At 43.8% G+C, this 70814-nt stretch overlaps 4 protein-coding genes and 1 non-coding gene across 8 annotated transcripts; 2 read left to right on the top strand and 3 right to left on the bottom strand.

Annotated features, from left to right (window-relative positions):
- Positions 1–21252: 21252 nt before the first annotated feature.
- brd1a (bromodomain containing 1a) lies at positions 21253–33527 on the bottom strand. Its single transcript, XM_072377496.1, has 13 exons — positions 32959–33527; positions 30783–32202; positions 30431–30587; positions 30158–30289; positions 29944–30072; positions 28689–29001; positions 28247–28555; positions 25821–26393; positions 25328–25463; positions 25099–25232; positions 24410–24519; positions 23900–24054; positions 21253–22775 (listed from the first exon to the last, which is right to left on the bottom strand). Exons 2-13 carry the CDS (start codon positions 32183–32185, stop codon positions 22592–22594), a joined length of 3735 nt encoding a protein of 1244 aa, XP_072233597.1. The 5' UTR covers positions 32186–32202; positions 32959–33527; the 3' UTR covers positions 21253–22591.
- On the bottom strand, positions 29100–29172 carry trnak-cuu (transfer RNA lysine (anticodon CUU)). Its single transcript has one exon. It is a non-coding gene; the product is annotated as a tRNA-Lys (tRNA).
- A 799-nt stretch (positions 33528–34326) lies between the features above and the next one.
- zbed4 (zinc finger, BED-type containing 4) lies at positions 34327–41661 on the top strand. 4 transcript variants are annotated; one of them, XM_072377495.1, is made up of 3 exons: positions 34327–34527; positions 36856–37094; positions 37290–41661. In XM_072377495.1, exons 2-3 carry the CDS (start codon positions 37053–37055, stop codon positions 40806–40808), a joined length of 3561 nt encoding a protein of 1186 aa, XP_072233596.1. In that variant the 5' UTR covers positions 34327–34527; positions 36856–37052; the 3' UTR covers positions 40809–41661. The 4 variants fall into 4 exon arrangements, with proteins under 4 accessions (XP_072233596.1, XP_072233593.1, XP_072233594.1 ...); XM_072377492.1 differs by having other exon boundaries at positions 36856–41661; XM_072377493.1 differs by having other exon boundaries at positions 34327–34587; positions 36856–41661.
- alg12 (ALG12 alpha-1,6-mannosyltransferase) lies at positions 41661–46088 on the bottom strand. Its single transcript, XM_072377497.1, has 9 exons — positions 45916–46088; positions 45357–45489; positions 45079–45252; positions 44803–44997; positions 44588–44693; positions 44246–44467; positions 43786–43955; positions 42266–42341; positions 41661–42180 (listed from the first exon to the last, which is right to left on the bottom strand). The coding sequence occupies exons 1-9, from the start codon at positions 46072–46074 to the stop codon at positions 41955–41957; spliced, it is 1461 nt and encodes a 486-aa protein (XP_072233598.1). The 5' UTR covers positions 46075–46088; the 3' UTR covers positions 41661–41954.
- Positions 46089–46382: 294 nt separating this feature from the next.
- Positions 46383–51291, top strand: creld2 (cysteine-rich with EGF-like domains 2). The gene is made up of 10 exons (XM_072377102.1): positions 46383–46737; positions 46906–46988; positions 47226–47336; positions 47600–47691; positions 47840–48016; positions 48121–48219; positions 49802–49885; positions 49986–50081; positions 50813–50947; positions 51039–51291. Exons 1-10 carry the CDS (start codon positions 46594–46596, stop codon positions 51095–51097), a joined length of 1080 nt encoding a protein of 359 aa, XP_072233203.1. The 5' UTR covers positions 46383–46593; the 3' UTR covers positions 51098–51291.
- Positions 51292–70814: the final 19523 nt, after the last annotated feature.

The raw sequence follows: 70814 nt of genomic DNA, 5'->3' as shown, positions 1-70814 counted from the left end.
TAATGTGAGAAAATGCTGCTGGTGACAAACCCAAAGGGAATTAGTTGACTCCACAGTGCGCTGAGATGGTCTAACAGAAAGCTGGGAACAGCCAACAGTATAAAAGGAAGCGCCACAGAGTGCAGACAAAGAGACTCAGATGAATATGTGCAGTTATTGTATCACACAACCGTATGTATACAGTCTTTACACGACCACCCCGGGTCCTAAATTACGCTTTGAACAGAGATCATCAACAAAGCTTTTTCATCTTTTCAGGACACAATTATCCAACCAGCTTCCTGCTTTTAAATCTGTGCATGTGTGTTGATAACAAGCACTTCTTCAAGCCCTCAAAGTTGCTTTCCACTCACTCAGGATTATTTCAAATACACCCAAATATGCGAGGCACCGAGAGAATATTCAGCTTTCATGACGATGTGTCACAAAAAGTCTATTTCTGCAAAATAATGTTTGTACCAAATCCTGCCGTCTGCCGTCATCTTTCACACAAAAGCTCCTGCTGGGCAGTGCATGTGTGAACAGGCAGCAAATTCTGCACATTCTCCAGTGTGAGAACGGATTCATTATTCTGTTGCGTAATTTTGCTACAAAGGGCACACGGATCTGATGACAGGTCTGGCTTCAAATTCAATTCTCCAATCGATCCATCTCACACCGGAAAAAAGCCGGACGTCCTCCCAACTCTTTCCTCTGCGTTGCCAGTTATGTAATATGAAACATTTTTCATTTCTACAGATGAATTTAAGATGAAAGTTAAGCTGATAGGATGCTTAATAGCATGTTGCTACGTGTCACTGTTGGACATTTTTACTAAATTAACCTTTTTGACCATGAGCAACACTTTCAAAATAAGTCTTTTCTAAGGTTTCCAAACTATGTGGAGGCTGGTGGATACATGCGGGATATGAGGGATTCAAAATAGGCTCCTCTCAGGACGCCCTGCCATATGTCCGTATCTTTTCACGCCTTCACTCCAGTCTCTTCTGACTGAAATCTATCAACACCATTCCTTTGTGCAAGCCAAAAATCATTTGTGCCCATCCTATTTTCCACGCGCTTCCCCTCTCCTCAGCGCATGGCTGAGCTCAGAGCCAAAAACCTGCCTCTCCCAACCACCCACACCTCCCCTCCTCCCTTCGTTCTCATCTCCCTCGCACCCTCCCCCTCTCCTGCTAAACTCCAAAGTCTCCTAATTCCTGTCATGCTAATTGGAGCTGACAGACACAGCTAATTATGTGCAGATAATCTGCTGCATCTGACTAATTATAATTCCCATTAGCTGCCGATAATGCTCATTAGATTAACTTTCTCCAGAAGAAATTGGAAATAATAGGTCGGGCTCAACGCGGCATCTTTTTGGTAGTCATGGGTGGGGAGGGAGCTGTTTGGTGCAGGTTGTTCTCGCTGGCTGCGGTGGAAATAGATACACCATCTGATCCAAATGAAATCTGATATATCTCGACTGCAGCATTTGAAACAGATACAGCCGAGAGGGAAGATTACAACACGCTGATCTGTGTCAGGTCAGATGGATACATAAAAACATACAGGATATATTCATTTATGTGGCCTCAAAGGCACTGACAATGACAGTTTCAGGTGTGGTCTGTGAGTAAAGCAGCTGGTTCAGGCAGCTGGCTGCAGTCCATTAGGCCACTCTGCAGCACGGTCTCTATAAACCACCATTCTTATTCGACCATTCATTTGTGACCCGCTCAGTCCACTGCTGAGCGATACGATCTCCGGCGTGACAGCTCTGCTGCGTCGGTTCACCGCTACTGCCAGGTACCACCTGCTTTTATGAGCTACTTGTAGGTGTGCAACAGCATATTCAGTGAGGACATAAAAGCAGGGCCAGTCTCTGCCTTAGATATAAAGCTGGAGCACCATGTTGCTCTTTTTAAAACTATAAGCTGTCCTGTAAACAGTAGATGTGAATGTACAGTGCTGTAAGTGAACAGGTGTGTCACTTAATACAGCAACAACTGTTACAAATGATAAAAGAAAGTCCGCTAGGCTTTAGCCCTTCAACAATGCCACACGAGAACATGAAACTGTGAATTCCTCTGTTGTGGTTGCCCATGCTTGCAGAGGGTCTGGACACAGAAACTGCATGTTATTTATTGATGCAGTGTGGAGCCGAGGAGTCCAAAGCCTGGGGAACACAGAGGTCCTAAAACCCACAAATAGGTTATCGATCGTGTTCAAGGGTGAAGAGAGAAAAAAAGAAAAAAAGAGTTGTATTTAACCATGAAGTACTCCACTAACCCCATAGAGTGGTTAACATTCCCCCTGCCCATCCTTTTCCCCTGCTGGGACATTCAACAGTGCTCGTTCCTATGACAACCCATCAAATCCACTCCACGTGAGCTGGTGCTGCGGACAAGCAATATATGTTGGGTAATCAAGAGCACAAAAGATGTTCTGGAACATTCACTGGCATCCATTTTAAAACCCAAGTCATAGCTGAAACCATGGCAACGATGCTTTAGGGAAGACGGAAACAAAGGCACAGTTGAGTGCTAAACTTGTGCACAGTTCCCTGGTCAAAGGGGAGGAAGGAAGGTGGTCTTTTTCTAAATAACCTTTTAAAACATACATTAATAAGAATAAAAGCATGATTAATGCGTTTCTGCATATCAGCTTGCAGCTTGTCAAGTTTCTCTGCCATAAAATAGAAACAGATCATGAGTGAAATGATCAATGCAACAACTGAGGCTATGAGTAATGAGACGTGTGCAACAGCACGTGCACGGTCCAGACTTCTTCCCTTGGTCCTACTGTTCTGCAGAGGTAAGGTGCCCATTTTTCTTGGGGATTAAGGAGCAGTGGACATCTATTGTCCTTCCAGATGGGTGTTGAGGACCATTTGGATGGCTGGATTACAGGTATTCTTCAGAAGAAAAGCAGCACTTTATCCCTGTCAAACAGAGGGATGGCCAAGGGGATTGGGATTGTGTTAAAGTCAAAGCCGCTGCTCTTCTGAAACAACGCCGCTGCTGATCTGCGGTTTTTACAGGGATTACAGGGACATCCCGGATAGCCGTGGGCCAAGATGGCTCACCATCACTGATGGAACAAATTCTGAATTACAGCAGTTAACTTGAAAGAACGAAGGTAAGACACCAGACTGTGAACGTTATCCCAAAGGTTGCTCAACAAAAGAATGGTTGAAGAACGTTAATAATTTGGAAATGCCAAGAGTTTAAGCTGCTCTGCACATAATGGAGTAAACTTCTTCCGAGCTGATGTGCAGAACTGGTCAAAAGTTACAAGAAACAGACCTGACCCGTGAAATCGTGGCGTCAATCTTAAGCCTACATTATGCCTTATAAACGGGGGTAAAACTCACGGAGTTGGTGGGCTACAGATAAGGTTCTTTTCCACTAGTACCTGCTCGCTTTAGGGTCTTTAGGGCATCTGTTGGTTTCCTTAGCTAGGATATTATTTTTGAATTGGCTCCATATGAATTAATTGGATTATGATTACAATGAATTGAATTCCAATTGGCTTGAATTGGACTTTATTACTTAAGTGCCTTGAGATGACGATTGTTGTAATCTGGCGCTATATAGATAAAATTGAATTGAATTAATAATCTCAATGGGGCTGGGGTCATTGTAGCAAGGCGGACCAAAAGTCCTCTGACATCATTTATATGCGACACAAACAGGAGAACAGCTGAGGACATCGAGGCGATGGTATACCTGCTGCTCCGTCTCTGGCTTCGCGTGAAGCCATTTACCTTGTCGGGATTCTTGTGAAGGAGTCGCCTTCATGACTCATCCAGTGACGTCACTCCCTGGCGAATCAGTGGCCTCGAGTCTGTCGACGTCACGCTGTTGGTGCTAAAACTGTACCTGGTATCAGGCGCTACGCCCTGATGTGAAACCCTAAAAACCGAGTCAAGCTGAGTAGGGACTAGTGTTGTTTTTAGCAGCCTGTTTTAATTTTAGACTTTGTGTCAAGCTGTCATTTTAGTTTTTATTAGTTTTAGTCCCGTTCAAACTCTTTTTAATCAAGTTTCAGCGAAGTAAAAGTCTGAGCATTTTAGTCTTATTTCAGTTAGAATTAACCGTGACTATTTTAGTCTAGTTTTAGTCAATGAAAATTGTATTTCAGTCTCTTTTTAATAATGCAGTATAACTACCCAAATGTTCTTTTTGTCAAACCCATTTCACAATTCAAACACGATGGTCTTATTATTATATTATTGTTACCTTATAGACTCAAGAATGCATCCGTTCCAGACCCGGGAGACGCTCTGATTTGAATTTACAACATATTTATTTTACCAACCAAACATGTGAGAAGAAATGACGAACGCCGGCTGGCCGCCCATCGCTCCCTTTCTCCCTCAACCCACCGAAGCCTGCGACTGCGCCGTGAGACACAGGAAACAGAAATACTGCAAAATAATAACAAAAACGCGACGAAACGACACGAAATAACATTTCGTCTTGTTTTAGTCAACGAAAATGAAGACATTTTAGCAGAATTTTTATTTTGTAAACCACATTTATCATTTTTATTAGTCAACAATACTGCATCATATATCTAATTATAGTTATCGTCACATGACATCACATGTCACATGATAAAGGTTCGTTGATGATGATATTTAGTCTTAGTTTTAGTAGGGACCAGAGGAAGGGCCAATATGGCCTCCCATTTATTTCTGACTAAAGCCCGAATTTGAATAATATTGTTACCTGGTTTAAAGTCCAATTTTAATGCAGGTACCTGTTAAGGCAGGGGTCAGGAACCTATGGCTCGCGAGCCAGCTGTGGCTCTTTTGATGACTGCATCTGGCTCACAGATAAAACAAAATATTCTCACTTGTTTTAATCCATCCATCGATTTTTCATGTCCTGTTCAGGGCTGCAGGAGCAATTGTCCATTATTTTAATTGGATGATACTGGACTACGTTGGCAGCGTAAAACAGGTAAACGCCCCCTTTTGAATCAGTCTGCTCGGTCATTAGCTCAAAGCTAACCCTTCGACGGAGAAAAAAAGATGACGAGTGTCGTACATTTCAGGCCGAATGGACTGAAGAATTCGCCTTTGTGGAGAGAGCAAATTCTGCGGTGTGTCTAATTTGCAAAGACAAAATTACATCGATGAAACGGTCGAATGTAAAGCGGCACTTCGACACGCGCCATGCTACCTTTGCATCAAAATACCCGGCAGGAGACAGCAGAAAGAAAGCGTGCCAAGGTGAGTATTATAACAACATTATTCAAAAGAATAAATTCAGAGGCTTTTTATACTGACATTTAGTTGAATTCACTTTTAAAATATATTATATGGCTCTCATTGAAATAAATTTCCAGATTTTTTGCTTTCATGGCTCTCTTAGTCAATAAGGGTCCCGACCCCTGGGGTAAGGTCATCGGGTGGCAAAGTTGTACCATTTAGAGTCAAACAGTCACACAGCATTTAACTGTTTATCTGTTTTACAAAGAGTTCTGGTGTGACACAGCACTGCTGGAAAAGCAGGGAAGAAGGTAAGTAGTACAGCAGCAGGGAGCAGAAGGAAGGAAAAGAGAATTTGTTCTATTAGCAGCCATGATTTTAAAATAGAACCATGTTGTAGCAGCGTGATGCGACGCAGTGGGTTTTCATTTCAATCTTTCCACATACGAAAACCCAAAATACACAAATGAGTCACAGCTTCCGTCTCCACGTTTAAACTTTATTGGGTTTCTTTTGCAGCAAAGCGGATGAAGAGTTAACCAACTGCAAAAGCTGTCTCCAAATAACAATATTTTACCTTTAAGGGGTTTCAGTAACACCCTAATAAAGTTTTTCATGTCTTGGACGTAGATTAAGAAGTAGAAGTAGATTAAGCGCCTGTCGTGGGATGAGCTTTACAAACACATTATAAGGAAATGGGTGACAGAGACGGAAATAACTGCCCACAGATGTCATTTTTTAATAATTCACAGGAAAACTGAAGGAGGTGTGGCGACAGACAGCCTGAAAAGGCAATGACATTTGGTCAGGCGATCAGCAGACTCACCCCCCCGACTTCTGCAGCATTTCCATTCCCATAATTGCCAGATAAGAGGCCTTTAACAACTATGCATCTCACTGCGTCTGCTGTAAAAAGCCACACAGCAACACTTTAAAGTGCAGCTGCCACTTTTATGAGCCCTTACAAAGCAGAAAATAAATACAGCGTTTATGTGCAAAGCCACGAGCGCTCATCGGTGGTCATTGTAGGGGTGCGGTTTGGGCTGGTGGCGCCTTACCAGCCAGGAGAGCCCCGTGTGATTCACATCTAATGATTACCGTCGTCGCTGTCCAGTAGGTACGGAGCGCTGATGAGCGCTACAATAACCACCTTGAGAGGTGCTCAGCAGCTGTAACGATGTGGCTGAGAGAGCGGCTTGAGAAGAGGACAGGGAGCTAGCCGTGGGAGGGAAAAGCTCTCGCCATCAAAACTAAGTACGCCCCTGACCCCCTTCTGTTCTGCAGCAGTCCATTTTCAGTCATACACGGACAAGTGAACTTAATCATGCAGTTGTATTTCCATCCAAACCCTTAAGTTTGCTCTTCTCCCCACATTTCTCGCTTATTATCCAGTAAAACGTCGCAGTAAGTGACTTGCACTGAGCAGTCAATCTTCTCTCCTGGTCTTCACCATTTGCATTGGATCCCAGCTGAATGGTGCACGGCTTCTATAAGGGGTAACGACACATAGAAATGTTCAAAGGAGAGCTCAACGGTCCACAATGAGCTTACAGTGAGAGGAAAAAAAAGGACCATAGCGTTCCATTTGCATGAGCAGACAGAAGGTTAATAACACAAGCCCTGCTGTGACAAAGGAGAAAGAGAACATTGAGTTGGTAGGAGGGACGGAAAGTGCTGATCCTCCACTTCCAGCTCCTGAGAATCCATCTAAGACAAGGCAGGAGCGTGGAAGTAATTAGAGCCCCGGATACTTGATGGGTTTCTCCCTTTTTCACTGCGGCACATTTCCCAAAACGCATGTTGAACAAAGGCAAAAACCTGAGATTATTTTCTTTTGGACCAGCGGTGGTTGTTCAGCATTCAGCAGGGTTCGTTCTGCAGCTGCCAGCAGGAGTGTGTAAAAGAGTTGATTTTAGGAGATTTGCCAAATCAGGAACTGATTTAACTTAATAAATAAAATGAAAAAATGACTGATTTAATTAAACATGAAAATGGGATCATGATGTATTCTCTAACAGTTCGTTTCAGACTGAACTTTATTAATCACGTGCCTTTTGCAACACAACAATCCAGTTATTGACATCCCATTTATTTAAATTTTGAGCTTTTGCGATGCAAAAACGTTCATAAAGATATTTTTTAGTAAGAATTACTTAAAAGAAAGAGAGCTCAGTTAACCCAGGACTGATGAGAGAAATATGTTAGCTGTTAGCTACAGTAACTGTTTGGAATGCTAAGTTAGCTAGCAACGCTGGGTTAGCTAATGCTACCCAAAGATTAAAATGTAATGACATGATGGGAGACATTCGTACATGTAAGCAGAGCTGAAATCACTGCACATGCTGTCTTTATGTTACCGTTTTAAAATTAGGATTTTATTAGAGCAGAGCGACAGTCTGGAAATGCTTTAAAGCCACTACGAGCCGATGTGTTGTCTTAAAAGGCTGATTTATCACAAATGAGAGCAACTTTATTAGGATTTTAGCTAAATTAAGACACGCTTAGCTTTACTCTATTTATCTGGACGGGAAATAGGGAGCAGTCTAGCTCAGTTTTTGTCTAGTTGAGGGTTTACATCCAGGAGTGATTGTCTTTGTGGTCCTTTATGTAGCCGCTGAGTGAAAAGGTTTCAACCCAAGCAGTGGAAAAGACATGCTTGGTGTTTCAGTGAGTTGGAAAATACAAACTGCAAACAAGTGTGTGAAAACTAGTTAGCAAGAAGGCCAAAAAGTAATAGCTTAATTTGCTCTAGAAGTAATGAAAATGCTTCATTTTGACCCGTAATATGTTGTAAACATGTGTGCTGCTGGATTTTTATCTGAGATATGCAACTTAAGTTCAAGCATTCAGAGCATTTCGAACATCAATAACTGATTTCATAAGCGTGATTTTGCCAATTTTGATGTCAAGAGCTGGAAACCATAATTTTACACATTTAAATTTGTTAATGGTGGCTGGGAAAGAGCGAGTATGACAGGCAGACAGTTGTGTGGGAAATCATATCAAACACAAGGGAAACCAAAGGGGATACCGAGTGACTCCAAGAGAAGAAAGCTTCTCTGAGCTGACGAGACACGCAGGCAGTCAAGGACAGCAGAAAAACTTAAATGTGACATATCTCAAGTGAAGCTGTGAATACAGCTCTCCAGCAGTGTCTCTGAGCCACCCTGCTGCATCATGGTTGAAGAATGCAGCTCAGAAGCAGCAAAGAGGAATTGATCAACAGGCAGGGGCAGGATCCTTCTTTGCCTGAGTCGCTCTGGCATGATAAAACTCCCCATTTCAGGGCTGTATGGTGGTTTGTTTTGCTGTTTTTCCTCTCATTTTTCAGGCTTTCTCTTTGTATCCTTGGATCACAGCAGCTCAGCTTTGAGTGCACTGGGAATAGAGCATTTCTTCAAGTCCAAATCAAACTCACAAAGCAGTGTTCTTGTTTTGTTTTTAATATTCAGTTGTAGAATGAGCTACAACTACATGGCTGGCCTGCTGCGACTACATCCCCTGCTAGCATAGTTTGGCTATGGCAGCATGAGGGAAACACACAAGTGGGGAGAAAAAGCTTCCATCTGAAGCTACACAGGTTTCCAACAATTAAAAACACACACTCAGGTCCACCAGCAACAAAACCCCACAGACACACATGCAGCCTATAAATAGAGATCCATGGCAACCTGAGATTTGTTGTTTGCCGTCACATGCTGCTGAGAGCGAGACAAGAGCAGGGACTTAAATAACATCGGGAGATTGGTTTGTGTGAGAGTCAAAGTCAAAACAAATTACGACTTTTCTATCACTACAGGCCTGCTGGTAAAGCATCTGAAATAGCCTTGTGCCCGGGGACATTTTACCACTGAAAGAATATGGCGGCGATATCCTCGAAGGACCTTAAAAACAAAGGGATGAGGGACGGAGGAGAGGATGGGGAATGAGGGGGTTTACTTTTACTGCAGACCACAGATGGCGACTTGACCACCCAACTGAGCCTTTTCACTTTATCTGCTGCCCCCCCCCCTTCCCATTTCACAGCAGAGCGGTGCTTTCACACACAAGGTGTTGAAAAATGAGGAATACTGTCACGCCGATGTGTCATTTTTTTTTGGTTTGTTTTGTTTTAAAGGGGGGGGGTCAAGAGGGAGGTTGAACTGAGACACTGTTTAAATATAATAAAAATGGAGCCCTCCTGTGGGGCAGCCGTGGCGGTTTTATCCAATTTCCATCATCTCGAGCTTGTTGATTCAACTTGTTTTTTCAGGCAAACAGTTCAGAAATTCTTCTCTTTTCTCTCCTTTTTCTCTTCCCTCCATTTACAGCGAACCCGGTTCCAGCACTTTCCATTTTCTTCAGCAACAGGAGCGCTTTAACCTGAGATATTCATCAGGCCCAGTCCAGGTTTAATTGATTTTTGTCCTGCAAGATAAAATAATCTGGTGCAATTGTTTTAGTTTGGCTGTGTTTTTGCACATGCTTCCAAATGCTGTTCATTAATTTGCAGCTAGTGGGTGATTTATCAACCCATTACGGTTGGGCCGGCGCCCTCGCCACACATGCTCACGCCTGCGGTTTGTTCCCCCCGGTAGGTCGGGGCGTACACAGCGTAGTGGCGGCTGCTGCTGTAATGGCTGCACTAAAGGGCTGGGAGTGAGCCAGGTGTTGTCAAACAGCAGATGGATGGACCTACAGGCAGCACACAAGGTGCCCGCCTTCACCCAGCTCAGCCTCGACTGGACTGGACTACCAGAGAAGTTGGGCAAACAAGAATAAATCAAAATACCAACGCCCAGAGACTCAAATAACTTGTAATTATAGCAGGAAAAAATGTGCACACTTGTTCGGGTTGGAAATCCGTGGAAGAATAAGCTTTTCAGGATGCAAGCTCAAGAACTTAAAGTGTGTCAAATCCTTGGCTTGTTGAGGAATAGCAACCAAAAAAAAAAAATCAATGTGGAATAAACAGAGCAGAGATGGCTAAGGCCTCCTGATCTTCCCACAACACAAGCAGACAAATAAGATCCACGTGAAAGTGTTTTCCCTCATCTCTTTATGTTTAAGTGTGAGGCAAATGAGAGAAAAACAACATTTTTCAAGCTCAGAGACAACTGAGGCATAATTTGTAGAAATTGGACGATGCTGCTCAATAACAGGAATCTAATCTTAACAGAACGACGCTCTCATTGTATTTTCTCATATATTTCATTAGCGTGGCTTGTGCGGTGTTACATTGTGCTAACTGTTGTGCTAAATCTCATGCTGTTGTTTGTGAAAACCAGCGATAAGGGAGGTGAGGGAAAACATGTTCCTGCGACAGCTAGAAAGGACCTGCTAAATGGATTCTTTTTAAATCGGTGGCAGTCACAAAATTACAAACCGAACCATAAATCTGTCTCTGGCTGTGAAGTGCTTCACAAGTTTTTCACGTTTCACAATGTGACAAACAGCCAACAAAACATAAAAGTGCATTACACAGCATTGCTTGTTGGATTAGATGTCAAAGCTGACTGCCAACAGATTGCAAAAACTTTGTTAGGAGTCCAGAAAAATAAAAAAGCAAACATATGTTGGAGTGTTTAGGTTCTGTGATGCAAAGAGAGGCACCAGAAGCCACTTTCTGTGGAGCACAGACGGGCTTTAACACCTACTAACAACACGGTTTGGAACATAAAAGGTGGAAACTGTTTCTTTAAATAATTAGAAGATGGGACATTATGTTATTATTTCTTCTTCTTACATTCCAAATAAAGTTATGTTACAATCCGCCCCTCATTCCACTGAAAAGACCTTCTGTTGTTGAAGATATCAAGTGATGAAGCCTTTAAAAGCCTTTTAAATCGGTGCTACAGTGACAGATTGCTCTTGTCACACTGGAAATAGATCCAGAGCACAACATTTCCACTAAAATAATCCACATAAAGCTTGTTAAAACAGCCCAGGTGCCTCCGAGCCCAGGGAAGTCGACGCCACCTCCGAATACGATAAAGAAAAGAGCTTCTTTGTTGCACAGTAAGATTTTGGAGGTGTGGAACTCATCGTAAAGCCTGACAAAGGTTTCCTCTGCCCATCTTTGCTATCCGGAGACTCGGGTGCTGCTTTTGGACCAAATCATGATTACAATCTGCTGGTGACATCACTGGTCTTCTAACCATCATTAATCTGTTATCTGGCCCTGAAATGCACCTGGATTTATTTGTGTTTATAAAAAACTGGAATATCTTTGGTTCCTACTATCTGCGATGACATAAATGTAAAATAAGGTTTTTCTATTTGTTTAGCTTGTTTTTTCTCCTGTACTGATCTGCCAGTCTTTACATTGCTTTGATTCACAGCTACAGAACTATTTCCGTCACTCTGCTCTCGCCCACGACTTACAACTCAGGGCAAAAAGCTGCAGTTAAGATTTGAAGCTTTTTTTAACCTTTTAATTCCACCTTTGATGGTTGCAACATTTACAGAAAAGGTCCTGAAGCATATGTTCAGGCAGCTATTGCAGCACAGTCGGTAGCTCATCTTCTGAGAGAAAAGACTTCCAGTTTTGTTGAGCTATGCTGCCTCCACTGCTCTGCATCAAAACCTTTAAGCTTGCACCTGTTGATGGTCAGCTGTGGGTTTTGGCAGAGGTATTCCTCTGTTGACCGTTAGAGCTCAGCTTTAAAAGGGGAACTCCAGTATTTTTAAGGCATTATCTGTCTTTATTTCACCAATACTTTAAGAAGAATGAATGAATGAACGTGTGCTATAGCTCTGTTAGCTCATAGCTGCTGTTATGTGGCTACTTGCAGCTATAGGAGAGCTAATGGAGGGATTTCTACACAGGCACTCTACTGGGACCACTTCATCCACACGCACAGATTCATCTTTCTCCAAATGTACCTTTTGGACTTGTGGCCAGAAAGACCAGAACACCCTTTCCCACAAGCTTTTAGGAGACTTGATGTATTTTTTTTTTGCACATTATAGTCACACTTGGAGGTTTTACTTTGTCAGAATAAGCTGCCGTTTTGAAAGTGCACCCCCAAAGTTACACAACCAGGACCAGGACTTCCTGCAGCTCCTTCAGTGCTGCTGCAGGTCTCCTGGCAGCCTCTCTGAACAGCTTTCGTCTTGTTTTTTCATCAGTTGTGGGGGGGTGTCCACTTATTGCAGTGTCACTGTTTTTCCATGTTTTCTCCACTTTTTGATGACCATCTTCGGCTTTTTTGCACCCTTCTCCTGACTTTCAGCCATCAGATCAGTTGATGCTCTGGAAGCTCTCTGTGAACCTTTGTTTCTGCTGCAGCAGGTAACCGAGTAAATGTCAGGATAAATCCCACAGATTAGTTTATTTTTCAGTTGAATTGTACAGGTTATAGGTGGGAAAAGTCTATTTTTTCAATATGACAAAAACCTGCCATTTTAACTCTACTTTTTATATCCTCTGTATTTGTGAACTTTACTTCTTCCTCAGCATAAATGTGTTTATAAATCTGAAACCCAGACTGTGAAACATCGCTACAGAATCAGATGATTCTTACTTATATCAGAGGAGACTAATTACAATTATGTGCTTCAAGAAGAATTCGTCCTATTCTACATTTCAGAAGTCAAACGTGCAGCAGACACCTGAAAATGCTTTGGTTACTGCAGTGTGTGAGATAATAGCTCATTTATTCATGCAGTGGGACAGCTTTTCTTCAGCACTGAGTGACAGGACAGCAAGATGAAACACAACAACTGCAGCCAACTCAAAAGCAAGCAAACCACTTCATACAATCGCACAAATCATCATGAATTGGTGAGCAGAAATACCTTGAACCAAGGAGTTTTCTTTCTTTCCAAAGTGGCTGCAGTAGTTAAATCGATCTTAATTATCTTTATGCAAGTAATTCCACTTAATGAGCTCCATCATGCACAACTGCTACCTTTTTCTCCAACTCTATTAATCAATATTTCCACTAAAGACCTTTCCTTCACTAATTTCCACAAATGTCTTCCATTAGTTTATCAAAAATAATGCAATGATGGATATTGTCAGCTAACGCTCAAACGCAGGACAGCACAAGCCGTTTCCTGCACTTTGGTGACAGCAGCTTCATTTCTCGGCTCGGATGCGTCAGACGGGACTCCTGGAAGGCGTGTATGCAGATGAAATCATAGCTGACATTAATAGGTAAACACACTCCATTAAAACAGCTTTCTGGCCTCACCGGCTGGGCTGTGAGCTTTGTTTAAGGTGGGGGGAGCGGGGGTGTTGTGAGGAGAGACCACTGCAGGTAATTACTATCCACACACTTATAATCTGGGGGGCAGCCAGAGTCCTTCTCCTTTCCTCTACAATCAATACGCTCAGAGGAGGTGGTGAAAGACAGGTGGAAGAAACGGAGCGAGAAACTGAGCAGGTTCCTCCATGGAACATTAATTATTTAACAGTGTACGTGTGGGCAGGTGGGAGCGCAAAGGTGTGGCCAAACGTGCACATTTTAGGCATCTGATGCAACAGGGAAATACCAGGTGGCTTTAACAGGTCCATGAGGTGAAAACAGGGGCTCTGCAAAGGGAGTGGGCCGAGGACAAAATAAAGAATATCGTTTCTGTCGAGCCAGATAGCTGCGTGACAGGAGGGTAGAACCAGATATACAGATTTATTCAAAGAAAAGAGACCCTGATGGGAGCTGATCACTATTAAAAGTCCTTTATTTGGCTGCTCGACGGGACCTTTATTTACTCTGTAAAATGTATCTATTGCTTCTATTAATTGCTCTAATTTATCAATTTTTGATTGCTTTCGTGAATTAGAACGTTCCCTTTTTTAATTACTTATTTGCTTTATTGTTCCTTTGGCTCAGGTTTCTTCCGATTAAATGCGTGATTGGAAAGCTACAAATAAATTGAGGGAACAGAAGCCCAGTTCCGCTCCTCTCCCACCCCGTTAGATAGAGCATCTTTTTCTTTTCATACAGTATCTGACCTGGGACCCGCACTCGCCTGCAGCTGCATCTACAACAGACTGGATATCGAATGAACTTTGGCCTCTTCAAAATAAGGTCCTCGCCATAAGAGGCAGCTTCTAAATGATGTCAAGTCTGCATCCAGAAGTCCCCTGAGAATTTTTCTAACATTTCTTTTAATCTTGTTCTTTGCAGACAAACTGTGACGCCTTCATAAGTAACTGCCACAGAGGTTAGGTTTTTGTCTGTCTTTAACAAAGGAAAAGCAAAAAGTACCGAGATTATTGTCCTAAAACTGAGGTGAAGCTCGGGCCAAGGAGGAAATAATAGTCTTTCTCTGACATCAGTTTGTACCACATTGGATTTCTGAGGACACAAATTGTTTGCAATCCTCATGAAAACTATCTTCAGACAAGGTCTCACTCAATCAGCTTTAAGAGCTATGAGGCTCAAGTAGGGACTTAAATTCAGGTTAAGGTTGGGTTTAATACAGGATAAAAATGTGTGATTTCTGTCTGCATCTATCAGGGTCATTTTATCTGTACAACACAATTCAATAACAAGGCGTTTCAACAGGCTTTAGAGAGAACATTAGACGTGATTATATTAATTATAGTCTGTGTTAATCAAAGTCCTTCGATTTAAATCTATCAATTTGTTCAGTATCTATGAAGCATTAAAGCTTAAAGCAACTTTATTTAGAACTGAAGAAAATCTGTTCCAGATGAGCCCCGACGCCATGAAGAAGAGATCTGAAATGTATTTCAGCCCCAAACCGTTTAAAGCTTCAAAAACCAACAGCAGCATTTTCTAATCAAATCTTAAAACAGAAGTGGCGTGATATGATCCACTTTTCTGGCATGAGAGCTCGATGACAGCTTTCTCAATCAGCTGCAGCCGCCTGATCGATCATTTAGGGCAGATAATATGTACACCACTACAGTAATCACGTCTACTGAAGATGAATGCAGGGGCCAGCCTCCTAAATCACCCTAAGATAGTGTGATTTCGTCAGATCTGGGTCCGTAATTACACCCATTTCTGACGTTATTGAACATTAAAAACGTTAAAGACGAGGTTGAGCTCAGATATCCAAAGACAACCATCCCTTTGTTTAACTGAAGGAATTTCTGGAACATCAAGCTGCAGCACTTGTATAACATTTCAGGTTGGAAACAAATAGCCTGGGGGGTGCAAACACAGATTAAATACAGCAGATCACAGTGTTCGTATGAATAGATATAGGATGGCACTTCAGCGGTGCCTCCACATGAATCCCAGATAGAAAGCCATTGTTTCCCCTCTCAGCTGAAACAGTAATCTGTCGTGGACCGCCTCACAAACAGACGAAGATAAGGGGCGGTGGTGGGGGGGGGGGGCGCTATTGCAGTAATGTCAGTCTTCAACCGAACGGATAAACCTGGATGGCAGGCTTTTTGCTCACGATAAGGATGTTAAAGCCAAAGATCTGCGGAAGACAAGAGAGCCGAGAAGAATGAGGAAAGAATTTAAACAGCTTCACTTTAATGCTAAGCTAGCTGATGCTAACTGTATTTAGCTTCATTTTGGCTGACTAATGCGGCCTCTTTAGCTCATGTCACCACAGTTTTGTCCTTTATGTGTGCGGATGGGAAAAGTTATGCAACTTATGAGCTCCCCGCGCTGAGCAGGGTGTGGCTGCCACAAATTGTTGTTGTGTTTCATCTCATTTTCATCTCATCAGCGCTTTGAAGCGTGAGGCACCAGCAGGAGAAGTGCGATAATTCAGCTAAATTCTGGGAAATTACAACTCTGTGGAAGCAGGTGCGTTGAGAATTACCCCCTCCCACCTCAGGAATAAACAGGACAGCAGACAAAAGCACGTACACCTGTACATATAACACTAAAACGGCTTTCTTTTTGTTTTTGTGTGTCTTTCGAATGCACAAATCCTCAGTGACACAGATCCACATGATCCTGCCACAATGCAGCGAGCGAGCAGGCAGAAGGTAATTTTCTTTCTGTTTGTTCGATGGAGAAAAAGGGAGGGGAAGTTAGGAGTGGAGTGTGAGGGGGGGGGGCAGGAGGTGGGGTGTAAATCTAACATACAGGCCCTGTGGCAGAGCCCCCAGGATCAAATTCAATTCTGGCAAGATACACATTAAGCCCCGTCAATCACAGGAGTGTCCTTGGAATGTGGCAGAATGGCGATGAGAGCAGCAGGGGAGTCTCTTCCACGATAGCGGGGATGAACCCTCTTAAATCTGTTCAGGCACAAACCAACACTCACATCATCCTGTGGGGTCCCCACACAGAGCTCCACTTGCATATACAGACACGGAGCTCAACTCCACTACATTTGCTTTCAATAAAATTACGTTTCCCTCTCCCCGGGCTGTGTGTAGATGAAAGTTTAGCATCATTACACCAGCCAAAAATGTTATACAACAGCTATGCTGGGCTGTGGCTCAGACCTCATCCAAAGCAGATACTCCTTTTCTGTGCTGACTGTGAGTTACATCATCTTTTGTTCCATTTAAAGTTTCTCTTTTGCATTCATTATCTTCTTTATAGGATCTGTACAAACACTAAGACAATAAAACAACAAATGAGCACTGAACTGATTTAGCATCACAGTCTTGGAGCAATAAAACAAAAGGGACAGTTACCAAACTAAATCTGTGGGGTGGAGCCTGAAAATGTACACTGCATCATGAAAACATGACTCTGCTGCAGGTGTGGTATGTTTCACCCCCTCAGCCCGCAGATTTGCATGTTCTGCTGAAACATTTCACATTTCACACAAGTGCAGTATCAAAAGAGAACCTAATTTAAACAAAAAAATATAACAAATACTTCTTTGTGTAATTGTAAATTAATTTTGTAGGATTAAAAGGTGATTTGACATTGAAACTTTTTCCATCGGTGGGACGGTAGTCAGGTGTTTTAGAGGGATAAGATACCTGCTATCAAGCAATGGTGGTCATGTTTTTGGATGGGAAGATGGAAGAAATGGAAGCTGTGGGGCAAGGAGAGGATCTGGGATTTGTTGATGTTCATAACCATGGAAAAGGGAACAAAACTATACTATACCTACATATAAAACTATACCTAGTAGCAGTTGACCGAAAGAGATCCCTCCAACGAGCTCGAGTAGCTTCCCAGCGTCTCTAACTTTGACTTATGTTGATAAAGCCACCGTCAGGACAAAACTGAACAAGAATACTTTGTGGACAGGGAAGAAAGCCTTTGGAAAAAATAAGTTTTATGGACAGATGACAAATGAAAAGTTAACTGAGAAGTGTTACATTTTCAGAGAGGAAACTAGAGACATCACAGAACGATGAACTCTGGATCGTACCTAAAAATCTGCCAAAAAACAGTTTTTCCAACACAAAGAAACGGTTAAATGGTCATTAAAATGTAATGTTTTGATATTCTTCATCAATAAGACGCGTTGTGGGGATATCCATCAGTATCACAGAGTAAATGGGATAAAATTTCTTCAGCTGGTACCGGCTCAATTATTACCTGAAATATATGTCAATGTATGTTTTAGATTCATGTTTCATCTGTTTTCTTCTTTCAGGATGTGTGTGTAAATGTTTGAGGTCTCATTTATGCAGAAATCCTAAGAAAAACCTGAAAGGATTCACAAATTTATTGTATTATACTCCACAAACAGCCAAAAACGCACATCCTCAGTCTTATTTCACTCTGGGCAGACAGGAAAATGGCACGCTGTGTGACTCGCAGCTTGAGTTAATTCGGGCTGCAGTGGAAGCGACAGTTAGCCTATTTACTTTTATTCTGGACTTGTGCTAATTATCTTAACTACACAAGTAATTATCTTTCACATCAAAGGACCTTGCTCTGAGCCCTGCTGATCCCCCCCACACACACACACACAACCAACCAGCCAGCCCCCGACACACACCACCATCATCACGTTTCCGGAGCCAGCTGAATCATGACATTAGCGGATAATTAGACGATCGCCTGACTGGGTTTGATGAGGGCGACATGTGACGAGGAGCCGTCTGCCAGCTCCAGAATCCAGAGAGTTATCAGACCCAGATTCAACAGCAACTTTTAAACATCACGTTAAGCTGCAGCCTCCCTTAAAGCCTGCATTTTACAGACCTTTTTGGCATCATCCATACAGAGCGGCGTTGTTTCTGATCAGACTCTGATCAATTGAATAATGTAGCTGCCATTTTGATTGCTGCCCAAAGGCCATGACCTCACGGCAGAGCTTCGTGACTGGGAATTCAGAGTCCAGATCTGTGTGCATATGCTTTTACTCCCTTCATCCGTTACATCCGCCAATGCCTCTGGGCCCCCGTTTCTGCAAACAGGCAATAATCAGGTCATCTGGCATCAGGCGCGAATCCTTCATTAACTGCATAACGATAATCTCTGCAGAAAACACGTGACTGCAGAGGAAGATTTTCATGAACCGCATTTAAATTCCTTTGAAGTTGTTTGTTTTGCTCACCTTGGAAACGCACTATTTCTACTTCTCCTCTGTGGTGAGAAGTAAACGCACCCCATAAATATTTATCTACCTTGGGCCCGTGCTATTCTGGCCCAGCGTTTTCAACATATCCACCGGAGATTGGGCCAATCAGGGACCCGCCACGAGAGAGGAAACGAGAAGAAGAGGCAGGAAAAAAGCAAAAAAGGATCAGATTTTTGAGTGTGTTCCAAAATGGAAAGTGGATGGTTTGTGAGATGTTTAATGCAGGAGGATCGGGCCACGGTTCAGAGTCGCCTCACACACCTTCGAACTCTCACTCACACGAGCCTCAGCTGCATTTTTTAAGAGTTTTGGCTCACATGGGAAGGTTCTTTCTGTCTAAACTTTTGGGTGAAAACATGAAAAGATGACTCAACGTGATACAATTCAGCTGCTATTTAAATCCAAAGCACTAAAACACGGATCGATGGGTATGAATATATCAATAAAGAGCTGAAATGACACAGTTAATCCAACCGTTCACAACAACACTCACTCGTGGTAAGGTTTGATAATGAAAGGGATGGTTTTGAGCTTTAATTCTGGGGTATTATTAAAAAAGCTTGAGGAGTTACAGCCCTTTAATATGTAAAACCCTCTTCTTTTTATTTTTAGGCACTTGTTTTAGGCACCGTTCCAGATCTATTCCAGATGTCCTCTTTTACATGCACAGAGAGCTCCTTTTACCTGATGTTGCAGGTTCACAACCACAGCTTTGGACTAAGCTCCAGATAATACATAATGAATGTTGGAAATTGAACGTACACGCAGCTATGAACTGGTTTGGTGCCTCAAACAGTGGAGCATGCATCTGTGTGGGAGACTGACAATTTGTGACATCTCTGATTATACATCCAGGGCCCGATCACGCACTCACCTGTTTACGGCTCCACAGGCTTCCATAACATCAGAACCCTCCACCTGGATGTCATTGCTGCCCGCAGCACCCTAATGAGCCCTCCTAAACTCAGTCAAAGTCATCTGATGACACTGATGTGGGGAGATTGATATTCACGCTTGACTCGGCGTCCTCTCCACTTGACTGCTGTGTTTACCTCCCCACACAATTAGTATCTGTTGAAGACAGACAGACAGAGAGGGATGTACACAGTGTATGTTGTGTGTTTGTGGGACTAAATTAACTCCAATTGTTTATGAAGATGGGAGATGTCTTTCAAACTGGCTTGAAGGTGGCTTTCAAAATCGCAGAAGCATTACTATCTCATTTAATCCTCATAAAACCGCTTCACTTCTCTGAGCGTTGTAAATAAAAGTTGTATTGGCTTAAGTAAAATGCATATTTCAACAGATTTCTGCCAATTGTGCAGAGATGTGCCACGCTTTGGCCTGTTAGTGTGCACTTACCATTGACGCCAAAAGGCTAACTTGAAGTTTAACACCTGCTCACACTGCGCAGCTGCCTCTCAGTTAACTCATTTTCACCTGAAAATTAGCATATAAACAAATTAAATACTAAACAGGGCAATCTTCTGCCCACTCTCTGTGATAAAAAGAACATTAATGTGGGGTTTGAGATGGTCGGTGACTGGCATAAGCAGACGTTTGGCTTGGGTGAGGCATCAAACCAGCGGCCAACCCATCCAACGGATTTAGCAATAATTGACAATCTATCTTATCAACACAAAAAAAAGGGTTTTTACACTGAATGTCAATGCCTACCTGAGAGGAGGAATGTGCAGGGCTGAAGAGGGCAGGTGGACACTCAGGTGGCTGGGTTTGTTAACGGCGTCTTGGCAAACATGAAGAGATATTGTCGAGTGGAGCAACAGCGCCTCCGTGTTGACAGAAACAAAATGGCCGCCTTTTCCTGAGTAACGGTTAGGAACAAACGGTCCTGTGTTAGCTTCTTCTGTCGCACTTCTTCTTCGTTAATGCTTGCATTGACCAGATTTTGGAAAATAACGTTGTAATTCAACGTACAACGTTTATTTTTAGGGTATATTTTCAGTTCTTACTGTGAAAACAACTTTTTTCTTAGTCTATTCACAACTGAAGGAATGACTTGTTACGCCATTTTGCACGCTTGCTTTTAAACGTTAGAACCGGTAAATAGAGTGAAAGGGGTTGATAAATGTCTGTGATTTTACTCCAAAAGATTAATGCCTCTTCGTGTAGAACAATTTAATACACTGTTCATCTCAAACCTAAAGTCGATGGAAAAGAAGAGAAACAATGCTTACTCAATTATCCATTGGCAAAGGAGACAGGACCAAGGGGAGGCCACAAATGGAGGACGGGAACGTCCATTTGAGTCGATTAACAATTAGTTTTACAAGTCTATAAAGTACAAAGACATCCAAAATTACTATTTGTTTCACTCGGTTTCTAAAATTTTAGTCAACTTTATGGAGTGGATGAATTCTGAGGTCAGGAAGCAAGTAGAAGACCTAAAGTAATTCACACAAAAGACTTGAAAATGACCACAACCACTTATTGAGTCAAAACACAGCTATATGGACTACTATTGTGTTAGTTGTGTTTTACTTCTGTTATAAGACCCACAAGCACGATCTATTTTAAGGGCTTTCGACAATACTGTTGTGCTTGAAAACGACATTTGAGATTCCCTAATCATCTTTAGACTGAATTTTCCTGAAAAGGAAAACAAGCGCAAATGTTAATATTTTTATTTTTATTTTTGCTTTGCTACAAAAAAGTCCCAGCAATATCTTTTGACCCCATTAAAAAAAACAAAACAAAAAAAAAACACTTAGGTACAAAATGAGGTTTACCAAAACTACCCAGAAAAAATAGGGAATCGTATAAAAATGAAATGCTTTGAAGTCTACAGCTACAAAAAAAGTTAGAAAAGGGCTACTTAAAAAAAAAAAAAAGTATCCACCACAAAATGTGCCACTTTACAACAATCGGTTTGTACGTCCGTCCTCTAATATAAAGTAATGGAAATACTTTACAATAAGTTAACGCAGGCACATCTCCTCACAGCTACGGCAAAACAAAAGTAACAGTCAAAGTATCACATAAAAATACACTTCACTTTTTTTTCTTTTTTGGCAACAATTTCTCACATCACTCTGACAAAAAAAAGAAACAAAAAGAAATCGGCAAAAACTTCCAGGTAGCAACATTTTTGGTTTTTTTGGGAACGCGTTCTGTGTCGACGACATCAGCGCTTCAGAGACGTACATACTGCGTATTCAAATTATATAAATATATATGAACAAAAATAGACTAAAACTGTTATCAATACAAAGGATTAATGCAAAATAAAAGCTTACAGTATAAACTTTAATAACTTAAACAATAAAAAAAGGGAATACTTTCATACTTTTCAGGAAAAACATAAACCTCGAGCCCTCTTTTTCTCAATTCATCTTCTCTTCTTGATCATACAGCAATCACACCCTCGTGTCAAGAAGTATAAATACTCAGAAAAAAGCCGAACAAACACCCACGTTTGTCCAAACTACAAAATAAGTTAGTGTCAGGCAACTATACAGATTATATACAGTTTAAATACAAAGGAGGGGATTAGTAAATAAGGTTGATTTGAGAACAGAACTGTGATCCCAGCTTAGGTTGCATTTTGTTAAAGAGATTCAAGCTGGAAAACTTCTCAGCCTAAATTCAACAGTTGGTGTCCCGACACCCCTGACTGATTCACGAAGGCTACCAAAACATCAGGAAAGACGCCATTCACACGTTTGCCTTGAAATGCCAAAGTAAAAGTCGCCGCCGCGGTGGTTGGAGTGAGCGTGGCGAAGACAAATGGGGGCCTCTGTCGGCACAGTTACAAGCCTGGAGGCGGAGGGGGAATACAGACACATTCATTCCTGGCACCACCTGGTACAGCAGGTGCCCGGTAAACATTTCAGTTTCCTGCAGAGGCGGAGGGGCACGAAAGGGGTATGAGGTGGGTGAGGGGTGTTGGGATGCCATTTGGAACAGTTGAGGTAAAAATCTGCATGTGAGGGTGGAGAGTTGGCGTCGTCGTCAGTCCACGTCACTGAGGTCGCTGACTGGCTCGTCCTGCACAATGCTCAGGTGGTTCATGGCGCGGCTGAAGGCGATCTGGACCGCCTTACGGATGCTGGATGTGCGTCCTTCCATCATTTTGATCTTGTCGATGGTCTTGTCTATCCCAAGAGGTACCATCTTGGATCTAGGAAGCCACTGCCTGCAGGGATAACAAACATTGGAATAGCAGCTAGAATATGAGCCAAACTTATTCTTACACAAGCATTATTTCAAAATGTTTAACAAACACTGCCTATTTTTTACAGATAAATATGCATCTCTCCCAAAAAATGTGTTCAGCCTATTAAAAAGTGGGACTCGGACACAAGAACATGAGTCCAGAAAATGTTATTCACATGTAAAACTACATTCCACCATCTGCAGAGATCTGTTTATTGACAATATTGGACACCCTGCATTAAAAACAGGCTTGATTCTGTCCTGGAAATCCCTGCATGGGCTCAGGAACACTTCTTCAGCTCACCATAACATCCACACATGCAGGTTAAAGCTCTATCAGGCAGAGAAGAAGCCACATGTGAACATGACCCAGGACCAAAGCTCATTTAAAATGACTGAGGCAAAGAGGAAAACCGACAAAAAGCATGGATGGTGCATCCTCTGGGCTAACGAGAGGAGGGACCATCTGGCCTGTTGCTCAGTTCCAAAGATGAGCCAATATCTCTAATGGAACAGTTAAATGTCTTATTGTATTTATAGACCGCAGCGTCCTGCTTTCCTTCACATCTTACGCAGCGTCCCGTGGAGGTTGTATTTCCCTAAAACCGCCCTTCTATAACAGCCTAAAACCTGCTTTGCCCAGAAGATGAGAAACGTCAAACAAATTGCTTGTTTAGTTTAAAAACCAACCTCACAGAAAAGAGAGAAAAGCGACACATCTTCTCACTCGATATGCTATAATGGGACATAATAAATGCCTTTGAACACGTACGTGACTTAACCAACTGATTATTTCAAAGTAACGCTTGTTTCTGTCTTCGCACTCACACAGGGAACAGTTTCGTGTGCTAATTAATTACGATCCATACCCGAGATCTATTTATACATTAATGTATATTGACTTGTCTGACATCCTTTCACAACATTTTGATGGGAGTTCAGGGGAAAATATCAAGTGCCTCTCGAGGCGAGAGCCATTTGTTGTCTCCTGACAATTGATGCTTCGCAGCCAGAGGAGAATAATGATCAGCTGACGAAGGGTTGACAGGTTTACCCTTGTAGAAGCTGGTGTCAGCTTAAATCACTCTGGCAGACGGCACTCACCAGCTGCGCTTGTTGTCGAAGAAGAGGACGAGGTAGAGTTTCTCTTCGGCCTTGTACTGCATCTGCTCTCCGATGCGGAGCACGTCCATGGGCGGAATGGGAATGGACACCCCGTTGTGCTGACAACCGACACGAGGCATGTGGGGGTCGATGATCTACGCGCAGCGGGGGAGGCGAAAAGGTGAGTTACATGTGTGTGTTTTTGCATTGCAATCGTGCATACATGTAGTAAATCAAATCTAGTATTCAGAGGATTCCTTTTTCTCATTTTTCCTATCAAGCAGAGATCAAATAGCTGGTTTAGAGTGAAATGCTGCCACCTAGAGGACAAACTGAACACTAAAAAAAAAGAAAAAGCAGGCAATCTGTTCACTTGCCACCGAAGGGAACAACTGTAGTCAAAGTACTGCTAGAACCTGCTGAACAAGACTGTCCCAGTTAAGTTTCAGTGTCCCAAACTCAAAAAAAGAGTAAAAAGACTGTCGTGCTGTCTCTGCCGCACACACTCACCAAGGCGGGGTAGGAAGGGTATCCACTACATTTGGCCCAAACTAGCTTAAGGGGTTCCAATGCAACTGTTGCAGCACTAGCAGGCATCCAAATATTGCTGTTGCCAACCTCTATGGGAGCGGGAACAACAAACAAGTTATGCTTGTGTTTACACACACAGAAACACATTTCAAAAGCCGTGCTGAAAGTGCAGGATCACACAGCAAATCAGGGTGGGAAATTAACTTACAGAGCCACAGTGAAAGACGGATATTAAAATTCACCGGCCACTTTGACCGTTTATGCAGCCAAATATGAGTTTTAGACCACAGGAGGGCGTCCAGATGCTGGCTGGTTCTGTGCCATGGTGGCAGGGAGAGTACAAAGACACACCAGTCACTGCCAAAACTCACAAGGACTTGGCTTGAAGCTGCTGTTCAATTTCCAACCCTGCTTTTTATGCATGTATGAACACCAGATGTCCACAAGTTGTGTTAAGTTCAAAGTTCTACGATTAGTTTAACAGGTACTACATGCTTTTAATAACTTAAATGAACCTGCAGACATCTGTGCAAAGCCAGTTAGTTCATTACTTTCTGCTTATACTGAATAAAACAATCAGTTCTGTACCTGGCAAACATGCTATTTTCATCAAATCCCTCATCAGCAGTAGCTCAAACTATAGCACATGCGTGATCTCTGCACGTTACCTGCAGCGATTCGCGCAGCTTTTGCAAAGTTCCCCGTTTCGATACAGGCGATTAATTCGCTCTTATCATCCACAGTGTTTCTCCGGACCAAGGCGGGTTTTCCCTTTCCACATTTTGGAAGACTGAGAATGGTGCTGAAAGCAAAGCACACACATGCGGCACGTCTTTAGCGTCCATGTTCCTGGTGTCAGGGTCAGACTGACTGAGCAGGACTAAATATTCATGTTACCCGGTGCTTCCCGGCAGGCTGCTACAGGAGGATATGGAGGACTCAGAGGCACAGCGTCTTCTTGGCTCCACGGGTCTACTGCTTCGACTGGTCTGCTCTCGCTCCTTCTCCTCCTCCAGAAAACCTCTTGACAGGCCTGAGAAAAAGCAAATCCAATTACAAAAGAACACTCGAAAAGCTGCACTCTGAACTGGAGCAACTCCTGTCAAATGAAATGAAGGTGGAGGTCTCGCTCTCAGCTGTTAGAGGAGCTGAGAAAAGGCAGTAAACAGGTGTCTGTTGTTGCCTGGAGCTGTGCTCCTTGGATTTTATACTGTACAGACACAGGAAGTCGTTTAGTCTGAACCTCGAACAAATGAAAGTTTTCACAGACAGGAAATGCTCACAGTCCTTGAAACTCTTCAGGTGACTAATGTGGTGGAAACACTTTCCAGAACACGAGTCACATGCAGCTAATTCAAAGCCAGCGGCGTTTTCTCTGTGCGCCTCTTACCAGTGTCGAGTCTTTTCACAGGAGACTCCCCCCCCTCTCCTTCTCCTCCCTCCTCTTCCCCCCCTCTGCTGTCACCGTGCTTCCTCTTCTTGCTGTGAAGCAGCGTCTCCAGCCGCGGGATGACCACCGACAGGAAGGACTTGGAGCCCAGCTGCGTGCCGTCCTCCTCCTCCTCCTCCTCGCCCTCCTTTCTCTCACCTCTGTCGGGCTCCTCGTCTTCGCCCCTCGGAGGCTTGTGCGGGCTGGCTGTCTTGGACTTGCGGAAGAGCACGGCCGTCCGGCGGTTAACCGCGCCCGTGGGCTCTGCCAGCGTGGAAGTGGCCACCACGCTCACGTCTCCGTCCAGCAGGGCGTTCTCGAGGTTGTCGCGGGAGTGGCCGTTGAGGCGCGGGGCCGAGGAGATCAGCTCTGGCATTTCGCCATCCAGCTTAACTCGCTTGCTGCGAGTCTTGTCTTCGCAGTCTGGGGCGGCATCGATGGGTTTGAGGGTGGGGGGCTCGGGATCTGTGTCCGAATGGATGAGGGGAGGAATGGCGTCTGACAGCTCCAGCTTAGGAGGAAGAGACTTGTCTCCTGTGGAGGGGGAGACGATAAAAGAGTTGCAGCAGCATTCATTCAGCGGGATTTCTGTGGAGCATCAACAATTCAACAACAGATATCAGCAGAATAGGGAAAGCGATGCCACTTTTGACCATTAGATGGCGTACATGGTCATATTTAGCCTCCTCTGGAGCCAACAGAGGAAGCAGAACAATATCAGAAGTCCCTCCAGCTCCTCTAACCATGAAACTGCGTTCAGCAGCAAAGATACAAAATGAAAACATGGGCGTTGCTTTTTGGCTGCAAAGGCCTGAAATCTGAGGCGGTAGCTGCATTATTTTCTTCTGGACTGAGTAAAAAGCTCACCTTGTACATAAAATTGCCATCTTGCAGCATGAAAGAACACATCTATGCGTTGCTCCTCTGCCCCTGAGCTAACTGGCTTTGTCTTTTGGGATTTTTCTCGGCAACAAACGTGAAATAAAGTTAATTTAAAAATGAAAACGTGTGACCACAGCCAGTTAGAGTCATTACTGCCACACTTTGTCCAGGTTTCTGCAACAATCCCGACGCTTCACCTCATCGTATGACTGCTGCAGTTATCATAGAAGTGAAACCAAGCAGTGTTTAGTGTACACTGGGGCATGTTTATCAGAGACTTTTTCTTTCTTTTTCCCTACTCGCTCGTTTTAATCCTTCTTTCTTTAAGAAGTGTGCAGACAGTCGATCTGTATTATGAGCCCAAAGCTTAACAGGGTCTGAAGGATGCTTTATTTCAATCACATCGACACTGTTTTTCTAAATCTAAAGTTTCTCACATTTAGAGCAGAAGCTCAGAACGTTATTTTCATAATTTGACTTGTATAAGTTTACATATCTGCTCCAGGTGAAACAACTCGTCTAGAAAAGCAGGATTTATCATCACGTTCATCAAGTTCCAAGAACCCAAAAACAAAAGACACAAAAGACTATCGTCTCACAAACACAACAGGTTAAGGTTTTAGAAGACTGTGCTGTCTGACGTTTAATATGTGGGAGGCAATTAAAGGGGAACGGGGCTTAGAGGATGCAGCCTCTAAATAAGGCATTATCTGTCTTTATTTCACCAATACTTTAAGAAGAATGAATGAATGAACGTGTGCTATAGCTCTGTTAGCTCATAGCTGCTGTTATGTGGCTACTTGCAGCTATAGGAGAGCTAACGGAGGGATTCATGGGATTTACTCCGGTAAGAACGTCCATCTTACTCAAAGTCGTTGTTCACGTTGTAAAAATCTGATAAATATCCTGCCATGTTGCACCAAACTATCAGCAGCAAACTCTGTGTGAAGTTAGCCGACTGTCACAGAGCACGGAGTAAAAAACTGTGCTGCAGGGGGGCGTGTGGATGAAGTGGTCCCAGTAGAGTGCATGTGTAGAAATCCCTCCGTTAGCTCTCCTATAGCTGCAAGTAGCCACATAACAGCAGCTATGAGCTAACTGCAGTGTTTAGTGTTTATGAGGCTGCATCCTCTAAGCCCCGTTCACTCCGTTATATGGATCTCCAGTTATCTAAATATCTTCTGAAGGACGCCGACTTTCACCAAACTGTTCTCAGTGAGTAGATGAACGTATTTCATGCCAGAAATAAGGTTTAAAAATACCGGAGTTCCCCTTTAAGAGGTTGGTGTTACAGCATCATTAGAGGGGACCATATTGTGTGTTCTTTAAGGTCAGTGTCTGACCTGTGATTCAGGATCTTAAGGACGTGTAATATCTGTTCCAATCACAGCCTCGGGAACTTTCTAAGAGGCTTTAATGCCTCTCTGGAGTGACTTGTCTTCACTATTGCTCAGGATTGGACTGCTATTTTCCAACCAACCACAAAACAAGGCTCAAGCACATACCCTCATCATCTGGGAAGTGCCCATTGGACTTGAGCCTGTCTTCTCTTGGTTTGCCCAGCTCTGGGATGGAGGGAGCCGATGAAGCCGAAGCCGAGGAGGAGGAGGAACAGTGATGGTGAGAGGGCAGAACTTTCTTGAGGCTTATCTCGCTGCGCACATCATTGATGGTCTTTTTGAGCAGCTTGAGGCGTTTGCTGCGGGAGGGACTGGACTTCATGGCACAGGTCAGATCAAACTTCTCCAGGAGCTGCTGCAGCTGCTTGTCCAGAGACAGTTGCTCCCGATTGGCCGGCACCAGCAAACGATCCACTAAAGAGACAATTAACACCGCGAGGAAGTCAGCAGAGGACTCAAACACATTCACACCGAACACATTTGACTCGACTAATACTTTCAGCTGCGGCGACTCAATACAAAAGTTGGTTTTCGCTCCGTTTCTTACCGTCTTCCCAAGAGAAGGCCGACCCCGCTTTGAGCTCAGGAGCCTCAGCCAAATGCATGCCGCTCTCTGTGTCGAAGCCGATTTTTTCCACATCTCGTCGGGCCTTTCGGAGCAATACCCCGCCCTGGTCTCTGAGTCGAACGGCGGCTCGGTAAAAATAGGTGTCCTTTGAGTTGTATTTCATGCAGTTATCAATAATGAGGTTGAAGTCAGCCTCAAACTGGTCAAAGTTGTTGTAGCCCTGGGCATCAGTGCGCTGCCGCATAGCGGAGAAGTCCATGGGGTGCTTAATGTGGTCGAGGTAGTCGGGCACCTGCAGGATGCATCACACATGATAATACTTTAGAAATACAAGCCCCACAAAGCTGAAGAAGATAACAGATAAGGAACACACTGGTGAGATAAAAGCTGCGCCCAACGTGGGGCTCGAACCCACGACCCTGAGATTAAGAGTCTCATGCTCTACCGACTGAGCTAGCCGGGCTTGTGCGCGAGTGTTTCTGTGTGTGTGAGTGTGCGTGTGAACCCTGATCTCAAATTACACATTCCCCACAGAAGGAAGCTCTGGTGGATTTATAACCTGACCGGCTCTTAAATGTGTGGTGGCACGTGGTAAAAGGTGAAGCCTTTCCGTCATTCTCCACGTCAAAGCAGTGGTTTTTAAGCTCTCTTAGTATCAACTATTAGGTCAGCGACAGATTAAGGACGATGATATCAGAGAGTTCTCCTAAAGAGTTGTTTCCAGCTTTAGTATCGTTCAAGTTTTGCATGTTTTCCTTTCAAGAGTTTGCAGAACTTGTAAAGACAAGTAAGAAAAACAGGTTTTAACGGGTTGCTGTCCAGTTTGCTGTCAGCCACACAATGGCAAAAGTGATTTGTTGACATATAAAAGGATAAAACCCAGCCTGAAGCGCCCTTTAAAGTTCACAATTCTTCAGATAATCATCTCTGCAATTATTTTGACCCAATTAAAGAACACCGACATAATCTGTGGGACGTACTGAGAAATTTACTGTGCTGAACCTGCCATATAAAATAAAGGAAGTGGCACAAATACAACGACTTCCACCTTTAAATAAACACGAGTCTCACAGGCTAAATTCCAACACATTTCAATCCACATAGCAACAAAACCCATCTAGGGCCTGCATTCACAGTTAAACAGTACTTGTAACATCCAGAGAGCAAAGGATCCAACTTTCTTTGTGGACAAACGAGGGAAAAGTAACAAATAACACCAAGAGAGCGTGTTCACCTCACTGATGTCGACAGGCTGGGTGAAGATCCTGGCCTGGTCTTTTGCTTGGAGCTGATCCAGGAGAGCTCTGAGCAGAATGCTAAAGGGTGTCAGCTGCATCTCCAGAAGTGTCTCCTGTAGTTTAATCTACAACACAGAACAACACATTTTCACTCATAACAAAGGAACATAACGCGACTCGGTGCACTCCAACACCGATTCTCTCTCCTACCTCTTCCCTCTTTAGCTTCTCCCTCTTGCGGATTAGCTCCAGCAGCAGCCGGGCTCGCTCCAGGTCGTGTCGGAGGCGGTGCCACTCCTTCAGCTGTTCCTTCAGGGACCTGCTTTCCTCCTCCTTCTGCCTCTAAAAACAAAATATCGCATGCGTGGACGAAATTAGCGGCGTGGAAAATCAAGCTACGTTACAGCACAGGTTTCTACATTCAGCTGCAAGTTAGCATGTGCACAAGCACATGTGGCACCGAGAGAATCCGTCTCAACACACCGGCTGCGTGTGCTTCTGGGATTGCAGGCTTGTCTGCAGGCGTCTGATCAGAGGCTGCCCATTCCGGGATTTCCTCTTCAGTGTCCAGTAATTTAGGACCAGGTCCACGAATGCTTTCTTCTTCTGTATCGACACCTGGTTCAGAATGGTTTGTAACCTACACGAAACCAGGGCAGGAAGCATAAGGAGAGAAGAACCGCTGAGAGATGCCAAGAACACGATAACATCCCAAATGTCCCCAACAGCTTAAAGACGAAACTGAAAGAGCAGAAATCCAACTAAATGTTCTAAGAAGAGAGGAAAATCTAGTATCTGCCATCCCAACACGTCATTATTCAGTTAGTAATCGTACCTGTGAGCAGGAAAAGTAGGAACAATAACCGGAGCTGCAGCCTCACTCTCGTCTTCAGGCTCAGGCTTCTTGCTCTTACTCTTCTTTTTCTGTTTTCCTTTGGGCTGTCCTTTTTCATCTCCCCTCCCTTTATCGCCTCTCTTACAGAGTCCGTTTCTGGGTGTGGCATCGTCATAGACGGACAGAGGCCTCCTCACACACCCGTTAGGCATGTGAGCCCCACAGTAGGCCGTCTTTTTAACCGAGAAGGTGGACTCCCCCGTTTCTGTGACCTCTTTGATGGGCTCCATCTTCATGAAGAGGCCAGCTTTTTGGGCACAGCTGACATGGAAGGCGGTGTAACAGTTGGCTTTGTGGCACTGGATGCAGGCCCCAACACCTTTCTCCTTGCAGATGTAGCAGGTGAGCTTCCAGCGGGCCGGAGGAATGTGACTGACACCGTCAATGGGTTCGATGAAGGTGGTATTGGAGAAGCCGACCTCCGGGACCCAGAGGGCGCAGACGACGTGGCCCCAGCGGTCATCATCCGTCTTCTTCACTGCTCCACCCTTGTTGGGACAAAGTATACACCGGGCCGGCTGGGTGGATGAGTGGAGGCAGTGTCTGCAGTGCCACTGGCCCTCTGGAATGTAGGGAACGCCATAGCATTCTTGGTGAACGGCCACATTGCACATGTCACAAAACAGGATTGCGTTGCTGTTGTGACACTCCCCATCCATGCAGATGCAGCAAACGGCATCCTCGTCGATGGAGGTCTGCTTTTCGCTGGCTTGATCCAGACTCTCCAGGTGCAGTTCTTTCTCAAAGCGGTCGATCAGGAACTCAAAGACATTGTGAGACACCGAACTGACCCCTTCGGCTCGACGTTTTTCATTGACTAAATCCAGCCAGGCGTAATCTTCCTCGTCCATGTCGTATTCCGTTTCCTCATCGAGCTCTTCCTCCGTCTTGTCTGTGTACTTAAAATAGGCAGCTGGGCGCTTAGGAACTGCTGGAAGGTTGTATTCCACAGTTCGGACTTTAGGGTCTGGAAGCTTTGGGCCAACATGGCCGCCGGTGTGGTGCCCGCCTCCCTCTCCATGGCTGGCGATGCCGAGTGCAGCATTTCTCTTCTCCTGGTTGTTTTTTAGTCTCACTGACCTCAGGAGGACCTGCTGCTGCGGTTTGTCAGCATTCTCCTTTTTGCTGTTGGACTCCATCATCTCCTGAACCATGGGGTCATCGTCCGACACCACGTCCAGCCTGTCGTATATGCTGAGCCGATGGATGTGGCCGTCCAGCTCGAACTCCACCATGCGCTGCGCCTGGGCATAAGTCAAGATCTGCTTGTTGGGGGAGGGCTTGATAGGAGATGGCGGCCTCTGCGGCACCGCAGGCCGGTGCTGCCGAGATTTCTTCTTCATCTTGATGCTCCGTGTTGCTGTGGAGGCAGGCAGTGGGGGAAAAAGTAAGTTAAACCAAGGATTTTCCAATTGACGCTCTATTTAAGGAATCAAAATACATTCATAGCTACTCCCAAACTCAACAGCAGAACAAACATACAATTACAGTGATACAACTTATATTTAATTTTAAATATAAACACAATTGTAACCTGCAAATAAGACAGAAAAAAGAATGTTTTCAAATAATACCATAAATCATAGCTGGTTACTAGGATGCTTTTTCCCACTGACAACCGAGCTAAGCTAATTAAAAGCCATGTATTCTGCAGCAAAACACAGAAAAAGTGTGTTGTTCAGTCGTTTGCATGCATTGTACAGCACTTTAATAACTTTGAAATCCTGACAGACTATAAAAAGCAGTTCAAACACCTGTTATTTAGTAAACTGTATCATAGGGGCCAGTCAGATTTGTCAATGACCTGAGACATTTAAATGCGGTGGGAGGCGGCCACACTGGGCAAACAGAATATGACCGCACAGGAGTAAACAGTTGCCCATTTCTTCTGGAGAAGCTTCAAACTCACATTCAAAGTCGCTAACAATAACATTAGCTTGCCAGCTAACTAGCTAAAGAAGCTAAACGGAGCAAATGGCGTCAAACAAAACATGAGCTCACTAAAACAACGCTTGGTATTTCACACCCAATGTGTTGCTAGCAGTAAACGCAAAGTCTACACTGCATGACTCCTAAAAGGCGTCACGCAAAAGGCAAATAAAGCCAAAGCACATACCTCGGTTAAAAGAACAGTTTTGCTAGTTGGAGACTGTAGCTAGCCAGCAGCGTTACAAAGCAACGGCGATGCACGGCCTGTTGAAGGGCTCTAATTCTGTGCAAAATGTAAGCATCCAACGAGCGAAGCTTGGGTCTAATGACTTGTTCATATATCAGAAAGAAGCCTGCTTGGTGCCTGCGAAGTTTCGACACTGAATTGTACAGAGAAGACGCGACTGTTTGCTTTGAGGGCCATTCAAAGGCTGGAGTCGCTCGCTAGCCACAGCCGTGCAGAGGCAAATAGCAGCAACAGCAGCAGGCAGGAGCACGGACGGATCATCCCCCAACACAACAATGCGTTTAACCAGCAGACAACTCCCACCCGTACGCACAACTCAACGTGTGACGCTGGAGGTCATGTTTGCGAGTCGCAGATTTCGCACAAAAGAGTCCATCTGTCATACAATCAATGCATTTTCCTTTGGTGGTTCTTGCTAGCTATGCACAGACAAAGCTCCATATAAAGCCCAGGGTGAGCACAGCTGGATGTTTGGACTCCACAGACTGGAGTCACCCAACAGGATATGAGTTTCCTGCGGGCATATCTGACTGTTCAAGCGGTTCCTCTTTAGTAACAGCGCTCAAAACACCAACAAACTATTTCCGAACCCCACCCTAATGACAGGTGCAACACCAACTTCTGTCACCCGTAACATTTTTTGATCCAATGACAATTTTCCATCTGCACTTCTTTAATTGCTGATGTTTCATTTCAGAATCGGATTCTGTAAAAGCCTCCCCACCACCAAAAAAATAGATAAAAAAAAAAATTGACACTCAGTCAAAAAAAGTTTGTGCTTCATAAACTTGACTTACACCACTTTTTTGTTGTTGTTGACAATCATATTTATTAAATTATGTGACCCCGACTGATATATGTGAAAACATTTAGTGCTTTAACAGTATAAAATATAAAATATATGTGAAATGTGTGACTAAAAAAAAAGGTTTTTAATGTCTGTCGCTGTTTAAAACTAAAGTCCCTGAACGCAACACCCGTCAGAATCTCCGGTCAGTGATTTATAACTCCGTAGTAACATGTATGTATTTTCAATGTTACGTTCAATAAAATTCGCTTTTACAGTTATACAGATAATTTCCATTTTAGTCATCACTGTCCACGAATATGAAATATTAATTTAACGGGCCGTTAATTTAACAGTAAGTACCCATCTTTCTTGCTTATGAAGAATAATCACGGGCGGCTGAAACTTTTAATTTTCACAAGTTTGTCGACCAAACCACTTTTTTTCAATGAGTTGAATTTAAGAATAAAGTGTGTTGTTACGTAACTTGATGCTTAAATTCATTACCCGCTTCCCCGTGCTGAGGACCCAGAGCCCGGTGACATCATTAAACATGTTCCTTCCGTCCGACGCTGTGTGGAGCTGCTTCGTTGGCCGAACGCGAACTGCTAGCAAACCAGGAGACAAAAGCAACAAAGTGAACCCCCCTCCGGATCAATCAAATGTGTCATATTTAACCGTTTAGGAGCCGAAACCCTGTGATCCCACCGTCATACTTAACAGTAAGTATGCCGGGCTCGTATAAATGTCTGAGGAGGCCATAATGCAGGCAGGACGTCGTGGTGAGTGATTCTCTGATTCGGATCCCGTGTGGTTCGTGTGTTGCCACGGCTGGGTTCTGCCTCGCCAGGTTAGCTTCTATGTCCTGTGTGTGGCCTAGCTGGCAGCTAACCAGCTAGCAGTCGTGGTGTGGTCCGACATTTACTAAACGCATTTCGCAGTCCACGGTGATATTAACGGAGCAGCTGTGGGTGTATCGTCGTTGCTAACATTTCTCCTACAAATCCACGTGACAGAAGTGTTTCTACCTGTGTGGTGTTTTTTGTGTTTATTAGCTTTGCGGCTAACCCAGTTAGCATGCTAGCCACCGAGGTGTTTACTGATGATGTAGCCTTACTGTTACGAATATGTTATAATAACGTGAACCGTGCGGTGGGATATGGGCAGCACGTGTTTTATGATCAAGGCAGCTTTTGTTTATTGTGGTTAAGTGAAAAGCCAGCGTGTAGACAGTCATTTAAAGTGTTGTATTAGGAGAAGATGAGGGCTAGTCAACGTTGGCTATTTTCTGCTGTCCTCTCGCATCTTCCTGACTAGCACGTAAGCCAAACCCGGAAAACTGTCCGTCAGCGCACACTTAGGAACCTACCATTTTAATTTAGGATCGTATTTAAAAAGAAAAACCTATTCTACGACTGTTTATGTCGGATACACATACACGGCTACTGTGAGGTGAACGACCGGCTACTTCTAATATTTGTTATCGTTTGTTTTAGTATTAAATACGAGTTAGACTGGTTTGCTTTTGAGTCACCTGAGCTAATGTCGTCTGACCAGGTATATCTCGCATGTTCTCTGTTGGCACATACTATAAATTAATAATGAAAAGCCCTGTTAACAGCCCCACTATGTGTGGCACACGTGCGGAACTATATTTGTTGGTATTAAAATGAAGATAACTACATAAAAAGGCAGAAATCCTGCTTTACAGACTTTAATTTAGACTGAAATTAGTTGGCATATTCGCCCAGTTACCCGTTAAATGTGAACACATTGCTCAGACTAATGCAACAAAAGCAGAACTCGGTGTTGAACCTTGTCATAGAGGCTTATTTCCGTGCTGTATTAAATCTATTGGATTTCAGCAGGCGGACCCAATAACCCAAGCCACTTGCTTGTGTTAGCAGATCATTTTGATAATTGTGTTTGTGGTCAGTAGGATCCGGTTATTACAACATGTGGGTTTGTTCTTAACTTGCATGCTGTTTGTTCAGTGCATTTATGTCTGTATTTGGGAGTTTTTACTTGTCCACTGTGCTTTTTTGTGTTTGTTTTCTTGTTATTTTTATGCTTTTACGAGGCTTCTTCTCGTGCTTGTTTTAGTATTCTACCTCAAAGGCTTAACCCAGGTCATGGTGTGAAAATCAACCGCAACCAAATGTTCAAAAGGCAGCGCACTGATTACACGTTGTGAAAGGCCGCCTATAAGTTTTGTCCTTGTTGGAATAAAGTAAGACAAAGATATTACTCTGTAGAATCAAACTCATATACACAGAATGACATATTTTCTCATTTCAGTGATTACATTACTTGTTAGATATAGTGTGTTTCAGTGTAATAAAGACATTTCTATTCAATAATATACCATAGAATGCTGATATCACAGGTCCTATAGAGATGTATAATTGACCTGGTGACCCACAAATATTTTGACATCCTTGTGTTGTTTTTAAAGGGTGAATGATGTCAGAGAACCTTGCCACAAATATCCTTGAGTGTCTGTTGCTGCATTTGGGTAGAAAAGATGAGTTCAAATCCAGCCCCATAGTTTACTGTGTAAATATTTGTTCTTTTTGAAATAGGAAAAGGTTTAGGAGGTAGAGGATGTTTGATAACCATTTCCCAGGTGGATGATTGTATCATATAAAAGCTATGAAGCAGTTTGTGGGCCAAGATCTTACAAAAGCTTGTGCAAGTTCATTTCCCAGGTACTGGAAGGACTGGCTGAACCTGCACCTTTAAATGAGATGGCATAACCACGCAAACACTAACATTGTCTTCAGCTTAAAAAACAAATCAGAAGTCGGTTTATTTCAGCAGGTTTCTCAAATGAAAACCTGATTTGTCAGCTCTGATGGTGAATAAATCTAATTGACCCAACAGTGCTGCTGTGACCTCACGCCAGAGCCGGTTGGTCTTTGAAAATAAAAATGAAAGTAAAATGTACCGGGCGTTCCAGCATCTTAGCTTTTCACCTGCTTTACCTGTTTTCTTTGGAATCTCGTTATCTGTCTTGCATAATTCCCAAATCTTATCTGCTTCGTCTGTAGGTGGTGTGCAGAGAAGTGGGACGACTTCGAGTCATAAATGGAGAAGGACAAGCAGGCTCTCTGTGTCCCGGACTGCAGCACGAACACCACAACACCCGCCTGAGAGCCGCTGTATCGATGACTGCACCCTGAAAAAGAAGTGACTCCACCGAACGACGCAGACCTGTCTATTTCACAGAAACCCTTGGGTTGCTGCCATGGATGGGGAGGAAGAGGTTTCTCACATGAGCGGGGATATGGTTAGTGAATCTAACGGCTCCATAGAAAGTAAAAAGAGAGAGGCGAAGGGGACCTGCCTGAAAATTGAGGGGCAGGACGGTTACGTGTTCAAATCCTACAGCATTAACCCTCATGATGCTGCGGAGGCAAAGTCACCTGCTTGCTCCTCAACACTGGATAAAGACTCCCTCCCCTGTTTCCACTTATCTTCTCAGGATGACAGACAGTTGGAGTTAGACGAAACGTGCATCACTGATCCAGCTTCTCCCAGCGCTGATATTGAGGGAAATGCGGAGAGCGAGAAGTACGAAAACGGCAATGAATCGAGCGAACATGTCAATGATATCGAGGATGCAAATGGGATGGAAGAGGAGACGCAGGATGATGAAAGGCTAGCGTTTGGTAGCTCAATTGGCCCTTTTGTAACGAAAGATGGGGATGATTACAGTAATTTACTAAGTGGATACACGAGCACCCTTTATGATGTTGCCATGGACGCCGTCACTCAGAGTCTTCTGTCATCTATGAGGAGTCACACGAACCCGAGGAAAAAATCTCCCGCATGGAATCATTTCTGCATATCGCCACGAGACAGTACCAAAGCAATCTGTTTATACTGCATGAAAGAGTTCAGTCGGGGTAAGAACGAAAAAGACCTCAGTACAAGCTGTTTGATGAGGCACGTACGAAGGGCTCACCCCACTGTGCTTTTGCAAGATGGAGCAGACACATCCTCAAATAACCTGCCTCTCTCTTTTGCCTCATCTTTGATACCTCCCTCCCCAAACTCACCAAAAAACGGAGACTTAATTAACAGCATTCTCACTTCTGCCTCCAAGAACACTTCACCGTCCACCTCCTCAGCTGAAAACTCAGACCTGTCATCCAAAGAAGTGTTGCCCAAAGCCGAACCAAAACCCAAACAACACGCCAATGCAGAGGCTTTTTGCAGCACGCTCTCATCCTCACATTCCAGCGAAAACCACATTGAAGACGTGTCGGACGGAGCGCCCGAGCGCCTTCCAGGGACCCCAAAGGGCTCCAGCTCCCGTCGCAGGTCAGCCGTATGGAAGCATTTCTACCTGTCGCCTGCAGATAATTCCAAAGCAGTATGTATCCATTGCATGAATGAATTCAGTAGGGGGAAGAATGGAAAGGATCTAGGGACTAGCTGTCTAATTCGTCATATGTGGAGGGCCCACAAAGAGGTTGTAATTGAGGAAAACGGACAAGGCAATCACATTCCCCCACCATATACAAACCCCCCCTCACTGTTGTCCCGCACACAGCTGCAGGATTCAATAGAAGTCAAAAAAGAGTCGCCCCCTCTTCCATCCTCACCAGAAACCATATCGGATGAACTACCCCAAAGCATGGAGGACAGCATGGATCTTAAGGAGGAATGTGAGGAGATGATGCATCTCTCAGGGCAGGAGTCCTTCCTCAACCTCTCCCTCAAAGCTCAGGGGGAGGATACGCCCCTGACGTCCTCGCCGTGCGACTTCGCCGAAGGCCCGAGCCTCAATAACGATCATTCAGTTTTCCAGCAAAACAAAAAGATCATGAAACGGGTGAAATCGGAGGTGTGGCACCATTTCATAGTGTCACCAGTCGACCAGTTGAAAGCACTGTGCCGTTACTGTCCGTGTGTCATTAGTCGGGGGAAACGGGGCGACTTCGGGACGAGCTGCCTGATGAGGCATCTTATGAGACGCCACCCGGACGTTCTCAAAAACCAAAAAAGCACAGACGACAAGGAACTGTCCCCTCATCCCTACAGCAACCTCACCACAACGGACGCAGTTTCAGCCAAAGAAACTGAGAGCCCTGCCACTGAGAAAAAACCACAAACCCTGCCTGTTTTTAGTAAAAAGACGTCAAAACTGTGGAACCATTTCTCCATCTCGCCTGCTGACCCGACAAAGGTGGTTTGTTTGCACTGTAGCCGCACAATTAGCAGAGGCAAAAAGACTACGAACCTCGGCACGAGCTGCCTCTTCAGGCACATGCAGAGGTTTCATGGACATGTTCTTGAAAGTAACAAAACTATCTCAGGTGATGTGCCGTCTGCTGAAATTCATGTGAAACAGGAAGTCATGGAAACTTCTGTTTATGAAACTGAGCAACACTGTGAGAGGTTTGATGAACACCACCCGGTTGCCAAAAAAATAACCAAACTTATTGCAGAAATGCTCGCACTGGATCTTCAGCCATCAGCTGTGGTGGAGAACGCTGGACTGAACAGGCTGCTCGAGTACCTCCAGCCCCAGTATTCTCTACCACCTTCTTCTTACTTTACCAGCACTGCCATACCAGACATGTATGAAAGGGTGAAGGATGTCGTGCTGACCCATTTGAAAGAGGCTGAAGGCGGTGTTGTCCACTTCACAACAAGTATTTGGGTTAGTAGCCAGACAAGGGAATACCTGACCCTCACTGCCCACTGGGCAACATATGAGTCAAGTGTCAGACCCCAAGGTCAAGACTTTCACTGTTCCGCTCTCCTAAGTGTCTCACAAATAGACTGTGATCAAGATATGCATGACATCCCAAAGCAGCTGGAGTACCTGTGGGATTCTTGGATCACCTCGTCTGGGCTGAAAAGGGGGTTCACTGTCACGGATAACACCACCGTCAGACATACCTTGGAGGAGCACGGTCACGTCACCATGCAGTGCTTCGGACACACTGTAGACCTCATTGTAAGTGAAGCCATAAAAAGCCAGAGGATGGTTCAGAACCTTCTGAGTATCGCGCGAAAGATCTGCGAACGCGTGCACCGCTCAGCGCAGGCCAAGGAGAAGCTGGCTGAGCTCCAGAGGGTCCACCAGCTGCCGGAGAACCAACTGATCCAGGACGTTCCGTCCAAATGGAGAACCTCCTTTTTCATGCTGGAGCGGCTGGTGGAGCAGAAGAATGCCATCGACGAGCTGTCGATCGAGTGCAATTTCAGGGAAATGATCAGCTGCGACCAGTGGGAGGTGATGCTGTCGGTCTGCAATGCACTGAAACCTTTCGAAGTCGCCTGCAGGGAGATGAGCAACCGCACTGCCACTCTGGGACAAGTCATACCACTCATTCACATCCTCAACAGAAAAATAGACCTGCTGTTTGACGAGACCGTGGGCATCGACAACATGCTCAAGTCTCTAAAGGAAGCCATGGTGGGCAGGATGTCTGCGACTCTGCGTGACCCTCGATACGCCTGGGCAACCATGTTGGACCCGAGATACAAAACCTCACTGTTCACGGAGGAAGAAGCCGAGCAATGTAAACTCGACCTGATCCAAGAGCTGGAGTTGTCCTCTTCTACCTCAGTTGCCGGAAAGTCTCTGCTGCCCAACGGCTGCAGCGAGGCTCCGGATTCGTCCGGCGCCTCCCACCCAAACGAGGAAAACCTCTGGACCTTGATGGCTGACGTCAGGCAGAAGGTAAAGACCGAGGAGAAGCCAAAGTCCTCAGAGCTGGTAGTGCTGGAGTACCTTGAGGAAGACATTCTGGATCAAAGCTGTGACCCCCTCGACTATTGGAACCTGAAAAAGTTACTGTGGCCCGATCTTGCCAAAGTAGCCGCCCGTTACGTGGGTTGTCCTCCCAGCATCGTCCCAGCAGAGACGCTGTTCAGCACTGCTAGTGTTAACTGCGCCCTAAATCAGCCCAGGCCTATGCTGGACAACATGGAGGGCCTGCTGTTCCTTAAGGTGAACCTCCCTTTGATTTATTTTCAGTACTGATGATCATTAAGCATTAACTTGAAAACCCTTCTATTAAGGACCAAGTTGCATAGCTGTGAAACGGGAGGTGTTCTGTTGAGCATAATGTAAAATATCAATTTATACACTGATTCTCAATGCAAAGGCCAGATTGAGCTTTTATTGTATTGTGTACTACTGTTAAACACTTTGGAGCTGTTGTAATGAAACGTTTCAGTCAGAAGTGTATCAGGGAGGGAGGGTTTTTTAGCTGTAGGGGTTGGTGATAATGTGTTTGCTTGTAAACTGATGTTTTCTTGGTTTCTGTCTACTCTCTCCTTGTGCCTTATCCAAAACTACTTCAGGTCAAAATGCTGTAAATATTACTGAAATTGTGCAGATCACGTCAGGACGCTTGTCTCTCTTCCTTCTTCCCATCTTCTTTTTGTTTAATGGATTGAAAATAGACAGAGTTTTGTTTCTTTTTCCTTAATGAAAACATGGCCCAAAAATAAATGCTGTGACTGAAAGATGTTTTAAGTTAATGTTATTTAATTTTCATTGTGAATTTGTGGCTCACGGTACTGTCACTTAGAAATAGACCTTTTCTTTTTTTCATTTTTACTTGCTGAAATGTTTTAATAAGACCATGTATATTATTGCTGTATTTTCAGAACGAACGGGGTTGTTTGGAATATACATTTTGTCTCTTAAGCACAATTTTAAGTTTATGTCCAGGGGATTAAATTATGGGTTTATTATTGATTAAAACAATGTACTGTACATTTTTATATGAAATGACTTCTGAACCTAATTTGATAAATGTTTTAGAATTGAGACTGGATTCATGCAAATTTTGTCGTCATTTGTAAATAAAGGTTTTCCTTATACAAAACCGCCCTAATAAGTCTTTTATTGTACAAAACGTAGAGCCTTTACATGCAAGATTCCAGATTATTTGGGCTTTAAAAAGTGTTCCCATTGAATCAATTTATTCTTTAAATCTAGCTGAAACATATACAGTTTGTATTCTGCTGTAAACAACACATCCATCTGCTGGAATAGCACATTTCAGATGAGAAATATTGGAATGTGACACCCAGAGAAATCCAGGCCCATCCCTCCACGTGTGCTGCCTTTAACAGCAGTGTTACCTTTGGTCTTCCTTTAAGGTTTCTCTTACGGGAGTCAGTCTTTCTTTCTTTCCATGAGCACAGTTTTCCTCTCTAAGTGCACGCTAACGGGAGGGAAGGGCAGCACGTTGAAGGCGATGCTGCTGTAACCTTCGATGAACGCCAGAGGCCGGTGAGTGTCCCGGAGCTGCTGTATCTTGGTGGCGTTGGCCTCCATCAACAGGTGCGAGTACCTTTTAATCTCAGGACTTGAGGGACTCAAGTCTTCTCGTTTGTCGTATCTGTGGGATTAAAAATAGCGAATCAAAGTGTTGCAAAACTTTAAACAATACGAGGCATGTGGAAAAGAAAAGAAAACCCACGAACCTCCAGTTTCTGTTCTGCTGTAAGAAACGTGAGACTCCTGTCTCAGCAGCAAAGGTGTCGATATGGACAGAAACCTCTGAGGAAACAATGCATGCTTTTGAGAAAATGATCGAGGATTCTTTATGGAGGGTGTAACTGGTGTACAGCACGGTCCAAGGCTTGAACCACCTTTCTTTCCTTTACTGAATAAAGTAATATAAATAAAATGAATATACAGCTAAAGTTCATTTAAATCGTTTAAAGTGGTCTTCAGCAATAATTTCTGAAGGTCTTTCAAAGTTTTTCAATGTTGTGTCAACACAGAACAGACAACTTAGCAAAGAAGCCGTTTTAAACTTAAAATTTATTTATATTTCACTTCTAATGAGCCAGACTTTGTCATCGTTTCAAGTGGTCATGAGCAATGGTTCTCCAGGATTTCTGAGGGTCTTTCTTTGGCTGCTTTTTCCTATATTTTCAGCCCAGTCCTTGTATCTGACGACCAAGGACTAAACCATCTAAAAGGTGTCCAACTCAAAGAATGAAACAAAATTGGATCTTTAGGCACTTTGTTACCAGCAGCCTGTCACAAAGACACATAATTTGTTCCCATTTCTTTAGCTGCATCTATGAAAAACAGCAAAGAAAACACAGTTTGACAGACAGAAAATAGGATTTCTGCAGCAACAAGGTGATTCCCAAAGAGCTATTAGCTGAAAACTTGGCATATCTCAGCATGGTGTGCAGTGTGTCCTTAAAACATTTGAGGAAACTGGACAAGTGGAGGACAAAAGAAGAAGTGTCAGGCCTAAAAAACTATCTACAGCAGATGAACAGGATCTGAAAGTGATGTCCTTAAGAAAGAGGAAAAAATCCAGCTGTGACCTGACAGGACCTGAGAGATGCATCTGGACCTTCAGCTGATCCATCTACTGTTGGCCCAAGCCTCATCAGAAATGGTCTCCATGGAAGGGTGGCTGTCAAGAAGCCGTTCTTAAGGAAGGGAAACAGGGAGAAAAGGCTGAGCTGTGCCAAATGACACAAGAAGTGGACTGAAAATCAGTGGCAACAGGTCTTATGGAGGGATGAATCCTCCCCAGAGCCCGGACCTCAACATTATTGAAGCAGTGTGGGATCATCTGACAGAGAACGGAACAAAAGGCAGCCCACATCCAAAGAAGAGCTTTGGGATGTCCTTCAAGAAGCCTGGAGAACTATTCCTGAAGACTCCTTAAAGAAATGACAGAAAGCTCGTCTCAGAGGGTTCAGGCTGTGTTGGAGAATAAAGGAGCTCAGACCAGATATTCACTTTAAAGCTGCTGAGAACTGATATAAACTCTAATTTTTGCCATATATATTCTATTTCTATTTTTGTCTCCACATTTCAATAAATTGCTGCAGCTCTCTCTCTTTTTCCTGTAAATATACAGAGAAATGAGCTGTGGCTTCAGACACATAATTCTAAATAAAACTGTGATAAAAATGTAATGATGGATTAGGGATCTTCCCACAGATACAAATGAGCTGGAAATGACTCTGACCTGCTGTGGCTGGCAACAGCCTGTGTAGTTCCTGCATTCCTCTGCCTCCAGGGTAGTTGTGGTGAGAAACGTAGAGACAAATGCTGGAGTACGTCATGTTGATCAACAGCTGGCCCACCACAATTGCAGAGCCCAGCTTGTACATCCAAGACTTCTGGTAGTTGCACAGTCTGAAGCACACAGGAGGAAAAGATCAATTTGCCAATCATTTGCTCATCTTCCAGTGCTCATTTTTGCTCTAAATGTCATATCCGGGACTGGATAGTGTATGATTGCCACCTTTCATGTGGGAGATCTGGGTTCAAATCCCCTGCATGAAAGGTACTGTCTCCAGTAGGGGTCCTTAGGCAAGACCCTATCTGCCTATCTGTAAATCTCTTTGGATAAAAGCGTCTGCTAAATGCATAAACATAAACATATTTTGTCACTGTAAACACTGAGATTTTATGTTTGAACTCACATGAAAGAACAGCCGCGTGCTGCCACCAAACTGAGCACCGGGAACGTGTAAATGATGAAACGCAGCTCCTTGTGGGGCAGCAGGGAATAGATGAGAATGAAGCCTGCGGTGGGAAGCAGCAGCAGCCTCATTCGCCTGTCGAGAAGGCCGAGGGGCACAAAGAGCAGCGTGCAGCCCAGGGCACGAGGTACCGCGGAGTAAAAGTACCACAGGAAGGGAGAGGTTTAATGGAGAAAGGAGTCAAAGAGAACTCGAGACTGGAAACATGGGACAGGCTCGACTTTTAAAGCCAATTTCAGAGAAAAAACAATGAAATGTGAGGGTTTTTTTTACTGAAAGGATATTCCCCAGTTGGAGCTTTTATTAAGAATCGTGTTGTACCACAACACCTGCCCCTCAGGCCACAGGAGCTTCCTCCAAAAGACGGTGTCAGCAGCTACTGTCAGAGCTGCAGAGCACAGAAAACCACAGCGTCTTTTTGCATGGATCAGTGGAGACATTTCTGATTCACTGTAAAGATATTATCCAGAGTACATACTGTAAATTCAAGCACTAACCCAGGGACAAGACGCCAGCAGGAGCGGCATAGTAAAGCAGCCGCAGCACTCCCAGCTTCCTGCTCAGCAGCGACATCAGCAACATGAGACCCAGGAAGATGCAGAGCTCCGACCGGAACACAATGATGACCAGAGCAGAGAGGCCAATGAACCGGCCGTGTTTCTGAGCCATCCAAGATGTGACCGCCATGAGAACTGGGAACAGATTTTTAAGGACAGCTTCAGACAAAAGCACAACAAATTCAATCCATAGTAGTCCCAATCAACACATCTTACCGATTGGAAGTGCAAACACATTAGGGAGCGTCCTTGTGCTGTAGAACATGAGATGAAACTGGGAGGCACAGATCAGGGGGAAAAGACCTGCGACAGTCGAGCCAAACTGCCTCCTCACCTCTCTCTGCATGTGCCACAACGCACCGACAACACATAATCCCAGGGAAGCTCGGACTGCACAAAACGACACATCAAACATCTGCTTTAAGTGTCCACAGATAAAGCAAAACCTACTCTGACACATCAGTGAGTTCAATCTCATCTCTTGGTCTGTCTACCTATCAGCTGAGTGTAGAACTTTGGTGCATCAAGCAGAGAGGACAGAAAAACAACCGGGGAGCAGAGAGTGGCGAGGAACAGGGGGCCAAGGAAGGTACGAGGCACCACACCGGGGAATGCATGATGGTCATACTGAAAGACAGGAGAAGCATTTTACTGGCTCGCAACACGACAGCATCACCGAGGTCTCAAATATTCAACCTTTTACCAAAAAACTGGGCGCAAACATAAAATTTTAAGGAGGTACAAATATATATTTCTCTTTAAACATCAGAAAACATGTAAAGCAAGAGGGTAATTTCCAGAAGTATAACAATGTGGCTGTCAATTGTTTCTCTGAGTTGCTGTAATGTATTAAATATAAATTTAACTGAATTTTACTGCCATTAACCCTCTTTGGGAACTTTATAAATGTAAATTCTCAAAGTAACCGAGCTACTAAAACTGTGAATCTTTAATATTACGTGTCTGTTTTTGTTTGTGTATGATTTTTACTCAGTTAATTCATTTGCACGAGCTTCCAAGCACATCAACTAGCTGCATGTTACACCTGCTTACCTCGTCAAAGTCAAGTCTGTGATACAGAATATCGTGTGTCGCTTGTAAATTAAAACTTTCTTCAACTTTCGTAAACGGACAAACTAATAAATGCAACAGAGCCACAGAAATTAAAAGAAGCAGAAGTGGCAGACCCCAAACACTCCTCTTTTCAGCCATGACAGCCGAAAAACATATTTCACTTCCGGTCAACACCGGAAGTAAACTTCACGTTACGTTTCATTTAAAACAATTTATCTTTATTTTACAATAAACGCTATTGATACTTTGTAAATTCAACCAAACACTCAACATAAAATAAAAAACTCAATAATTTTGCAAATAGCTGTTTTGCTTCTTGAATTTTCCACGTGAGGACGGGCTATATGTCCCGCGCGTGGCGGCCTTGGATTGGCTGTTTACTTGATTGACAGGCACCGCAGCCAATCATTACAAGCCACAATCAGCCTAAGAGGCTGACGCGGAAAACTAGAACCACAAGCATTTTTTCATCAACCGGCATGTAAATACTACTGTACTGCGCTTTGCATGAATAATACTATCTTTTATTTAATGTTGAGAACAGTTGGTTTGGATGTCTCCGACCGTTGTAGCTCTTTAGTTTTAGTTGAACGCTTGCTTGCGAGTGGCTGAGGGGTGCCTCTTGATATGAAAGTGTGATTGAATTTGTCTACTGAGATGCTGTCCACTGGTCCAGAGCTGCGGCTTCTCCGGCTATTGTCCTGTGTTACTATTGTTTTACTTTTTCAAGTCAGCGACGCGAAGAGGGACTTAAAAAGTGCCTGTACCACCTGCCAGCAAATCACTGACAACTTCAACAAGGTAAGAGTGCGTTTCAACCCATTTCTCCACTCTGCTGTTAATGAACGCCTCATCATAATATTGTATGTATCCTGCTGCATTTAAGGGCACCAAGCCGCAAGTCAGTAACTAAACTCAGTGTTTTCTCTGTCTTTCTGTGCAAGTTTGACTCTGGTTTTGTGTCTTTAGGGCTTTGACAGAACAGTAAAGCAGAACTTTGGTGGAGGCAACACAGCCTGGGAGGAGAGGAAACTGTCCAAGTATGAGACAAGGTGACCTGGCTCGTCCTGTCCTGTCAACCTGCCACAGAGCGGTGTTTGCTTTGTACCACGGCCTATCAAAATTTCAAAAGAGAACCATGCATGACTTTGGCAAAAAGTAGCAGAAATTTGCATACACACACATCTTAAATATAATCCGTTTCCTGTTGTTCTTTCCAAGTCTTTCTTTTAGCTTCCTTTTCCAACATCATATCCTCACAAGTGTCTGTCCTCCATCTTTTTTTGCAGTGAGATTCGCCTGGTGGAGATTCTGGAGGGGCTGTGTGAAAGCAGCAGCTTTGAATGCAACCACATGGTAGAAGAACACGAGGATCATTTTGAAACTTGGTGGTTCAAGAGGTGGGACACTGTCAGAATTAACCCGACCTCATGGTCGGTTATAGATGCAGAGTTTGATTATTAATGAGCCAGTGCCCATGTTCAATGAGATGCCAGTTATTTATTTACCAAACAACTTGCAGTGTCTGTGACCTTGTTGTAATTTTACACAAAATCAAAGCCAGCCAGAGGATTATGAACGTTGTCAGATGTCGCTACGAAATGATTTGTGACATATGTGGTGAACCACATCTCTTCCTGGTTTGTTTCCTGTTGAAACGCAGGAAATCGAAACATCCTGATCTGCATAAATGGTTCTGCATAGACACCATCAAAGTATGCTGTCCAAAGGGAACATTTGGACCCGACTGTAACGGTGAGGAAAGTGTCTTGATACCCAGAATATCAAATTAGCTTTGTTCAAGTTACAGTTCAACAACTAGTAAAAAGTGAAGATTTCACAAGAGCAAATCCACCTATTTTCAACCCGAGTGAGTGACTTAATTCTCTTTTGCTCTCTGAAGCCTGTGTGGGAGGCTCCGAGAGACCTTGTCACGGAAATGGGATGTGCGATGGTGACGGGACGCGCGGAGGAAACGGGAAGTGCACCTGCGACCACGGTTATAAAGGAGACTTCTGTTTAGACTGCATCGACGGCCATTTCAGCGAAGTGAGGAACGACACCTTCTCTTTGTGCACAGGTAAAACACCAGCTGCTGACGTTGCCCTTCAGAAACCAACAAGAAGGGAGATGATTGAGTAAGTCTGTGAGGATTCTGAGTTTGGGCTTCACATCCTCCAACAGAATGCCACTCTTCTTGCAAGACCTGCGCCGGGGGAACCAATCAGGACTGTGATGAGTGCAAGGAGGGCTGGGAGGAGGATGACCAAGAGGCTTGTGTCGGTAGGAGCATGAAGCAGTCTGCATGCTGCCTGTAGCCATGATATAAATCTGCAAACTAGGCCACATGTAAATCTTTTAAAGGTAGTGAATCTACTTTGTTGATCCACCTAAATCTGTAAAATCACATACTATGGTAATGATTTTTGTTTTTTTTAATGTTGGAATGGAACTAACTAACATGAAATTATAATGTACAGTGCTGTGCATGAAATCTGAGCCCCCCCCCCCCCCCCCCCCCCCCCCCCACGGCGTGCTGCAGCCATGCGTGTGGATGAAGTGGTCCCAGTAGAGTGCCTGTGTAGAAATCCCTCCGTTAGCTCTCCTATAGCTGCAAGTAGCCACATAACAGCAGCTATGAGCTAACAGAGCTATAGCACACGTTCATTCATTCATTCTTCTTAAAGTATTGGTGAAATAAAGACAGATAATGCCTTATTTAGAGGCTGCATCGTCTAAGCATCTCTCAGGTCCTGTGTACAGGCTTCTTGAAGGACATCCCAAAGCTCTTCTTTGGATGTGGGCTGCCTTTTGTTCCGTTCTCTGTCAGATGATCCCACACTGCTTCAATAATGTTGAGGTCCGGGCTCTGGGGAGGATTCATCCCTCCATAAGACCTGTTGCCACTGATTTTCAGTCCACTTCTTGTGTCATTTGGCACAGCTCAGCCTTTTCTCCCTGTTTCCCTTCCTTAAGAACGGCTTCTTGACAGCCACCCTTCCATGGAGACCATTTCTGATGAGGCTTGGGCCAACAGTAGATGGATCAGCTGAAGGTCCAGATGCATCTCTCAGGTCCTGTCAGGTCACAGCTGGATTTTTTCCTCTTTCTTAAGGACATCACTTTCAGATCCTGTTCATCTGCTGTAGATAGTTTTTTAGGCCTGACACTTCTTCTTTTGTCCTCCACTTGTCCAGTTTCCTCAAATGTTTTAAGGACACACTGCACACCATGCTGAGATATGCCAAGTTTTCAGCTAATAGCTCTTTGGGAATCACCTTGTTGCTGCAGAAATCCTATTTTCTGTCTGTCAAACTGTGTTTTCTTTGCTGTTTTTCATAGATGCAGCTAAAGAAATGGGAACAAATGATGTGTCTTTGTGACAGGCTGCTGGTAACAAAGAGCCTAAAGATCCAGTTTAAAATGGCTTCTTTGCTAAGTTGTCTGTTATGTGTCGACACAACACTGGTTCATCCCTTGAGTTAGGAGCCTTTTTCCTGCCTGAATGGTTCATAGCTCAGAGTTAAGTGGCCTTCAGACTGTAGGACTGTTGCTGAAGGCTACATTAAATGTTTACAGAAAAACCTTTTGGAAGTAAATTCTAAAGAAATGATGGGGAGGGGGGGGCGTTCATCTTATGCAGAGATATAAACCCTTGATTTTTAAGCCAGGAGCACTTAATTTGATTTATCTCTCTGATGTAATATGATACACTGACCCAAACAGCCTCACAGTTTGCAGACTTGACTCCCGTACTTAAACATTAGTTATGATTAAAACTCCACGATGAAGGCATGTTTCATACTGGTGTTTTTCATCCAGACCTTGCTGAAGAGTGATCTCACCGCAGTCTGATGTATTACAGATGTGAACGAGTGCTCGAGGGACCCTTCTCCATGCAAAGAGGATCAATACTGCCTCAACACTGAAGGCTCCTACTCCTGCAAAGGTAACAAGACGCATACCATCAACAGAAGTTACATCTCATAATTCCAGGGTCCAGAATTTGATATGAAATTATTGTGCACGTGTGTGTTTGTCCCTTACAGCTTGTGACAAAACGTGCGCTGGCTGCACAGGACCAGGTGCTGATAAGTGCCAGGCTTGTGCCAGTGGGTACGAAGACACAGAGGGTTCCTGTACAGGTAGGATGGGAGGAAATTAGCTCAAAAAGCACTTGCATCCAGTGAGATTGTCCCCTCTGATTTGACTAGATTTGTGACGATGTATAGAAGGAACTGTGGTTTGGAAATGTTTCCTCTTAACCTGGGTTAAGAGGGAAGCAGGCAGGGACTTTATGAGCATCCCAACACTGTCAAGGCAGTGATTCGTACCTTCAAAGTTCTCGCCATGGCTACCGTTGTTTCAGATAACACGCAAGGAAGAAGGTCAGCAGAAGTCGTGATACCAGCTGTGGCCAGAAAGCCAGATAGGCCTGATACAGAGTTCCAATCCAGAGGGGAGTAAAGGGGAATAGGTGGTTACTCTGACCTTCCATCCTTCAGAGAGGATGACTTCTTTTCCACCACGTTATTTATTGTCAGTGGTTTCTCCAACAATCCTGCAATGAATAGAAAAGAAACACAGTTGTTCCCTCTTTTAGTTTGGTCAGCAAGTGGTCCACTCAGCTAAAAACCCTGAACTGAAGCCTTAAAAGGTTGTTTCCTATAAGTAAATAAAAGCATGTTTGTTCGTTTTTTTTTTTAAATGAAGAAAGTCCTCACAGATAAGCAGAACTCCTCAGTCAGGCTGATGAAACGTTCCTCCAAAATTCTTGTTGGTTATAGTCTGCAACTTCACCACCAGATGTCACTAAATCCTTCACAATCGAGCATCATTTGGGCTGTGAACAAAGCACACGGTTCGTGTTTTCCAGATATCGATGAGTGCTCTGAGTCGGAGCCAGTGTGCACAAATGAGCACCAGCGGTGTGTCAACAATAAAGGCAGCTACGTCTGCGTCTGCTCCACCGGCTACGAGGAGCAAGATGGCGAGTGTGTTCAAACACAAGGTGAGCATCACGACTCATTCTCCAGGCCTGCCTGCATTGTAAGCTTCTTCATATTTATCCAGATCTAAAACGCTTGCTTTCTTGATGTTAGATTCAGCAGAGGAGTCGGAAGCATCCCCGACGATCACAACGCCACACGGGGAGCTTTGATGTCAAAACTGTGACCAGCAGGAGCAACGCCCTCATTAAACCATGGATCACATGCACTTAGGATACCAGCTGCTCTCAAAACCCATCAAAACGGTGTCAAAGGACAGAAAATGGGACATTTTATGCTCTTTTTTGATGTTGTATGGTTTTAAATATTCAAATAGTTTCAATAAAGGCGAATTATGTTATAATGACCATAAATTCATATCACTTTTGGCTGGTCAGAAGTTTTGGTTGCAATGACAACAGATGACCACACGATGGCACTGCAGCCCTTAGAAACGTGGATCCTCCATCTGTGAACGATGGCGATTATGACAGAAATTGATCCAGAGAGGACTCGATGGTGTTTCTCACAGTTTTAATGTTTTCATTCCCCCTCGTGTTCCATTTTGTTCTGATGGCTTCAGTATTCTGACTTCACACCTGCATGTTCAAGATTGGACAACTTTCACCCTGATTGATCCGCTAATTTTGATGTGGAAGCTATTTTTTATTTTTTTTGGTTCACAACATATTTTTGTAACCCAGGTCTGACTTGCAATAAGGCGTCTTAGCTTCCTGTAAGATGATGTCAGTTGTTTTGACTCTACAAACCTGCTTTGGGGGGGAGAAACGGCTAGTTGAGACCTGTCTGAGCTGGTGGTGAGGCAGCTGAGATGCAGTCAAACCACAGCCCCCCCCCCACACTCTTCCATGCTGCATGTGTTTTCCAGGGAGGATGAGCAAAGGTTCATTCTCCCATTTACATAATCTTATGTACATCTTTTTAAAAGCTGTCTTTCCTGAACTGATGAAACAGAGGATACAAATCACATGTCTTTATAAGCCCAATAAACACCAGACAAGGAAGTGAAGCTTCCAAGGTATTAATCTTATCAACAGCTCTGTGTTATTTTGTGGGAGACTGGTAAGATGAGGGCATCATCAATGTGAGTCAGCATACTGACTAAAACACGAGTCACTGTACCTAATAATGATGCTACAACACCAATCCAGGTGAATTTAGCCTTTAACAGATACATATTTCATCCCCTGAAAACAATTTGTTCTCCATTGCCTCGGTAAGGGCTCAATTGGGAAAAGTTTAGGGATCATGTCGCAGCACACCGACGCAGAGTGATGGGGTGCGGTGAGTAATCGCAACAGATTCACAGGGCTTTTCCTATTTGCTGCACGCAGAGGCAACGCAGCAGCAGAGATTTCAAGATTCAGTCTGGAGTAAACTCGTTTATGCACCTGCCTTATCAGCCTGACGCACAAAGTGGAGCGACACGAGCTTTAACTTGACTTACGGAGGACTCACAAGCAGCAGATAAACTATATGCAGAAAAATAATTATTCCTCAGACACACCCACTTCTGCAGCAAGCACAGAGTTGGCTTCAAATGAACAGAAATAACTATTAAGTGTTCAAATTGGCTGATTCTACAATACTGATCGTCCCTACAGGAGGTCTGCAGTGAGTCAAACAGCTTCTATCTTTTTGTGTCTTTACTCAAAGAGCTGATTACTAACTGTGGTTCTTAGAACTTTTATTTTGTAGGAGGAGCTTTCCCTGCACAGGGCGAACCTTCCATGATATAACCGTAAACAAGCTAAACTGGCCATGATTAGGCATTATAAAGCACGTGGCCATGATGAGGCATTATAAAGCACGTGGCCACGGTTAGGCATCATAAAGCACGTGGCCACGGTTAGGCATCATAAAGCACGTGGCCACGGTTAGGCATTATAAAGCACGTGGCCATGGTTAGGCATTATAAAGCACATGGCCATGATGAGGCATTATAAAGCACGTGGCCATGATGAGGCATTATAAAGCACGTGGCCACGGTTAGGCATTATAAAGCACATACTATGGTTAGGCATTATAAAGCATGTGGCCATGATGAGGCATCATAAAGCACGTGGCCATAGTTAGGCATTATAAAGCATGTGGCCACGGTTAGGCATCATAAAGCACGTGGCCATAGTTAGGCATTATAAAGCACGTGGCCATGATGAGGCATTATAAAGCACGTGGCCACGGTTAGGCATTGTACAGCACATGGCCATGATGAGGCATCATAAAGCACGTACTATGGTTAGGCATCATAAAGCACGTGGCCATGATGAGGCATTATAAAGCACGTGGCCATGATGAGGCATTATAAAGCACGTGGTCATAGTTAGGCATCATAAAGCACGTGGCCATGATGAGGCATTATAAAGCACGTGGCCATGATGAGGCATTATAAAGCACGTGGCCACGGTTAGGCATTATAAAGCACATACTATGGTTAGGCATTATAAAGCACGTGGCCACGGTTAGGCATTATAAAGCACGTGGCCACGATGAGGCATCATAAAGCACATACTATGGTTAGGCATTATAAAGAACGTGGCCATGGTTAGGCATTATAAAGCACGTGGCCATGGTTAGGCATTATAAAGCACGTGGCCATGGTTAGGCATTATAAAGCGCGTGGCCACGGTTAGGCATTATAAAGCACGTGGCCACGGTTAGGCATTATAAAGCACGTGGCCATGGTTAGGCATTATAAAGCACGTGGCCATGGTTAGGCATCATAAAGCACGTGGCCACGGTTAGGCATTATAAAGCACGTGGCCATGGTTAGGCATTATAAAGCACGTGGCCATGGTTAGGCATCATAAAGCACGTGGCCACGGTTAGGCATTATAAAGCACGTGGCCATGGTTAGGCATCATAAAGCACGTGGCCATGGTTAGGCATTATAAAGAACGTGGCCACGGTTAGGCATTATAAAGCACATGGCCACGGTTAGGCATTATAAAGCACGTGGCCATGGTTAGGCATCATAAAGCACATGGCCACGGTTAGGCATTATAAAGCACATGGCCACGGTTAGGCATTATAAAGCACGTGGCCATGGTCAGGCATTATAAAGCACGTGGCCATGGTTAGGCATCATAAAGCCCATGGCCATGGTTAGGCATCATAAAGCCCATGGCCATGGTTAGGCATCATAAAGCCCATGGCCATGGTTAGGCATCATAAAGCACGTGGCCATAGTTAGGCATTATAAAGCACATACTATGGTTAGGCATTATAAAGCACGTGGCCATAGTTAGGCATTATAAAGCACATACTATGGTTAGGCATTATAAAGCACGTGGCCAGGGTTAGGCATTATGAAGCACATACTATGGTTAGGCATTATAAAGCACATGGCCATGGTTAGGCATTATAAAGCACGTGGCCATGGTTAGGCATTGTACAGCACATGGCCACGGTTAGGCATTATAAAGCACGTGGCCATGGTTAGGCATTATAAAGCACGTGGCCATGGTTAGGCATTATAAAGCACGTGGCCGTGGTTAGGCATCATAAAGCACGTGGCCACGGTTAGGCATTATAAAGCACGTGGCCATGGTTAGGCATTATAAAGCACGTGGCCATGGTTAGGCATCATGAAGCACGTGGCCACGGTTAGGCATAATAAAGCACGTGGCCACGGTTAGGCATTATAAAGCACATGGCCATGGTTAGGCATTATAAGGCACGTGGCCATGGTTAGGCATCATAAAGCACGTGGCCATAGTTAGGCATTATAAAGCACGTGGCCATAGTTAGGCATTATAAAGCACGTGGCCATAGTTAGGCATTATAAAGCACATACTATGGTTAGGCATTATAAAGCACGTGGCCAGGGTTAGGCATTATGAAGCACATACTATGGTTAGGCATTATAAAGCACATGGCCATGGTTAGGCATTATAAAGCACGTGGCCATGGTTAGGCATTGTACAGCACATGGCCACGGTTAGGCATTATAAAGCACGTGGCCATGGTTAGGCATTATAAAGCACGTGGCCACGGTTAGGCATTATAAAGCACGTGGCCATGGTTAGGCATTATAAAGCACGTGGCCATGGTTAGGCATCATGAAGCACGTGGCCATGGTTAGGCATTATAAAGCACGTGGCCACGGTTAGGCATTATAAAGCACGTGGCCACGGTTAGGCATTATAAAGCACGTGGCCATGGTTAGGCATCATGAAGCACGTGGCCACGGTTAGGCATAATAAAGCACGTGGCCACGGTTAGGCATTATAAAGCACATGGCCATGGTTAGGCATTATAAGGCACGTGGCCATGGTTAGGCATCATAAAGCACGTGGCCATAGTTAGGCATTATAAAGCACGTGGCCATAGTTAGGCATTATAAAGCACGTGGCCATAGTTAGGCATTATAAAGCACATACTATGGTTAGGCATTATAAAGCACGTGGCCAGGGTTAGGCATTATAAAGCACGTGGCCATGGTTAGGCATTGTACAGCACATGGCCAGGGTTAGGCATTATAAAGCACGTGGCCATGGTTAGGCATTATAAAGCACATGGCCACGGTTAGGCATTATAAAGCACGTGGCCATAGTTAGGCATTATAAAGCACGTGGCCACGGTTAGGCATTATAAAGCACGTGGCCATGGTTAGGCATTATAAAGCACGTGGCCATGGTTAGGCATTATAAAGCACGTGGCCACGGTTAGGCATTATAAAGCACATGGCCATGGTTAGGCATTATAAAGCACGTGGCCATGGTTAGGCATCATAAAGCACGTGGCCACGGTTAGGCATTATAAAGCACGTGGCCATGATCAGGCATTATAAAGCACGTGGCCATGGTTAGGCATCATAAAGCCCGTGGCCATGGTTAGGCATCATAAAGTACGTGGCCACGGTTAGGCATTATAAAGCACGTGGCCATGGTTAGGCATTATAAAGCACATACTATGGTTAGGCATTATAAAGCACGTGGCCATAGTTAGGCATTATAAAGCACATACTATGGTTAGGCATTATAAAGCACGTGGCCATGGTTAGGCATCATAAAGCACGTGGCCATGGTTAGGCATTATAAAGCACATACTATGGTTAGGCATTATAAAGCACGTGGCCATGGTTAGGCATCATAAAGCCCGTGGCCATGGTTAGGCATCATAAAGTACGTGGCCACGGTTAGGCATTATAAAGCACGTGGCCATGGTTAGGCATTATAAAGCACATACTATGGTTAGGCATCATAAAGCACGTGGCCATAGTTAGGCATTATAAAGCACATACTATGGTTAGGCATTATAAAGCACGTGGCCATAGTTAGGCATTATAAAGCACATACTATGGTTAGGCATTATAAAGCACGTGGCCAGGGTTAGGCATTATGAAGCACATACTATGGTTAGGCATTATAAAGCACATGGCCATGGTTAGGCATTATAAAGCACGTGGCCATGGTTAGGCATTGTACAGCACATGGCCACGGTTAGGCATTATAAAGCACGTGGCCATGGTTAGGCATTATAAAGCACGTGGCCATGGTTAGGCATTATAAAGCACGTGGCCATGGTTAGGCATCATAAAGCACGTGGCCACGGTTAGGCATTATAAAGCACGTGGCCATGGTTAGGCATCATAAAGCACGTGGCCACGGTTAGGCATTATAAAGCACGTGGCCACGGTTAGGCATTATAAAGCACGTGGCCACGGTTAGGCATTATAAAGCACGTGGCCACGGTTTGGCATTATAAAGCACGTGGCCATGGTTAGGCATCATAAAGCACGTGGCCATGGTTAGGCATTATAAAGCACGTGGCCACGGTTAGGCATTATAAAGCACTTGGCCATGGTTAGGCATTATAAGGCACGTGGCCATGGTTAGGCATTATAAAGCACATGGCCATGGTTAGGCATTATAAGGCACGTGGCCAGGGTTAGGCATTATGAAGCACATACTATGGTTAGGCATTATAAAGCACATGGCCATGGTTAGGCATTATAAAGCACGTGGCCATGGTTAGGCATTGTACAGCACATGGCCACGGTTAGGCATTATAAAGCACGTGGCCATGGTTAGGCATTATAAAGCACGTGGCCACGGTTAGGCATTATAAAGCACGTGGCCAGGGTTAGGCATTATGAAGCACATACTATGGTTAGGCATTATAAAGCACATGGCCATGGTTAGGCATTATAAAGCACGTGGCCATGGTTAGGCATTGTACAGCACATGGCCACGGTTAGGCATTATAAAGCACGTGGCCATGGTTAGGCATTATAAAGCACGTGGCCACGGTTAGGCATTATAAAGCACATGGCCATGGTTAGGCATTATAAAGCACGTGGCCATAGTTAGGCATTATAAAGCACGTGGCCATAGTTAGGCATTATAAAGCACGTGGCCACGGTTAGGCATTATAAAGCACGTGGCCATGGTTAGGCATTATAAAGCACGTGGCCATAGTTAGGTATTATAAAGCACATACTATGGTTAGGCATTATAAAGCACGTGGCCATGGTTAGGCATTATAAAGCACATGGCCATGGTTAGGCATTATAAAGCACGTGGCCATGGTTAGGCATTATAAAGCACGTGGCCATAGTTAGGCATTATAAAGCACGTGGCCATAGTTAGGCATTATAAAGCACATACTATGGTTAGGCATTATAAAGCACGTGGCCTTGGTTAGGAAAGCGTAGTGGATTGCTTTTAATGTTCAATCAGAACTAATACACAGCTTTGTTTCATGGCTATATCACATGTTGCTGTGAAACCAGGCTGGAACAAAGGTGTGAACATTGGTAAAACTTCACCCACTTCCCAATGGTTGCATTTAAATACCAGGGTTTATTAAACTTAAATACAATCGAGGGAACACATTGTGGTTCTGACTCATCCACCAACCGGCGGCTGACTGTTACATCACCTCATGGCTCTTAACTGCTGAGTGAATGCAATGAAAGAACACAATAAGGTGTGTTGTCCTTCAGAGAGCTCGAACTCCTTGGTCCGACAGTGAGTTTACGTTCAATCTTCTGTTACTGAATTACTGAGAAAGAAAGAAAAGTTGGTTTTCTGCTTAAAAACGAAGTTTTTGCATCATCTGCCACTGCCTATGCTCTACACAGATGCATCTATTAATGCAAGAAGCAGGTTGAAATGCTTAGTTTACTTCAGTTTGTAACATCAACTGCTGATGTTTGCAGGTGATTATGAGAGTGGTGTGTAAAGATAAATTATCATTGAATAGCTTTCAAAGAGGGAGGCCTCAAAGAGACATGAGCTAAATAACGTGCCTGTATTACAATATATATGAGGATATGAGTCCAATGTGAGGAAATGCAGAATAAGAAAAGACCATAATAGGTCAACTTTATTCTGGTAAACTCATGAAACATGAAAATCATCTTACAGTCAGCTTGTTGTGTTGTTTGCGATGCTGTTTCCTGCCATGTTGCTTATCTTAATTCTTTATGAAGCGTACACATTAAAAAGTCCCTCAGTAATCTGGTGTTGCACAGCGCACATGTGCACGTACGTGCCCTTCCTGCTTTGAATTCAACATTTAGCATCTCTTAACTCCAACAAAAGACAAAGATTGTAGAAAGGAGGACACTAGCAATTCTTTAAAGAAAGAGGGGGGGGTTGATCAAAGTCACCTCACCGTCTCCTCTCATTCCTGACGGCTGTAGGAGATCAGAGGCCAGACGGTACGATCACCGTGTCGTGCTGCTCACATACGCACACGAGCCTAATCTCATCACACTGTTATGCAGACAGACACGCAGAGAGATGGGCGCTGGCTTTAAGATCAAACAGAGGTGGGTAACATCAGTCTATCCTACCTGCCTGCAAAATCTCTGCACAGCAGGGATCGTGTCAGCCACTCCCCGTCTCCTTCTGCCCTCCACTTCTTCTTCCTACTGGTCCCCCGAGAAATACGCCTCTGACAAAAGCTACGTAACCAGTGGATAGCACAAAAGGAAGCAATGGAAAGGTATACGTCGAGAGACTACTGCAAGAATAAAACCCATCTGTGCCAGATTCACTCCCATAAACAGCACTTACTCAAAGTCTGTGTTATTTATGTTATAAAAGTGATGATTTTTCTCCAACTTTTCATTCACAGAGAACCACATATAACGCGCTGAATAATTGAACATGTTTGGATTGATTCTAACCTGTTTTTGAGCAGAACGGTCCCAGGTAGAATATCATTTTTACACATGAAAGCAAATCTTGCTAATCTATTATTTCTGTGCTGCGTCAGGCTCATGCTGTCGTGAGAAAAGATCTCTCACTGTCTGAATAATTCAGAGTTAGATTGTGTTTTTCTGTTTGTTCCCATCAAAGTGAACAAAACATACTCTGGATGAAGCCTGAAACACCTCCTGTGGAGTGATGTTTGATCGTAGCTGCAATAATCCCATTTCAACGCACCTCAATTTAACCCATTGTGTGCAACACACTAGCTTCAAATTCATAGCAAATCCTCTGAACTGGTGCAAATGATTGTAGCACAAGTCGTGGTATTTATACCAGGTTTGCTATTTGTAAGACATGATATGCAAAGATATGATGACAAATAAAGTAGAAAATATTCATGTTTTGGGTTGCAGACGTATTTACTGAGGATAGACTGCTCCACATCTGAAGATGGGATCGTAAGTCAGTGCAACATCTAGTTAGCATAAAAGGAAGAAGAAGGAATAGGAGAAGAATTGTGCTCAGTAACCATAAAAGGAAGTTCTTGACAAACAAACCCTGGAAAACAGGATGGATGAGACAGCTGACAGGATAAGATTTGTTTTTAGCTCAGCTGAGAACTTCATGAACCAATGGGGTAAGAAGGTAGCTAACGAAGTGAAATGACCCATAAGTGTCTAAGTGACAGCCATGAACCGGTCAAATGTTTTAATCCTAAGGAATAGCAGCTTCAACGCTTCTTTTAGTCTCTGGTTTGGTTTAGGATTCACTGAACTAATATCCATGGTAGGAAAGGGGAGAATGACCTCCAAAAACTACTTGAACGTGCAAATATTTTGATGAAGTCAGACCCATTGAGGCTCGTGTGGGTGAATAAGAAGATGAAAAGGACTAACTTTGGAATTGAAGCTATATATTTACCTTGGTTGTTTGCCTGTGAGCTATAAAGTTTTGTTTTCTTGTGAGCGGATATTCATCGGCAACACGGTTGTGTTTGATGTGCATTGATTATACACAGTCATGACACTATATTCCCCAAGATAAAGGTTTCAGGTTGGCATTTTAAGAGTCACTCGCGGTGAGATCAGTGCTTAGATACACTGACAAGTCAAATATATTATGAGGGAACAATCCTGCCACACATAACGGTGATGATAAACCTTAATTCTTATTTTAAAAGTACATTCTGCCTGTATTACTGTTTGCAGCTGCCGATGCAAACTGGATATCAAAAAGAAACCACCTCTCCAGCATTCAGGGTCATTTGGGTTTCAGGACTTACCAAGACTGCAAGTCAGTGTGTTTTTATCTTACGCACTCAACATAGATTTCCAATTTCCCTTCTTTAACCAGTGGCAGGCAGCTACAGCTACAGCCCCAGCTGTTCCACTGTCCTCCATCTAATGCTTTCACTTCCCGCCAAAGTCTGCATTTTGTAACGCATCCAGGACGAATGTTGGTTTGAGTTCTCGTTCAGCACATTGAAAAGTTTGATATCTGAGTTCCAGTTCGGTCTGCCCTGCAGCGTTTCCAATTTGTCTGGCTTAATCGTTGGCGGCTGAGTGTCCAGCTGGGTGAAAGGAAGGCAAACCCAACCACATCAGAGAGGGCAGCAAGTTTAAGGAGTGCCTGACATCAGAGGCGGTGCAGACCGCTGACAGACAACAAAAGCACATGGTGCCACATCTGGCTACTAGTTTAGCATCCAGTTTCCCTCAGTGTACCTCCACACTGTGATTATATCTGTCCCACTGTCTTACAAAGGAACAATGATGATTGTCGGCCAAAAATAGCTTTGGGAAGAAGGCAAATCTGAGATGTAGCTGCTGATGAATGAGGCAGAGGAATAGAATCAGTGAGTGGGTTGTCCTGGCAAGCTGAAATGAAGTGTCTCTGAATGGAGGAGATAATGCTGCTATCAGCTCAGCGTCGGTGCATTTTCTTGCTCCACACGACGCTCGGTTTTCTTGGTAACCATGTCAGTGTCCTCACAGTCACCTCACAACAGCTGGACCATGTGCTTCACAGCTGAGGTTTACTGGCAGAAGAAAACCACCACAAAGTCCTGAGAAAAAAGCAGATTGCCCCTCCAACCGCAGAGCGTGTGCGCACATGCATGTGTGGACACACAAAAACAGTTTGATGCACGTTTTAGGGATTCATTTCACTGCACGGAAAGGCTGGCAGGCATTTGGAATAAACAAAACTCAAGCTTCGACAAAAGGAACGCTCAGTGGTTTGATGAGCTGCCCTGGAAGGGTCACAAGGTTAAAAACACTGAAAAATCACAGATGAGATTCTGGACTAAACTGTCTGCTCACAAGTCATTGGCTCAAGAGGTGAAACGTCTACTTTTCCACCAAAAAATTGTCATGTTGACTTCTTCTCGTTGTGGTCAGAAGGTTTGAAACACCTACATTGAAGTTCTGAAAGCAAACTGAGAGAAATACAAGTCAAATGTTTCTTGCTTTCCTGCATCTTTACTGGAATACATCAGATGTTTAATCTACAACAAGTAGACTGTTTTACCTGAACATGAACATACTTACAGCACAAAGAAAGTGGAAAACAGACAAACAAGCAAACAAAACAGAAACCTTTGCTTTGTTTCATATTTTGGGCTTTGGATGAAACAGCTGGATATCCAGTAACTAGCAAAGTAAAAGTGTTTTTGCGCTGCAAACAACAACTGCAGTGGACATCCACAACAGTAAGCTTTTCTTCAGGAATTACATTCATCTCTGGGAATATCGGTGATATTATATTATATTAAGTGGGAAATCACCAGTTTATTCTTTGCCTGTTCAGACCTATTTAGACCTGTCTAAATAGGTCTAAATAGACGTAATTTGGACGTAATTCTCCTACAATAGTAAGCAGAGACGCTGCTTTGCACTGGAGCAAGTCTGTTTATTCTTTAGCAAACGTTAGCATCTGCTATAACGTCACGTTAGCAAGAAACAGCTGGTTAGTGAGTCATTGTGCAGTTATTTCCAGCGAAATCCAACTATTTTCACTTGTACACCGAAGTTTCCAGGTTTGAAAAGCGCAGCCATGTTGTTATAGCTGTTGTAGAATAGGTTGAGCTTAATTCTGACCATGCCTTTGCTCTTTGGCTCTGCTTTTGTCAAATCATTGAGGATTTCTGCTTTCTAAATTTTACAGAATTATAAACGATTTGGACAGTTGTTTTTCCTAAAGTTGAGTTCAGACCTTAGAAAACGTCACTTGTGGCCTATTGCATTACAGTCGTGTCTGCCCAGCTTCTACTTCGTGTAACTTCCTTATATTTTGTCCATTTTGCTGTGTAAACATGCCCATTCCACATTCAACTTGGCTTAAAGGACACAGACAATAGATCTAATGAACTTTTAAACTACTGACGGTCAGATCTGGTTTGTATTTGCAGTTTTCAGATGAATCACTCTGGATTAGTCAAACAAAGATGAGCATTCTCATGAAGCAACTCTTGACAGTTTCAGGCAGATGTGCAGCACCTGGTTGGATAGATACTGGAACTCAGAATCTTTGTATTTTAGAAACATTAGAAATTACACCTTCGATCTAAAGAAAGTTGTATCAGGGATCGTGTTGGTGGAAGTACAGCCCACTTCACAGTGGGGCTGTGAAACTTTTTGCCACGAATTCGCAGTATTTTCTTCTTTTTTTCTATTGTTAACCTATTTTAACACCTGCAGTAACATAAAACAAGCTGGCCTCCTACATCAAAGGCATATTTCTCTCACACTGCTGGACCCAGCTTCAAAGTGTTTTTCCTTTTCTCTAAAACCAGCTGTAAAACCCCGATGGGGGCGGAGACCAGTGTTCATTTCTTCTCGTAGCTGTGTGTTGTTGCCATGACACTCAGGTGGTGTTGACACTGGAGGGTGTAAACAAGGGAAACAGGAACAAGGTTTTATTTTGTAGGGGGAGCGAAGAGGTCGCACACAGGCTCAGACAGACAACGTGGTGTGGGGTGGATGAGTGAGGCTGCAAGGTCACAAGTTTGGATCCATATCAACTCTCACTGCAAGCAGCGAAATATAAACAATCTCCACATTTTTCTGTTGATATTTTGCACAAAATCGTAAAAACAGTAAAACAGAAGGCTGTAAGTGAAGTATGTCTTGGCTGTATGTGATATTAACATATTTACCTCATAAAGTTGTTCTATCTGATGCGTTAGGGCAACTGATTACGCAGCCGAGGTTCGTAAAGTGTTGAAATCATGAGCTAGCATCAGTCAGTTAGCTGCATTGTTTTGGTGAACACACACATTCTCTTGTTCTGTTGCACTATAAAGAAGGTTGTACTATATAAAGGCCAACAACAGCCTTCAATTAGAGGCAGGAGATGTTGGTGGAGGAGCAAAAAACTGGGGATAAGTTTCTGTGCAGTACTATCACACTCAGCCTACTACCTGAAAACACCCAGTGATTATTGTAACAGCATCTTTACAGGTCTGCCTAAAAAGTCAGTTAGACACCTGCAGCTCATCCAGAACTCAGCTGCTGGAGTCCTCACTAAGACCAAAAAAGTGGAGCACATCAGTCCAGCTGTGAGGTCTTTAAACCGGCTGCCGGTCCTTCAGAGGATAGACTTTAAAGTTCTGATGCTGGTCCATAAAGCTCTGAATGGTCCAAAATACATCAGTGACCTCCTGACCCACTATGAACCTCCCAGACCCCTCAGGTCATCTGGATCCGGTTCTTTATCAGTTCCCAGAGTCAGAACCAGACCTGGAGAAGCTGCATTCAGCTTCTATGCTCCACATGTCTGGAACAAACTCCCAGAAAGCCTCAGATCAGCTGAAACACTCAGTATTTAAGTCCAGGTTGAAGAAACATCTATTTTCAGCTGCATTTGAATAAGCTTGAGTTTCAAAACGGAATCATGTTTTAACTCCTGATTTTATCTTTCATATATATAATTTTTTCTGATTTTATCTATTGTTCTTATTTCCTTCTTTGTTTAAATTTTAAATCATGCTTTTTATTTCTTCTGTTTTAATGTCTCTGTGAAGCACTTTGAATCACCTTGTTGTTGAATTGTTCTATACAAATAATTCAAATACAAATAAACTTGCCTTGATACGGCGCTGAGCCGACTGAGAGTGGACAGACTGAACCAAAACACTGAATTCAGGGGCCACACAGCAAAAATAATGAGCTCAAATATGATAAAATGCTCAAAACTGCACTTTCTGCCCTTGTTGCTCTAACTAAAACAGTCTGGGAATCGCCAATATTCTTTCAGTGGTTGTGGAGTCGCTGCATATTTGACTAACAACTGAAGCTGAAGCAAAAGCACAATAAGGAAAATGTGATTTGTTTAATTCACTCTTTCTTTCTCTGCCTCTACACAGCTGTCAAAACTCTCCACATTATTTATGAGTCCAAAAGTCTTCCTGAGTCTCTTTTCCCCTTTGAATCTCACTTTTGCTGTAATTTCCCTCTTAGATTGTGTGTTACACCTCCACAAAACTTTATTCTAATCCTATCTCTCAAACTTCCTTCCAATATTTTTTCTTTCATCAGTTTAATCACCTAATAAATTCGGTAATCATTCACTTGAGCTGTCCACATTGAAATAAGGTATAACTGCTTTCAGAAAATACCAATATATCATATATCTATGTAGGATTTGGAGAAAAAAGTAGTGATAAAAACATGGGCTCATCTGTAGCCTCTGGTGGGCAAAAGATCTAAAAGATCAAACTAATGCACTCCTGTGATAGATAAAAGAAGTTTAGGGGAATATAATCCCTATAATCTATATTCAATCTTTATTTAAAACAGCACAATGTTCATTTTAGAGGAAGTCTGATCCTAAATCAGTGTATTGGCTATTTGTAATGTACAAAGCTCTATTTACCTGCATTTATCATGTACTATCCATGGTCCTAGCCTCAATAATGTGGCATTATTGTGCAGTATAGCTCCCCGTGAATATATGAAAAGGGTCTAAAATAGAAGGCAATGCACATAAAAAATGCTAAGTGCAAAAGTGTTGCTTCAGCTGAAGATTAAATAACAGAATCTGTATTTATAGTTTCAGTGCTACAGTCCAGTTTGTGGTATTTGTTGTGTTGTGCTCAATCTGCGAAATGATCAAACTTTACGAGGCAGTCAGTTGTGCTCTGAAAAATACAGCCTACTACTACAGCTGGGGTACCAAAACATTCTCACATCTTCCTCCAGTTTCCTAAACGTGACTCGGTCTGATCCTCGTTTTATTGGGTAGTTTCGTGGATGAGTTCCACTGCAACATAATAAGAGAGGACATGAGTGTCTTATGAGCCTTCAAAACCACATGGCCACATGAAAGCGAAGAGCAGCCCATTGCAGCAACAACAACAACAGGCATCAATTCCATTTTCCCCTCCGCTATAAACGACTGGATATGAAACAGGCTTCTGTGTCACTCTGTGTGGAACTCATTTCCTGGCTGTTATCGGTTCATATGGCTTTTCTCTGGACTGGAACCTTGGAAAAGAGAGAGCAGCAATCACAGGAGGGCTCAGCAGCTTAGCCATGCTGACCACCCCACTGATGGCAGTTATGCAACAGACAGGGCTACTGTCGGTCAGCAGAAGGGGTGATTCACGTTCAGTTCATCAACCTCAGGGTAGGAACAAAATCCTTTCTTTGTGATTTCTGCAAGGAAAGAAAGTGCATTTTGTGTTGAGGGCCGTGCTGATGAGTCTGCAGTCAGACAGAGTGACTGGGGAGGGAGAGCAGCACTGCTGGGTCAGCTAAGCCTTGCCTGTCACCCCTCTGTCCGCTCAGCACTTTTGGACATATATCTGCCATGTAGAGCTGCTGGTCCAGTGACATGCCACTCATTCCCCCGTGAACCCAGCTGCACTGAAACTTCCTACAGCCCTCTGTTCATGTGTAATTTTCAGTGATCCAACAAAGTGTATGCGATAGGATAATCAGAATTGCAGCTTTGAACAATTATTGAGAAACGGATTCAAGACCAACTCCGCTTTCTCTTCAATATTGTATTAAAAAAAGAGTGAAATACTCTGTAGATGACTAAATAATCAAATGGATATAGAGAATGGTCATTTCTGACTTATTTCTTCTTTAAAAAATGAACAAATTATGTTAAATTATGTATATATGTGTGTGTCGAGACTTTTTCTTTCAAACTTTGTGCGTAAAATCTATGGAGTGCTCCTTTAATGGCTGACAGCTCCTGCTCAAAGGCAGGTTATCTGATGATCGTCCTCCCGTCTTTTAACCTTCCAACACTAGGTGGCATCCTGTGAGTAAGAGGCGATGTGTCAGCTCTCCCACTGTGGCCCACACGCACCGAGTTAATGGCCAGAAACATCTGGACACGCGTGCAATTGAGAGGCTGGACACAGCTGCTGACAGGAACGATCCAGCAGAGTGTTTTCCCGCAGGCGGCCTCTCTTGTTTTACTTTTCGGAGCTGTTGCCTGCGTGAGCATCTTCCCCTCAGGACCTGAATCTATCTTTTAGTTTAAGACGGGCTGGAAGTGGTCAGGCGAGCATTTCCTATTCTATACTCGTGTGGTTTTTACACGGCTTCCAGCTGATGATGATGAGTCAGATAAGCCTTTTTTTGAACTCCAAAGACCCAGAATCTGTTCTTTTTTCATACAAACTATAAATAAATGCATGCATATGAAGTATATGTGGATGGGGGTCAGAGTTGCAGTCATATTCCTTCTCAGATTATCTTCTTTGTTTCCTGGCGTGCAGGGAACAGGCTTGTTGTGGCAGTTTGTTCTGATCTGGAGGTTAAACAACGGTGACATAACACTTTTTTCCGGGTATTTCCCCTTTCTACAATCTGCTGTCGCTGCTCAAGTTGAATGAGGAAAAGATGAGCTTCCGGCTTCTCATTCCTTCACTGAAAATGTAAATTAAGCATGTGACCAAATGACTACACAGTGCGATCTGGCAGGTTTACATAATGCTGGAACCTGGTCAGGTTTCCCGTTGGCCAAGCAATAGCAGCTCTGGCTTGGCCAACATCCTGTTTCTGAGGCTATTTAGCGATGGCTGTGAATGGCTTCTGTAGCAAACAGCATGGAAGTGTCTCTGATTGTGGAGTATGGGAGGCAGTGAACAACCCACTCACCAGCTTGCCTTAACCCACACACACAGACATACAAATACACTTACATATAAATGATTGTGCTGGCAGCATGGCTGACGGATGCACTGCCATTCAAAAAAATCAGGTGGAAAATTGTTAATTGCAAACTTATATTCCAAAATAAATGAGATTTTATTGCATAAAAGGATAAAACACACACTCAATTGACTCCTTCCATCTTGCTCTCGCCCACACACTGACATGCTCTCACACATGTTTGTTCGTGCCAACACAAAACTCCCAGATGGACTACTACCAGAGCAGGAATTACATAACAAAAGCCTGATTCAAACTGCAAACTTTCAACACGAAGCACGTTAACGTGACACCAGACTGAAGAAGTTTGTGCAACCCAAGATGGAACTTTTAAAATGATCAAAATTAAGCACCCAGGTCATGTTGCTGGGGATCAGATCCCTCGTGCACGTCTACGCTCACCTAAAGTCAAACGGGGGCTGCACAGGAGGACGATCCCTGGTTCGAGTCTCAGCCGAGTCTCAGTTCGAGTCTCTCCCTGCAGATGTGTCGGCCCTGTGATGGACAGGCATCCTGTCCGGGGTATTCTTTGCCTCTTACCCGATTGCAGCTGGAATAAGCTCGAGCGTTAAGTGTGTTAAGTGTGGAGTCTCCCATCCTTAGTACTGGAGCTGCTCTCCCTGTGGCCCAAAATCCCAACTATTTGTTAGCGATTTTTTCCTTATGCTTGATTTCCCCCCAAAAATGAACAAATGTAGGTTCTTTGAAAAGGATTTAAAAGCCTTGAATTGATGTCTACAGAAACATTAAGTTAATATATGGAACTTTTTGGATATTTTCTGGGCAAACTGGGCAATGTTTATGGCATTTAGGTGGATTCTAGGCTTTTTTTGCACATAATAAGCATGTAAACCACCTCTCAGCAACACGAAGCTACAGTTAGGTCATCCTATCTGTTCTATAATCACCACTTGAGCACAAGTGTGCACAAAATAGCAACATTAAATGAGCATATTATCCGCTGCCTATGATATCCAAGTTTTTATTCACGAGTAAAGCAACGATTTGAAATGTAAATGTAATTTATTTATACAGCCCTTTACAACAATCCATTTCGGTACCAAAGTGCTTTACATCAGATAATAAATAAAGAAAAGAATAAGTACAAAACAATAAAATAACAGTAAACGCAATAAAATAAAATACAGCAAAATTGAATAAGATAATATAAAAGAGTCACCATACTACTGGGTATTAAAAGCCATGTGAAATAAATATATTTTTAGGGCAGAAACGATTGTTTATTGTTCAGACTGGAAACAGCCCTCAGAGGTGATTAATACACAATAATAATATTAATAAGAGTGTGAATGAGGGCAACTGGACTTCATTTCACTGATTCTTGATGATATTTCCCCTCGTTGGTGGGGAGTTTCAGTTTATAGTTGGGTTGTTTTAGTCAAACTCACCTGTGAGCTGTTTATTTGCCTGATAAAAGCATGTTTTGGTCACAAGATTCAACTTGTTGAATGGTTGAGAGAGTGAAGGCTGTGTTGTAGGCAGGTGAAACCTCCCCTTTTCAAAGATGTTTTTTCCAGTTTAACATAATTGTCTGTCCTAAATGCGTCCATTATAGGCCTAAAAGTCTCTTCTTCTTGAGATATGGGTGAACATCTGAGCTTTTTGAAACTTTTGGGATAATCAAGACCTGGATTCATCAAATTGTTTCCGTTATTCCTGAATGTGTATCAAGGCTTTCACCTTTTCTTGTTCTAAACTGGTCCAGTTCACACACGGCTTGTTGTGTGTTAGTAGCCAATCATGCTAGCTGCTAGCTGCTAGCTGCACACGTATTCATTTCTAAGCACGACTCTAAATGCAGCAAACATAGTTTTCATTGGTTTCGAACTGTCACTGCGTGAAAAAGCAGGTTGCGAAACCCGAGGTTTCAAGAGAACAAGAACTGGCCGCTAATCGGGTTTATCTCGCTGCATTTCCCGCCAAGCAGCGAAGCCCCTGCCCCTCACAGCCCCCCATGGCTGCCAGAATGCTGCTGTAGGAAGAAAAATGGTTGAAGGGGGGGGGGGTAACTGAGAACAGATGTAACTTATGCCACGTACACAAACACCTCCGAATCCTCCTGTCCCTGACTCATGTCCTCCCCTGGTTTTAACAACAGGGTCAGTGTGACCCACTGGCGTGTCTTTGCTCCACCACTGGACACAGGCCACTCTTTCTGGGTGCAAAAGAGCCAAAAAGGGGGGGTTACATGACTCATCCAGCATCACGGCAACCTGGGAGACATCGGTAAGTTTTAAACATCAACTTTCTCCCTTCGTTGTGGCGCACATTTGCTCAGACGCCTGTCTACAGGTTGAACAATGTGGATGCTGTTAAGAGTATAACGCTGTAAGGTGCTGTTTGCAGTGGATTTTCCCTCTTTGTCCCTCTGTCCCCCCCCACCCCCACCTGGCCACATCACACATAAAGCAACACAATAGCCTTGTTGTGCCTGTACTGTTGCTCAAGAGGTAAAAACAAGGTTTTGTTGTCATCGCCTCCCCCACCTCGCCCGCACCTCCCCTGGGAGCCTTACAATGATCTCACATGCAAAGTGAAATCTGAACAATCGTTCCTTTATAAAACCCGCAGTTCCTTATAGCTCACAGTCGGACCCCTGACTGCAGATCATGGGGAATACATTTGTTTCTCTGGACTAAATTGAATGCATCCTGTTTGACTTTGTGTCTGGCTTTGAAGACATTCTGCCACTGATGCATCTCACATGAGTGCCATCCAACCTTAACAGCTCACATCTGACCTCACAATTCTCATGAGACTTCAAAGTCTTAATCATAAAGGTTAAAATGCCCGGGATTTGGTCTCAGCCATGAGGGGAAATACAAGAGCCGCACTGTCTGTCCCATTGTCCTTGGCCTGCCATTATTCTCTATTGATTTTAGTTTAATGTATGATAGCCCTGAGCGAGATGCATAATTTAAGCAGTGTTTAAAGGGTTGGGAGGGTCATTATCAGTGCAAACGTGCTGAAAAAAGATTAATCTAACAAAAAACACGATCAAGGTTCATCGTTTCTTAATGTTTGTGTCCCTGAATAACTATTCTTATTAATCCTATATTCTGTTTTCTGAGAATTCCTTGTTATCCAGTTATTTTAACGCTAAAAATTAGCTTCCAACCGCAAGACAAAAAGTGGAGGTTTGAGTTGTTGAGGTGGGATGAGTCAGCGTATGTGGGGTTAACAACGTCCGCCTTAATTGCTCAGCCGCTGACAGGAAAACTTTGCAATGAGTGGTCAAATCTGGGAGTAGTCTCCCTGCAATCAGTATCCCACCAGATGCAGGAGGCTGCCAGCATCACGGTGGACTCCTCCCGCCCAGCCTGTGGCCCCTCAGGCATGAAGCTGTGCAGACAACCAGGCTCAAGAACAGTTTCTTCCCAGAAGCTGTTAAACTCTGCCACTTTACAGACTCACTACCTGCTTATCGCTAAATGACCTAAGTAGTGCAATTGCCATCCCAGAGACTTATCTGTGCACTACATGCGCACTCATCTTTACATTTACCAGCACCA

This window comes from Leuresthes tenuis, unplaced genomic scaffold (assembly GCF_036924035.1).
Source record: "Leuresthes tenuis unplaced genomic scaffold, fLeuTen1.0.hap1 SCAF_23, whole genome shotgun sequence".
NCBI lineage: Eukaryota > Metazoa > Chordata > Actinopteri > Atheriniformes > Atherinopsidae > Leuresthes > Leuresthes tenuis.
This window is presented reverse-complemented; position numbering and strand designations above follow the sequence as displayed.

What these genes read in the sequence shown, in the direction of transcription:
- brd1a (XM_072377496.1), bottom strand. Translation starts at nt 32,185, where the DNA reads ATGAAGAAGAAATCTCGGCAGCACCGGCCTGCGGTGCCGCAGAGGCCG. An exon ending in AGCCTGTCGACATCAGTGAG is followed by an intron (nt 29,002 to 29,943) that starts GTGAACACGCTC and finishes TGCATCCTGCAG; the next exon opens with GTGCCCGACTACCTCGACCA. An exon ending in TTCGACAACAAGCGCAGCTG is followed by an intron (nt 22,776 to 23,899) that starts GTGAGTGCCGTC and finishes TTATCCCTGCAG; the next exon opens with GCAGTGGCTTCCTAGATCCA.
- zbed4 (XM_072377492.1), top strand. Translation starts at nt 37,053, where the DNA reads ATGGATGGGGAGGAAGAGGTTTCTCACATGAGCGGGGATATGGTTAGT.
- alg12 (XM_072377497.1), bottom strand. Translation starts at nt 46,074, where the DNA reads ATGGCTGAAAAGAGGAGTGTTTGGGGTCTGCCACTTCTGCTTCTTTTA. An exon ending in ACAGACTTGACTTTGACGAG is followed by an intron (nt 45,490 to 45,915) that starts GTAAGCAGGTGT and finishes CCTGTCTTTCAG; the next exon opens with TATGACCATCATGCATTCCC. An exon ending in GTTCTACACTCAGCTGATAG is followed by an intron (nt 45,253 to 45,356) that starts GTAGACAGACCA and finishes CGTTTTGTGCAG; the next exon opens with TCCGAGCTTCCCTGGGATTA.
- creld2 (XM_072377102.1), top strand. Translation starts at nt 46,594, where the DNA reads ATGCTGTCCACTGGTCCAGAGCTGCGGCTTCTCCGGCTATTGTCCTGT. An exon ending in TCACTGACAACTTCAACAAG is followed by an intron (nt 46,738 to 46,905) that starts GTAAGAGTGCGT and finishes TTGTGTCTTTAG; the next exon opens with GGCTTTGACAGAACAGTAAA. An exon ending in TGACCAAGAGGCTTGTGTCG is followed by an intron (nt 48,220 to 49,801) that starts GTAGGAGCATGA and finishes GATGTATTACAG; the next exon opens with ATGTGAACGAGTGCTCGAGG.